The sequence below is a fragment of the Rhinoraja longicauda genome, chromosome 14 (assembly GCF_053455715.1).
Source record: "Rhinoraja longicauda isolate Sanriku21f chromosome 14, sRhiLon1.1, whole genome shotgun sequence".
NCBI lineage: Eukaryota > Metazoa > Chordata > Chondrichthyes > Rajiformes > Arhynchobatidae > Rhinoraja > Rhinoraja longicauda.
In genome coordinates, this window is record NC_135966.1 from 15223561 (window position 1) to 15295649 (window position 72089).

Consider the following 72089-nt stretch of genomic DNA (forward strand, 5'->3'; position numbering starts at 1 on the left):
ATTTTCTCACATCAATCTATTTTTTAAACAGTGAAAAGCTATCAAAGTTTGGTGTTCTGCATGATTGAAAGTTTTGAGGGAGCACTAACATGCAGATACAGCAAGCTATTAGAAAGCTAAATGAAATAGTGACATACCATTTAATTTGTGAATTTCATGTTAACAAGGAATTTCAATGAATCCTTGTGTATATGACCAAACAATAATACAGTGCCCTCCATAACCCATCATTTATTTATTTGCCTCTGTCCCCTTCAGTTTTCTCTTTATGTTGAAAGACTGGAGCGACTAGGCTTGTACAAACTGGAATTTAGAAGGATGAGAGGGGATCAATTCGAAACATATAAGATTATTAAGGGGTTGGACATGTTAGAGGCAGGAAACATGTTCCCAATGTTGGGGGAGTCCAGAACCAGGGGCCACAGTTTAAGAATGGGTAGGCCATTTAGAACGGAGATGAGGAAAAACATTTTCAGTCAGAGAGTTGTAAATCTGTGGAATTCTCTGCCTCAGAAGGCAGTGGAGGCCAATTCTCTGAATGCATTCAAGAGAGCTAGATAGAGCTCTTAAGGATAGCGGAGTCAGGGGGTATGGGGAGAAGGCAGGAATGGGGTACTGATTGAGAATGATCAGCCATGATCACATTGAATGGTGGTGCTGGCTCGAAGGACCGAATGGCCTACACCTATTGTCTTCAGCATATAAAAGGCATGCTCAATTGGGTTCAGCTCGGGTGATTGACTTGGCCACTCAAGAATTGACCATATTTTAGCTTCGAAAAACTCCTTTGTTGCGTTAGCAGTATGTTTGGGATCATTGTCTTGCTGTAGAATGAACTGCTGGCCAATGAGTTTTGAGGCACTTAGAAACAGAAAAATTGTTTGAATTTGAGCAGATAGGATGTGTCTATACATTTTAGAACTTATTCTGCTACCATCAGCAGTTGTATCATCAATGACGATGAGTGAGCCAGTACCTTCAGCAGCCATACATGCCCAGGCCATAACATCCCACCACTGTGTTTCACAGATGAGGTGGTATGCTTTGGATCTTGGGCAGTTTCTTCTCTCCTTCATACATTGCTCTTGCCATCACTGATATGTTAATCTTCTTGGCAAACTGTCACCCAGCCATCCTATTTATGCGGCTAACCCGTGGTTTGCATCTTGCAGTGTAGCCTCTGTATTTCTGTTCATGAAGTCTTCTGCGGAGAATGGTGATTGACAAATCCACACCTGACTCCTGAAGAGTGTTTCTGATCTGTCAAACAGGTGTTTGGGGTATCCTTTATTATAGAGAGAATTCTTGTCATCAGCTGTGGCGGTCTTCCTTGGCCTGCCAGTCCCTTTGTAACTAGGAAGCTCTCTTTCTTCTTAATGATGTTCCAAACAGTTGATGTTAGTAAGTCAAATGTTTGGCTGATGTCCCTAACAGTTTTATTCTTGTTTCTCAGTCTCATAATGGCTGCTTTGACTTTCATTGGAACAACTTTGGTGATCATTTTGATAAACAGCAATAAAAGTTTTCAAAGGTGATGGAAAGACTGGAGGAAAGACTAGGTCCTGAGAGCTCTCTTATACCTGCATTAAGGAGGCAATTAAACACACCTGAGCAATTACAAACACCTGTGAAGCCATGTGTCCCAAACATTATGGTGCCCTGAAATGGGGGAACTATGTATAAACACAGCTGTAATTTCTACATGGTGAAACCAAAATGTATAAAAATGCCCTTCAATAAAATCTGAGAATGTGCACTTTAACCACAGGTGATTTCTTTTAATTACAAATCCCCAATTGTGGAGTACAGAGGCAAATAAATAAATGATGGGTCGTTGTCCCAAACATTATGGAGGGCACTGTATAATCCAATCATTTACAGGAAGGGGGCTGGATTATAAAAATAAGGAAGTCTTGTTGCAAATGTAGGGTGTTGTGTTTGCACGACATCCGTGTGCAGATTTGCTCTTTGCACTCAGGAAAGCCAAAGAGAAAAGGCAACAAAGTTTCAATAGATTGGATTAATATTTTGTTCTGAGAAATGATCAGTATTAAGTTGTACTTTCTGGAGTTCAGAAGAGCAAGTGCTGACCCCACTGAAAATAAAACCAGAGAATGATGGATGATAAATACTGAGAGGCTGTTCTGCAGGCTGGAGAGCAAAGAACCAGGGAGTAATATCTTAGGAGAAAGCACCAGCCATTTTTTGACTTGAGTTGAAGAGGGAGTTCTTCATTCAGAGGTTTGTGAATCTTTAAAATGTTCTACCTGAAGAGTTGATTGATGTAAATAGTTTCTACTTTTGCACCCACTCCTCACACACTAGGGACGATTTACAGAGGCCAATTAACCTACGCACCCACACGTCTTTGGAATGTGGGAGGAAACTGGAGCGCTCAAAGGAAACCCATTCAGTTACAGGGAGAATGTGCAAACTCCACACAGACATTACGCCAGGTCAGGATCCACCCTGGGTTTCTGGCACTGAGGCAGCAGGTCTACGAGCTGCACTACAGTGCCGCTTAGATGAGAACAATTAGACTCACTGATGGTGCCCACTATATTTGAATAGCATTTCAGAAATAATGTTAAAATGTTTCCATGATCATGAGAGCAAGTGGAGAGAAAATGAGTACAGCTGGTGATAGCTGATGTCAGTGATAGTATTGTACTTCGTCAAGGAGTCAACATCCACAGGATGATCAAATGGAAAAAAATAAGAGAAGTTTAGTAATATACCAACCTAAAGACAGCCCAACTATCTTAAGCAGTCCGGTATTATGCCATCAGCCAATAAATCCAGGAGTTATATTGGAATCAGGTTTTTGTGAGGCTTTAATGAAATATTCTGGCTAACTTGCAATCAAAGTTAATCATTCACTGCGAGCAGAGGAAAATAAAAAATCAATCCAACCTAGTTAATAGAGGTGCACTTCTTAGGCCGACAAATGGTAGGCTTGTTGGTGTCCAGAGGCCAATCAGTTCGTCCTTGTGAGAAGGATGCACATTGGTAGAATGTGATAATATGTGAATCCAAGATATCCAACCCATTTTTCATTATTGCACTTCAAAGCACAAGAATGCAAAACAAAAATTTGCTTCGTCCAAACTTTTCAAACTGATGTTTATTCTGACCATGTTGTTCAACAGATTGTTTTCCTTAACCATGTCATGCAGAATGTTCCCAGTAAGTCACATCTTAATCGTTTTCAAAGCTGGAAAGTTGCACATCTCTATGAAATGCATGGCACTGGAAAATTTTGCGCTTTTTAATTTTAGGCAAATAATTTGTATAGCCATTCTACAGTGGAAAGAAATGGGAGTGAATCTGTCCAAGAGTTTAATTCTATGAAGTTACATGATATTCCATTTTCCATGCTATATAAACCCAGCTTGCAAGACCATTTTTAGTTTTCTTTTCCTTTTCAGTTGGAAGATCTTACTTTCTCAGTAGGATCAGTTCTAATTTTTTTCTGTCTTGGAATCCGATTATTCCAACTTGTAGTTTTGCATCCTCAGTTTCTGTGAGGTTTTTTCCCCCCCAATTAAAAGTATTTCACTACATTCTCAGACCAGGCTTCAAATATTGCACATCCTGTTGTGGACTTTTCTGGACACAAGTAGTTTTTTTGCAGGATGCTCCTTAACTCACCAGGAGTCTGTCTTCAGTCCAGACCTAAAATGAAGCAAAAACACTCCAGGTCAGAGAGATTCATCTATCACCAGAAGAAACTAATTGGTTGTACCATCGATTGCTTCAAACCAATGAAATCAGGTTGTAAAATTGTCTCTACGAAGCATCAAAAGTTTCCAAAGACAAATGTCTTTCCACTGAAAATTATGGTATTGCAGTAACCTCGGCAGATGTTGGAGGCAGCCCTGGCACTGCACGATGTTGCAACATCTGCTGTCAAGTCTTCCTTTGTTGTTCCAACCTTGGTCAGGAAGGTGTCATCAAGAGGAACCCCTGACCTTGGACCTATAGATGCCCTGACTAACACTCATGAATCCAGGTCGGTCTTTGATTTAATCACCTCTGGTCAGTCAAAACGCTTGGACAACAAGCAACATTAGAAATTCTCCAAATCCTCTGGAATTCTTTATCTTATTAAGAATAATTTGACTGAAACCGACTTAAAAGCGTTGCGTCATCAATGGCTTTAATCTGGAAGGTTCTTGGATAAATACCACCCTTTGAAATCATCCACTATAAAATGATTTGACTCAATATTGTTATGGAGACTTGTTTTAACCCAAGGACTCCAAGCTTTGACTTCAAACTTTGTTTCAGAAAGGCATCTGGTACCTGCTTAAGATGGTGCCCCATCTCCTTTGTCATGGTTTTTCCTCCTTCAGTCTGATCTTGCCAAATTACTTACATCTCAATATTCTACTTACTTAAAACAACTCTTTGCAATCTATAATTCAGAATGGGGGATCTACTACATTTTGGCAGACATACCTTACAACTCCCAAAGCTGGTCTTGCTTCTTTAGTTTAATGCCTAACCGGCAATGGTTTGGTATCCCTTTTTATTTAGCTCAATAGATAGTCCCGAATCCAATGATGTTATTTATCGTGGGATTTTCTGTATTTGACATCAACAACATGTCTATGACTGACTATTGAACTCTCTTGGAAAGGCCACTAAAGCTGTACTCAGTTAAGATGGATAACATTACAGTTCCAACAAATATCAAGGATGTTATTTCTTTCTTTTGAATTCTTGAAGTAATATAAGTGACTGACCCAAGCCTTTGAAGAATTTCAGTCTAAGAAAAAAAAAACTGCACTGCTGGTGTTCTTCAGGGAAGTGGATGCAGGAATGTTCTTTGCCTTGAATATCCTGTTCAATATATTGAACCAGTTTCATTTTTACAAATTTGTGAGAATATTTGGATAAAACTGCTGGAGTTCCTTTTTGTACATTAAAAAAAATTCTGGAGTAGCTTGAGGTAATGCTTGAATATTTTCAGCAATAAAGAAACAAAGTAGTAATAACATTTAAAGATACCCCCAAAATGGCGCCAACAAACGATCTCCAAAATTGGAAACAATAAACACCGACGTCACAAGAAGCTGGTTCACTTTAGGGTTTTCGATCTAGGCATTTGGAGAGGAATTAAATAAATCTAATCTTTCTGCCTCAGCATTTTGGTATCACTAGGCAGGCTTTCCAAGCACCTACTAAAACCAACAAGAAGAAATCTATTCTAACATAATTAAAATTAAGTGTCATCATGCACAATATTAGAAAGATCATTTCAGCAATCCTTCATTTGAAGCTATAACTGATTTAGAATAATATAGGACATTGGATAAAAATATTAATTGGTCAGAAATTTTAAGTTCAGATATATCTCAAACTGATTAATTCTGCACACCTTACAGCATGTAAAAGAGCAACTTGAAAGCTGATGATGTTAATCACAACTCCAAAAGACCTCGGAATTCATTACTCAATTCTAAATGTAGGATCTGTAAATAAAAATACCGAAGCAATCTAAAGGATCTTGTGCTGAAAAATCAGTACTCTGTGATCATGTTTTAGCCTGCTGTGGTATGTAAATAATAAATCATTTGTTCACAGGATGCAGACATGGACAGAAATGCTAGTATTTATTGCCCATCCCTACTTGCACAGAAAGCGAGGAATTCAATACATCCCATTCAATGCCAAAATTTCATTTAGTTTTTAGTCCTCCTTTTGATTAATCATTGGAAAGCCTGTGTTTGTTGCCTGACCCCAACTGCAATTTAACAATAGGTGAGCCAACTTCTTAACCAATGCAGTCCATTGTACTGAAGCAAAAACCAAACTGCTGGAGGTTGAGCAAAGAGGAGGCAAAGGGATGGTTAGCATTTCAGGTGGAGATTTGGACAAAGACTGTAGGGAGAAGAAAGCCAGTATGAAGAGCCATAAGAGGAACCTGGTGAGTGGAGGATGATGGGCACATAGGAGGGAGATCTTTGAGATAGAGGCTGATTAGTGATGGGTATAGTCAGATAAGGAACAAGAGACAAAGGAAAACATTCAGCAGAGTCCATTTGCTATCAGGAAGGGAAGTCCAGAATTTTTATCCAGTAACAATGAAATTGGAATACATTTCTAAGTCTCGATAATCACGACTTGCAACAGAACAGGAGCAAATGGCATTCCTATGTCCCTGTTGTCCCAAACTTTGTCACTGTAGGTGATGTAATTGATTTAGAAAGTGTTGTTCAACATCTAGGAATAACAAATGCTGACAGTGACTAAGTGTTTGGATTTTTGCTTCTAACTTGGTTTTGCTTCAAGATATTGTTCAAGTAGAGTACGGAATCTCGTTTAACACTTCAGAGGAAATATATGATGGTGTTACCATATGTTTACTACTCTTGAAAATATTCATGGTACTAAATAGCAAAGCATTCTGGTTTTCCTGGACCATTGTTGGAGCTGCACTCATCCGGGCAAGTGGAGTGTATTTTGCGATGTTCCTGGCCTGTGTTTTGTAGATGAAGCAAAGACTTTGGCAGGAGACTTTTGCCAAAGAATGCACAGTCTTGTACATGTTCCTATTGTAACAATACCCGTGTCTAGTTTAACCAGGGTTTTAATCAATGGTAATACCTAGGATGTTGACATTAGAGAATTTGGGCAATTGTTCACTGTACCCCTTTTTTGGTACACGGCAAGTTCTATAGCTGTGCAGGTAGTTCTGCTACAATGCAATAGTTGAGTTCCTATGAAATCTTGTGTTATACCAATGGCGTTGCCTAATTCATCGATCACATTACATCCAATTTGCGTTGTGGAAAAGCACGTTGTAGCAGAACTACCTGTATTGGAATATCATGGCTGGAATATTAAGAGAAAATAATTAGATTATTCCGTGCTCAAAATGGCAACTGCATGGCAGGTGTGGTGTGAATGGTACACATCTGCTCCAAGCCTGAATGTGGTCTTGTCATTCCAGTGGTATATGCGGGTATGGACGTCTGCACATCGAACTGAACGTCAAGCAATCAATAAACATTTGACTTGTTTTTTTAAATGAGTAGGTGCCAAACAAATCTTTGCTGCAGCAGCTGAAGATGGTTGGATAATGAAGACATTGCTGTGAAAGTTCTTCTGTGGTTTCAGTACTGAAATGAAGAAAATAACCTCAATAATCATAACCCTTCTCTATATACAAAGGATTAGTGCCGCTAGAGAGTCGTGTCTGTGATTCCCAATGACTTCAAAAATGGAATATCCCTTTGGCAGTTCTGGTTGCAAATGCTTCAGACTCTTCGGCATCTCCACAACTTACATTACAATATTATTCAATAATTAAGAATCCTTGCCAATTAAAGTTTTTAAAAAAATCTTCTTTTTGACAAATAAGCAAAGCTTTTGTCAAAAATGTCTTAAAATAAAATAATAATTTATTCCATGAAGATAAAGTTATGTTTCAGAAGCCTTTGTTGCAAAGATTTTCAGTTAACAAAAAATAGGAGCGTTGTAAATTTGCATCTCTTCTAACTTAGAGTTTGGCTCATATAAAGTGCGAATTAAATTTCAGAAAATATTTAAATTCGCGTTTAGTTTAGAGATACAGTGCAGCAACAGGAGCCCACACTGACCAGCGATCCTCGCACATTAACACCGTCCTACACACACTAGGGACAATTTTATACCAAGCCAATTAACCTACAAACCTGTACGTCTTTGGAGTGCGGGAGGAAACCGAAGAACTCTGAGAAAACATACGCAGGTCACGGGGAGAACATACAAACTCCGTACAGAAAGCACCCGCAGTCTGGATCGAACCCGGGTCTCCGGTGCTGCAAGGGCTGTAAGGCAGCAACTCTACCGCTGCGCCACCGTGGCCACAGATTATGACTTTTAATAGGTAAAACACTGAGAATCACATCTAATCTCGCCAGCACTTATTCCTATCCCCAATGCTGCAAATAAAATACAAGTAAATTCTCTGCAGCATTGACTAATGTTAAAAATGCATTCTTCCAATATTTCTGCATCCTGGTAATTCTTTGAAAATCTAAGAGTAGCTCTACTGACGTCTTATAATCTAAATTCCTATCCCGATTACAACTATATCTCTGGGGTTCTAGCTCTTCTGCACAAACTGGAACTACAGAAGGGAAACATCAGAACCAGCAGCATTTCAACCTACCAAAAATTGTATTTTGGTGACTTTTAGCTAATTCCATACAGACATCTTCCTCCACTTTATGGCAGTACCCGAATCTCATGGTGCCTTGCATTTAAGCCTCAAGGATGAGGATCGCTAAATCTCATTAACTCTTGTCACTTAGCTGCATGTTGTATAACTAGAAAACATATTTCAAGTACTATGTTTGCCGAATCATTGCACTTTAAGAAGAGTTTCATCCAGGTTGTGTGTTCAAAATATTCTATTAATATTTATGGTATTAAACTGATTAAGGAGCATTTTAGAATGCTATCATAATTAACGTGAAACTATATCAAACATATGTAGAAATGAATCCAGTTTAAATTCTGATACACGATTGCATATAAAATAAGCTACATTTGGGTTTAAGAGGTTGATCAACTATGTCCTTTTTCAGCAGATCAAGTAAAAACAATTGCCTAAAACAGCACTTTTGCTAATCTAACCCAAAACATTTTGACATCAATTTATTATTCAATAGCTCAGATTTATTCAGAATACAAACTGATGTACGTAGATTGGTACAAATTGGTAAAAAGTTGTCTAACCTAGCAATATCCTGTTTTTCAATTTATTTGGCAATCAGAATTATAATTTAAACAGTCGTTTTAACAAACATATAAATCTTGTTGCATCTCGCACCAATGTAGCCAGGCTGCTGCTGATCATGAAACGAGTTGAAAGGTTTTACCCGTCAAATTTTAATGCAATGAAATCATGTTTTTAATCCACAAATGAATGCATGGTCCTTGTGCAATAATGGAATCTGAGATTTTGCTGCATTGAGAGATTTATGCTTGGTTAGGCTATCATAGTTGAGCGAACACTTAATCTTGCCATTAGGTTTTCTAGTGAAAACACTAAAATTGTTTCAGGTGCATCCATGGGAAGTCAACATTCCTCATGGTCGACAGATTAAAATTCACCACAAAGATGCTGTGGAATTTCACTACACAGTATCAACAAATTCACTTAGTAATAACAACTTCTAGATAATGCTGCAGCTGAGCAATGACATCTCACAAGCTAACTGTAGTCGAGGGTAAGGTAAAGGGCCTGTCCCACTTGGGTGATTTTTTAGGCGACTGCCGGTGACATAGTCGTAGTAGGTCGCCGAAAAACCAGTGACTGGACCCCCTTACGACAATATCTACGACAAGCTACAACCTACCACCTGGTCGGTGTCAAGCTACCGACAATCGGCGACCCAATCGTCACGAGTAGGACGTCCACCTACGACAACCTACCACCACACAGGCAACAACCTTCAACAACCTACGTCCACCCGCAACAAGCTACGACCCTGTCGGCGACAAATGAAGACAATTCACATCATTTTGGTCTCCGAGACGCTACGACTCTTTGGAGACTACTCACGACAGCCTAGTCGCCTAAAAAAAAAATCGCCTAAGTGGGACAGGGATTTTAGGCATTAAATGTTCAAGTCACTGACAAGGAAATACTATTTACAGGAAAATGCTAATGAAGGGCTACACTTTCAAATCCAAGCATTGGTATACTTATGGCATTACTGCCCCCTTGCATGTGCTCTTGCTTGACAATAGTTCCTAAACTATGATTATTCAAGTGCCATCAAAACTTAATTCTCAGCCAACATAATATTGCTTCTCTTTGCACATATTTTAAATTGGAGTCCAAGCTTTACTTTTCAAAAATTGTATAATTGCTTGAAAACTAAGCTTTACCTCAAACAATACACCAACAAAATTCTCTTCTTTAGTTTAGAGATATAGTGTGGAAAAGAGATATAGTGTGGAAACAGGCCAGCCCACCAGCGATCCTGATCGTACTTACACTATCCTACACACACTAGGGACAATTTACAATTCTACCAAACCGATTATGGGCGGCACGGTAGCGCAGCGGTAGAGTTGCTGCTTTACAGCGAATGCAGCGCCGGAGACTCAGGTTCGATCCTGACTACGGGTGCTGCACTATAAGGAGTTTGTACGTTCTCCCCGTGACCTGCGTGGGTTTTCTCCGAGATCTTCGGTTTCCTCCCACACTCCAAAGACGTACAGGTATGTAGGTTAATTGGCTGGGTAAATGTAAAAATTGTCCCTAGTGGGTGTAGGATAGTGTTAATGTACGGGGATCGCTGGGCGGCACGGACTTGGTGGGCCGAAAGGGCCTGTTTCCGGCTGTATATATATGATATGATATGATATGATTACACATGTGGGCGATTCTTCATACTACCATGTTGATGACCAACCAATTTATAAAATTCAAGTTCACTCTGCAACCTCAAGCAGTATCACACACAACGAGTCTTCCATCTGCACATTAATAATACAAATTAATATTTCAAATGCATATTCAAAACTATTTTATCAGAAGCTAGAACTGTATATTTGCAAGCAATCTGCACCTTTACTGGGGGAAGATAGCTCTACTCTTAGTCTAGCATGAGAACAAAAATAAATTTTAAAATAACCTGTTGTGTGTACATCCTCCTTCTTTGGGGTCCTTGCACTGAATTATACCCTCTTTCTTCTACGTTTCTACCTTTGATGAAAGGGTTTGACTTTTATTTAGAGCAATTCCTTTACATTAAAGCTAAATTATGATTGTGTGTTGAGTTGAACATCCTGCTGGCAAATGTTGTTGAGGTCACGCATGAGTAAATGGTGTCTTAATGAATTATAGTCATAAAGTCAGACAGCTTGGAAACAGACCTTTTGGCCCAATTTGTCCAATTGTACACACCAAAAAGATTACATGTGGGATAAAGATTCATTGGGTGTTAAATTCTGGTCTTGCCATTCTTAATTGCCCTCGAAGATGTCAATGCTAGTTTTTTCAACTGCCATTGTGATTTCAATAAAGTTCTTTCACATTGCTGTGCGTTGGGAAATTTCACACATTTGAAACTCAGAAGAGTGCTTTTAGAAAGTGATGCACCCAAGTTCTTTCAGTTCTTATCCTAGGTAGTAAAGGTCATTCAGAAAGATACCACGGTAAGTTGCTACAGTATATTTGTAGATAATGTATAATGCTGTCACAGTGCATCGATAATGAACAAAGTTAAAGGAATGCTGATCATTTAGGTTGCTTTGCTCGAGCATAAGACTTCAGTGCTTTTTGAGGTACAAAAATGGATGGCGGAAAAAAATTGTCAATGTGGATGTAAATTATTCGCCCTGTACTTTTAACTGTGATGCTTTTGGCTGGGTCAATGGTATTTCCCAACAGTTGACGATGAAGGGAATAGCAGTAGAATGCGAGATTTAATGGCACAGGTTAACCCGACTCACATGTTAGAGAAGATCATTGCATGTGGCACAAATGCCACTTGCAACATTGCAATTTGCATTGAAATGTTTGAGTTTTGCTACCTGGTTGAATATTTGAGTTGGAATAAAAATCTAAACACTTCTCAATCATCTGCAAAGAGGCTCAATTTTTATTTTACTTTCCCATCCAAATCGCATACTGTCCAAAAATCAACGTCAGCTTTGGATATTTTCAGTGACTGGATGTTCATTGCCATTAGAGAGAAAAATTCTGAAGCTTTACATAGTCAGGGCACGGAAAATGGCCCTCCTGCCCAACTTGTCCCAGGATGACCAAGATGCCCACCAAAGCTAGTCCCATTTGCCATGTTAGTCCCAGATCCCTCTAAATCTTGCCTATCCATGTACCTATTCAAATGTCATTTTAAGGTTGTTATTATACTTGCCTCGACCACTATCAAAAACAATCTCATCTCAGTTCAAAATGGGTAACCCCTATCCTAAGATTTTGCCCTGGTCCCAGATTCTCCAGCCGGAGGAGAAAGACTTTGAGCAGCAACCTGTCAAATTCCCTCAGATTTTTGCACAATCCAATAAAATCACTAAATCTTCCAAAAACCGGTGGCTAATCAATTAATTTTAGCTAGACTCTCCTTGCAGAGCAATGCCCTCATATCAGAAATCATTTTTACTAAATACAGTGCCCTCCATAATGTTTGGGACAAAGACCCATCATTTATTTATTTGCTTCTGTACTCCACAATTTGAGATTTGTAATAGAAAAAAACCACATGTGGTTAAAGTGCACATTGACAGATATTATTAAAGGCCATTTTTATACATTTTGGTTTCACCACGTAGAAATTATAGCTGTGTTTATACATAGTCCCCCCATTTCAGGGCACCACAATGTTTGGGACACATGGCTTCGCAGGTGTTTGTAATTGATCAGGTGTGTTTAATTGCCTCCTTAATGCAGGTATAAGAGAGCTCTCAGCACCTAGTCTTTTCCCCAGTCTTTCCATCACCTTTGGAAACTTTTATTGCTGTTTATCAACATGAGGACCAAAGAAACTCCCACAGATGCACCACAGACTTGCCAATTAAAGTCAAAGAAGCCATTACGAGACTGAGAAACAAGAATAAAACTGTTAGAGATATCAGCCAAATCTTAGGCCGACCAAAAATAACTGTTTGGAACATCATTAAGAAGAAAGAGAGCACTGGTGAGCTTACTAATCCCAAAGGGACTGGCAGGGCAAGGAAGACTTCCACAGCTGATGACAGAAGAATTATCTCTATAATAACGAAAAATCCCCAAACACTTTAACCACATGTGATTTTTTTCTATTACAAATCTCAAATTTTGGATTACAGAGGCAAATAAATAAATGATGGACCTTTATCTCAAACATTATGGAGGGCACTGTAACCTTGAATAAAACTGATCCATCAAAGCGCACAGAGCTCTTTGGTGGTATTGTAAGCACAGAGCTCACGTTGGAATAAACTATATTTAGAAAATGTTATTTCCACAGGAAAAATGTTAGGTTCAAAATGTTATTTTCAACAGGTATTAGTTGTGGACCAACTACATTGAAGCAACAGCCAAGCGGTTCATCGCCTCTACTTCCTCAGGAGACTGAGGAAATTTGGCGTATGTCCAATTAATCGAACAAACTCCCACAGATGCACCATAGAGTTGCATTACAGATTGGTTTGGGAACAGCTCTGCCCAAGAGCACAAGAAATTGCAGAGTTGCAGTTGCAGTCCAGTGTAACTTTGTCGGCGCCCTATATGTGGCGACTCTTTGCATATTTGTGTATGCACAGCAAAAATTCTCACGGTGACATGTTGCATGATTATAAAGTATCATTCAGTCAGTGCAGACTCCCCACCTACAACTCCATCTACATTTCAAGTTGCCTCAGAAAAGCAGTCAACATAATCTAGGGGGGACTGCACTATCCCATTCAGGAAAACTGCATTTAGACAGGCTGTCTTTTCCTTCAGAGCATCACATTATACTTTGGTTCTGTCTTCACTAAGGAAGACATAAACCGTCTGCCGGAAATAGCGGGGGACCGGTGGTCTAATGAGATGGAGGAACTGAGGGAAATCCAGGTTAGTCGGGAAGTGGTGTTAGGTAAATTAAATGGATTAAAGGCAGATAAATCCCCAGGGCCAGATAGGCTGCATCCCAGAGTGCTTAAGGAAGTAGCCTCAGAAATAGTGGATGCATTAGTGATAATTTTTCAAAAGTCTTTAGATTCTGGAGTAGTTCCTGAGGACTGAAGGGTAGCTAATGTAACCCCACTTTTTAAAAAGGGAGGGAGAGAGAAAACGGGGAATTATAGACCAGTTAGCCTAACATCGGTAGTGGGAAAAATGCTAGAGTCAGTTATTAAAGATGTGATAGCATCACATTTGGAAAGTGGTGAAATCATCGGACAAAGTCAGCATGGATTTACCAAAGGCAAATCATGTCTGACGAATCTTATAGAATTTTTCGAGGATGTAACTAGTAGAGTGGATAAGGGAGAACCAGTCGATGTGTTATATCTGGACTTTCAGAAGGCCTTCGACAAGGTCCCACATAGGAGATTGGTGTACAAACTTAAAGCACACGGTATTGAGGGTTCAGTTTTGAGGTGGATAGAAAATTGGTTGGCGGACAGGAAGCAAAGAGTAGGAATAAACGGGTCCTTTTCGGAATGGCAGGCAGTGACTAGTGGGGTACCGCAAGGCTCAGTGCTGGGACCCCAGTTATTTACAGTGTATATTAATGATTTGGACGAGGGAATTGAATGCAACATCTCTAAGTTTGCGGATGACACGAAGCTGGGTGGCAGTGTTAGCTGCGAGGAGGATGCTAGGAGGCTGCAGAGTGACTTGGATAGATTAGGCGAGTGGGCAAATGCATGGCAGATGCAATATAATGTGGATAAATGTGAGGTTATCCACTTTGGCGGCAAGAACAGGAAAGCAGAGTATTACCTGAATGGTGACCGATTGGGAGAAGGGGAGATGCAACGTGACCTGGGTGTCATGGCGCACCAGTCATTGAAAGCAAGCATGCAGGTGCAGCAGGCAGTGAAGAAAGCGAATGGTATGTTGGCATTCATAGCAAGAGGATTTGAGTTTAGAAGCAGGGAGGTTCTGCTGCAGTTGTACAGGGCCTTGGTGAGACCGCACCTGGAGTATTGTGTGCAGTTTTGGTCTCCTAACCTGAGGAAAGACGTTCTTGCCTTAAAGGGAGTACAGAGAAGGTTCACCAGATTAATCCCTGGGATGGCGGGACTTGCATATGAGGAAAGACTGGATAGACTGGGCTTGTACTCGCTGGAATTTAGAAGACTGAGGGGGGATCTTATAGAAACATATAAAATTCTTAAGGGGTTGGAGAGGCTAGATGCGGGAAGATTGTTCCCGATGTTGGGGGAGTCCAGAACCAGGGGTCACAGCTTAAGGATAAGGGGGAAGTCTTTTAGGACCGAGATGAGAAAACATTTCTTCACAGAGAGTGGTGAGTCTGTGGAATTCTCTGCCACAGAAGGTAGTTGAGGCCAGTTCATTGGTTATATTTAAGAGGGAGTTAGATGTGGCCCTTTTTGCTAAAGGGATCAGGGGGTATGGAGAGAAGGCAGGTACAGGCTACTGAGCTGGATGATCAGCCATGATCATATTGAATGGCTGAATGGCAGGCTCGAAGGGCCGAATGGCCTACTCCTGCACCTATTCTCTATGTTTCGATCAATGGAATTCAGTACCACAATCAGTTAGAGATTCCCCATCATATTATTCATTTAAGTGTAATATCAAGAAATGGCTTAGAGAACCAACAATGTCAACACTGATGCTAGTTTTATCTAACTTGAACGTGACTTTTAAAACTTAAACTTAAAAAATGTAAACTTTAAATTAGACTGTACTCACACTGTATTTTACATCTACTATTTGGGTTTTGTCTGCTTATTTTAATTAACTATATTGCTTTGTATGATAATGTACTATGTTTTTAACTATTGTACATATTGTATTGTATTTCTTTTCTAGGATGCCTAACAACATCAGGCTAAGGGACTGTCGATGAAAACTAGCTTCTCGGCTAACTCGAGTACATTTACATTTGTTTGAATGTCAATTAATGTACATTTTCCCTTTTACAAATTAATTATTATTAAATAAAATAAATAATCAAAAACTTATTAGAAATTAAAAATTTAGGTGGGCACTTGAATCACAAAGACAGAGTTATAAGCCATGTGCTAGTAAATGGGATTAGTTTCATGAGTCAGGACTCTTTGTCACATGTCGCGACAGTGGAACAAAGAAATTCTTACTTGCTGCAGCATTGCAGGCCTGTAAACACAATACTCGTAACAAACTAAAATTCAATCAATTAATCACAATATTCGTGCAAAAAAGCCCAAAGGAAGCAGAGCCTATCTTTTTGATCAAGATTCAGTCATCTGAACTAATTTCTAAACTAAACTGTACAAATCTATACTGTACAGTTTAATGTTTTGTGGTGTTCAAGAGCCTTTTCCATTTAATAGAGTAGGATGCATGCATTTCTCATATAACCAGTTGGGAAAGCCTGATCAGCTATCGTCACATACAAGTCATGCTCGTCTTCTTATCATGTTCCCATGCAGTTAAATTGAGATCCTGGTTTGGATTTCCATATAACTATTTACAAAAAAGGATTTCAAATGCTCCCATTCTTTCAACCATCACCATCTTCCTTCTTCCACAGGGCAAAAGTAACTTAAACAGACATTTATTTAGCTGTTGTGAGACTTTGCCGTGCATAAAAGGTTACCATTTTGCCCGCATAAGAGAAACACACTTTATAAGTAGATCACTGAGTGCCACTTCCCTAATATGTGGGAGACATGAAACAGCATTAAATGAACACTTTTTCTCCCACATAATGCAGGCTTTACTCAAGCACAAAATAATTAAAAACAATTAAGAAAATGGTAATACATCGAGAATGTGACTGGATATCATATTAATATTTTTCCTTCAGTTGATTAACATTCCAATAAGTAATTATTAACCAATGGATTTCAAAATATAATGTAGCACTTTTAGTTTAATCAAATATTACAATTACGATTAATAATCTACTTTATTACAAGACTAATACAGGATCGATAATGCAAAAGCTCAATGTAAAGAAGGGCCCAGACTAAAACTATTGTCATATTCTCCGCAGATGTTGTCTGACCTGCTGAAATCCTCCAGCACTTTGTTTTTGAAAAGTTAAAGCACTGTCCTCTCCTCTCCGGAACATATTTTTTGAAGACAGCTCAAAATTAATCGCTTTCAAATAATGCAGAACATGCCGGAAATACTTGGGTTTAGCAGCATCCATAGAGCAATTAAAACAAGCTTTTAAGCAATTAAATTCAAGTGCTGCAAGATCATCTGAGTATTTCCTGCATTTTCTACTTTTATTTCAAATTTTCCATTGTGCAGGGTTTTTTGTTTGCTTTTTGATGAGCAGTTTTGCACTTTGGTTCTGCATACCAGCCATTTGTCTACAATCCTCAGTCTCCAATAAGCGAGTTTGGTATCTCGACCGAGTATGCGCCAGTCAGAGGTCGCGGGTGCTGAGCTTTTTTCCCCCCAGTTGATCGGCTGCTTGTAAACAAACCTTCGTTTCAACGTTTTTTCCATTTTTTCTTCCCAGAGGTAAGAAAATAATGTTTACAAAACTGTTAATTTGGTGTATATATGGTTAATTAGTAAAAACTACAATGATTTTGTAGGGTTTTTTGCTTTATGCAGTGTGTTCCCCTCAACTCTCCCCGACTCTTTAACTTGTCCTGGAGCCGTGGAACCACAGCTGCAGAGGCGGCGACTGGAGGCAGAAGATGCCGGCGAAGGATCACCAGAGAGCGGATCGCCACCGACCCAGAGGCAGACCAAGGTGAGAGATCGCAGCGCCCCCTCGCAAACAACAGTTTTGAATACATTATTTTCTGACCACTGCAAACAAAATGGAAAAAACGATGAAACAAAGGTTTGTTTACAAGCAGCCGATCAGCTGGAAAAAAGCTCAGCACGCGCGACCTCTGAGATACTGCATACTCAGTCGAGATACCGAACTTGCTTATTCAAAACTGGACAATAACAATCTCACTCAATATTGAGGCAATCACAATGTTGAAAAGTTATTAGTGATCATGTAATGTTTTCAGGTTTCATAATGGAAGCATTACTCTGCAAGTGTCCTGTGTTGTTCCCAAGTACAGGATTCCTGATGCTTTCAAAAGTTGAACTATTTCATATTTTTGTACGTCTGGTGGCCATTTTTAATGAGGCAGTATACAGCTAGCAAGCTGCATAAAATTGTCAGGATTCCAATGCAAGTATCAGTGTATGGAATAGAAGCAAAATAGAACATATCGGTACTTACAATCCAATATCACCCAATTTTCATTTTGCAAATATAATTCCCAATCTACACAGAATAAAAAAACAATAAAGTCATCCTTGATCATTTCACACAGGAGAAATGATGTTAAATATTTTGAGATTATCTATGGACATTACGTTTGGATAGCAAGGTAACGAATGTCAAAATGATTTAGTTGCAAATACTTCATAAAGATGCAATAAAATAAAAAAGAACTAAAACTACAAAATAAAACAAATCAGTTGAGTAGAATATGGAATTCCCAATTTTGATACAACTACCACAAACAATGTGACTGGTTGAAGATTATCGCAAGAGGGATTAAATCAAGTTCAAATTTAAAAAAAGAATAAGTGCACAAGCTCTCTGTGGATGCAAACAAACTGCAGGTTATTTAATACAAGTCACCACACAAGTCAGTGAAAATCTCAATTGCATGTTAATGACTTAATTCAGTAAATATGAACTCTAATCAATGACTATATTGTTAACTTAAGTTTCTGCGGCTCACCTGCAGTCCGTCTGTCTTTTGTGTTTTTTGTCTTGATTGTAGTGTTTAGATGTGATGTAGTTTTTTGTGGTTGTGTACTATGTTGGGGGGGGGGGGGGGGGAACTGTAAAATTGTCTCTTCCGAATGGAGACGCAACCTTTTTTCTGGGTCGTGTCTCTGTTCCCGCTGCGGCCTACCATTAGCCAAACACCTGGAGCTTGCGGCCTCCACCTGGGACCACCTGGGCTCTGGTTCGCAGAGCCCTCGGACCGGACTGTACTTACCATCTGCGGAGCTGGCTGCCTTCGGAGGCTATGGGGGCACTGTGGGAGCGGCTGCGACTCGCCTTCGGAGGCTCCGGACGCGTGGATGTCGGATGCTCGCAGGCCCCTGGGTGGGGGAACGAGATCGGGAGCTCTGGCAGCGGCAGTGTCTTCGCCCGCCCCGAATCGCGGGGCTTGGGACGGCCCGCCGCGGACCTTTCGCCGTCCGGTGCGGCAGAAATAGGCTGCGGGATTTTTCTCTGCCCGGCGGGGGCTTCAATGTCGGTTTCACCCGCCCCGGATCGCGGGGCTTCGGTCGGCCCGTTGCGGACCTTTCACCGTCCGGCGTGGCCTGGAACGCGGCAACTTCAACAGCCTGACCGCGGGAGAAGACGGCAGGGGAAGAGAAGAGACATTCTGGCCTTCCATCACAGTGATGAGGTGACTGGAGGAGACTCACTGTGATGGATGTTTCTTTTTTTTGTTTTGTGTTGGTTGTGATTGTGTGTGAAATTGTTTATTTTTTATTGCTCTATTGCTGGACTGTGGGTGACCCTTCATTTCACTGTACATCTTGTATGTGTATGTGACAAATAAACTTGACTTGATCTTTATCTACATTATGAAAGCTAGTACAGCCACTCCCTAACAGTACCAGAGAGCCAAGTTCACTCCTGACCTCACGTGCTGTTCATCTTGCAAATTTTTCGTGTAATCCTACGAGTTTCCTCTGGGTGCTCCAGTTCCTCACACAACCCCAAAATGTGCAGATTGGTCCATTAATTGCCCACTATAAACTGCCCACTAAACGAGTGATAAAATCTGGGGAGAGTTGATGAGAGGAGGGTAGTGGGGAAGAAACAATAACATGGGATTGATCTAGGATTAGTGTGAATGGGTGCTTTCTGTTCAGTGTCGACTTGGTGAACCTGTTTCTGTGCCGTATCTATGATTCTGTAATCCAGTTGGGAGAAACAAGGTACTTCTTGGAGAAAAAATGCTGTAAATTCCAAAGCTAAGAATGAATACCAGTGGAAAAACCTGGAAATACTGACAGCATCATGAACATGTAAAAATCTGACAGGAAAATACAGGCAAAAATGAATCAAACAAAAGGAAATAGAATATGCAATTTTTAAATAAAGCAAATATATTAAAACATCCACCAAACATAGCTTTTCCTCCCAAATGCGAGTCCACACAATAGCATACCACTATACCGATTATATTGGCCACATTGAGACGACAGTATTTCTTCATTATCTTGGGAGGTTGGGGAAAAGCAGTTGAGACAGTCAAAAATCATCTATCGCAGTTGGAAAACTGTATGTAGTGCAGAGAAGTAAAATGTATTCTTTGATAAACAAACATATTTACCCTGCAATAATGCAGTACACATTACAGGAAAAGTGAAATAAAACTACATTCATAGTATAGCTTAATCTGCAACACTTATTTGCAGAGATAAATCTTGTTTTGTACCATTTAGACTCGCCTCTCTCTTTCGAAGACATTGGGTTATTCAATCTACAGAAATGCACATCAGGTTCACACCCACTTTGCTATTGAAGCAGACAGAAGCATTTTTGCATCATTATGGGAGTAAACAAATGTGATTACTCTGCTGCAATCAATATAATACCACTTGCCAATGCTAGGTTCACAATGCACAATGTCTAAAATGTCCAATTTAAGCTGGGCAAGTAAGTGAAACAGTAGAACATTAATGTTATAAGATTATAAACAGAAAAAACCCATTTTGATGTCCAAATTTGAGGTTTTCAATTGCAGATCGAGTCTCATGAGAGTATGAAACCGGTTTCTTATGATGTATGCTTAAATCTCAAATTTATTAAAATAATATTGTCCCACTTAAATAAGTAGCTGTATTAGGAGGTTAATGCCCTCAAGATTTGATTGATTGAAAGATACAGCATGGAAATATGCCCTTTGGTCCACGCCGACCATTCACACTAGTTCAATGTCATCCCACTATTGTATCCACTCCTGACACATTAAGGAAAGTCACAGAGGCCAATTAACCTACAAACCCACACGTATTTGGGATGTGGGAGGAAACACCTGTGCATCTGGAGGAAACCCTTGCAGTCACAGGGAGAACATGCAAACTTCACACAGCCAGCAGCAATGTCAGGGTCAAACCCAGGTATCTGGCACTGTTAGGCAACAGCCCTACCAGCTGCAACATTGAGGATTGAAAATAACTAGCTTTCAGAAAATATCGCATTTGTTGTCATCAGATCACAACTGCTGCTGTATCAATGGTATCACATTTTGTATTTTTGAATCTTTTAGATGCAATACAAGGATCCTCATATTTAGATACAAACGTATGCTATTCTAGTAACCAAACTCTCAAGCAGTCACAAGGGGCAATGCAAAAATTAGGTTTTAAAGGTCTCAAAACTCAGTTAAAATATTGTCAAAATGTAGACTAAATGTAGGCTTCAATTTATTTCGGCTTAAAGTAAATTGCAAGATTTTGTGGGGTGCTAAGAATTTTTTTTAATGACCTCTCGTATTTGAGTGAGACAATATGGAATGTATGGCATGTTTCTGTTTGAATTGATATTTTTATCAGCTATACTTCAAATCTTACATTTTCCTAAACTCCCATAAGTCATAAATTCATATTAATCTTCCCAGTTCACAAATAATACTCCAGTGTATGGTATATCATGGCATGTGTTTGCATCTTCAAATGGAAACAAATAATTTGATGTCCGAACTATACGTCAAATACTTAATTATTTGATCTATTGCCTTTTAGGCAGGATTTGTCATTTTTATGAAACACAATATCATTGATGATACTCAAACAAATCTTTAAATGTTGATAAATGAGGAAATTAAAATATATGAATGACATGGAAAATGGTCACATAATTTGTATAAATGAGGCATGACATCTGTAAGAAGGGGTGAGTTATCAGATAGATTAAATTAATAATTATTTTCCATGTAAACTGATGTTTAAAGACAAATGCTGTTCTACACGGGGCTTTTACACCACTTCTATCAAACAAAGAAGTGCTGTTGCACTTCTTCAGAATCAGTCATTAATACTTCATAAATTATAAAGAGGGCAACAATAATTTTAAAATAAAAGCTACAAGTTCTATTCAAAGAAATTCTTATAAAATATTAACCCAAGAATATTGTCAATGCTACTTTATAAAAAGACTCCCAGGAAAGCCATTATGCAATGGTAAGCTTATACGTTTGCAAGGTCAGCAAATGTCAATGTTGTTGTAACCCTGCATTACATTTAGGCAAATAGTCACCTGCAATCCATTTCAATAGTATATTCCAACAAAAAAGTCTTCCACCAGAGATTCTCAAAAGGAATTTATTAGGATTGTGAAAATACAACAAAAAAATTCTAAAACTTCTAAAATTAACTTCATTTCTGACAATTAAAAATTAAATCAGCACCATGCTTAATTGATATTAAATGGCAGTAAATCAGTCAAATATTTTAGGTAAAACTTTGAAACAGACCGGAAAGGTAATGGTATCACATTTTGACATTTAGCATGTTTTACAAACTGAGACTTGAAACTTAAGCAACGAAACTTACTACAAACTATTTTTGGTTTTCTTTTAATTGGCTCCTACTCAAATAATGTAAAGCAGAAAATCAATTCCAAATTTGATTGCTTGCCAAAAATGCATTTTGTTTACGCACAAGCATTTTTCTTGAATAATAAGTGCTTTTCTTCAAAAAAGTTGCTAAAGTTGGGAATTCTGTTCAAACTTTAGAATTTTAACGAATGTACATCAATAGGACTTGCAAAGGAAAATGGGTGAAAGAAAATGTACAAAATTAATATTTAAGAATCTCAGTTATTGCACATCACTCATCTACTGAATTTGCATCACGACACCTTTTGAATCTGTGGCATCTTGCAAAATGACAGCTATTAATGCAGCAGGATTTACTCAACTTTTATGTACAATTGAGGCCAACTCTAGCGGCTTGGCTGCAAGTCAAATGCACTGCAAAATATAAGGTTGTTTTCAAACAGATGGTCCTATTCCGAAAGTCTTTTCAGACTTAATTATGGGAAAAGCCATTTTGTGGAACATTTTGGAACCATATTGGTTATCCCTGCTTATATGAAAATAGACATATTTGATGTTTATTGCCACTAAGAATATAGTGGTGTTCAAACAAGGCAGAGTGGCTGTCAGCAAATACTATTCAAGTTAGTATCAACCATTTTGGCCTGATTAAAGCCAATGTGTCTTTGAACTGCTGCACTGCAAAGCTGCTGGCACTTGAAGCAAACTGGCAAGCCCACAAATTCAAAATCACAAACAATATGAATGGAGGTGGGGCAGGTTTCAGCTCACAACTTAAAACAAGGGCTGCCATAATAGTTATTACGTAGTTTGTAAATTACTGTTAAAAAGGGCTTAAGCTATTTAGAATTGGATTTGGATGAGTTTATACTACTAGTTATGAACCTCCTTCATAATCTTGGTTTAATTTCATGAATGTTGATTGCATTTACTGATCTTGTCTGCTGCAATTCTGTTTCCAAATTAAGGCTCCATCTGTATGAAATCTATTTGTCTGGACTGGATTACTTTGCCTCGTTTGGCAGCAGGAATGGATAAATCAGATTCTGAATGACTAGTTTGCAATTGACCTAGGAATGGAGTGATGGGGATGGAAACCCATTAATGAAATTGGATGCCTCATCAACACGTGTTCAAGCAATTATGCATTTATATCTCGAGGCAATATAAATAAATTTTAAAAAACCTATGCAAATATCTGACATTTAATTTTGATATTTGTATAACTACTGAACAGATAGGGTTAGTGATGTTTATTGCCCAATTTCATACTAGTTACAAAAGCGCTGCTGTAATGTTGTGCTACATGAATGAATATAACACATCTCAAATTACAGTAGCACCTAATTGTTTTTGCAAGTAGTAAAAGGCAACCGGCTGGGCAAGTACTTGCAATGTCTGTTAAATTCAGTATTATAAAAAAATACAAAAATGATGCATCAAATGTTACAATAAAAATTACTTGATGATACATTGCCATGTGGTGAATCTCAGAACCATTGAATGGTAGATGAGAACTATCTAGGTTCACAACTATCAAGAAATATCTACAATAAATGGTTAAACCAGTTAAACAATGAAATTTGAATGTGCGTAATGGCAATATTTAATACCCTATGTATATATTTTACTGTACAAATATTCAGGAAGGTTTTAAACCTTTATGCAAGGTGTGGCTCAGATTTAAATGACTTGAGCCAGGAATTATTGATTACACGTTTAGAACAAAGCAGCCCTTGCTTTACTCACAACAGAAAAGCAGAGTCCTAAAAACTTTTACCACAATGGTTGGAGAAGTCTAGAAACAAACCACACAAAAGCCAAAAGGTCTAAACTATATAACTAAGAATTTTATCTCCACATAATCCCAAATGACAAGGTCACAACTGACTGAAGAACTACAGAAACAAAATAGCTGGGGAAAACCCAGAAAGAATGAAACATGACCGTTACAGTGATTAATGATTCAGAATGTATGTAATACTTTCAAACTTGCCAGCAACAGATAATTCACATGAATGCAACAGTCACTAGCAATCAGTAAGACATGTAAAACATTTTGATAGGTTGTACTGCAAAAAGAAAACAAACCAAATTATATATATATTTATATTTATATATGTTAATACTGTGATGCTATAAAGTGCAGAATAATCTGTGCCTTTAGAATGTTCTAAAATACAACATTAACCAAACAGGAAATGTAATCTGGAAGAGTTGGCCCCCATAAATTGACATGTCACTCACTCAGATTTCCACTTAACGTTAAGTTGACCCCTTCCCCCTACAAAGCAAATAAATGCAATTTCCTCTCTTTACAGGCAACAGTAATTTAGGCAATAGCTTGCTACATGAATGCACTCACATTAAAAGTTCCCTATCAATTGTTAATTATGTACCATCCGATAGAATGCATATAATTTGACAACTAATCTAAATACATTAAATACCAGAAACTCACATTCACAGTTAAGAGCAAAATCATCATAACCTAACTTAAAATGTGCTGTTTGCTTTGTTAATCATAGGTTAACATTTGTCTGTAAAAATCAAACAACTTTGCAGTTTTCATTTAAATGCCTTTTTTAATAATTTGCTTCATGTTCACAGAAGTTCCACTGACCAGTTTTATGTTTAAGGTCCAGATGCAATGCATATTGTATAAAAGAGAGCACTTCTTAATAGTTTTACCTTGCATGAATAAACCCATGTACCTTTTTAACTCTACAGACTTCTGCATTACATTTAACAAAGCTCAGACACACAGCATGCCTAGCCCTCATATATACACATCTCTAATCACAGGTATATAGGGTGTCAAATATACTATAACCTCCGTATAATGTTTGAAATTTGGTAACAAAATGAGAAAACTAAAAATATTATTTACGTGTTCTTCTAAAATATCTCCCATTTTGTGCTAAGTCAAATGTTAGCTCACATGAAAAGGACTTATTTCATTATAATTCAGCATATTATCTGACGATTGCAAACACTTTTAATAGCTTGAACGTGTACAAAAGTCTTGGTTAATCAGGGAAATAAACACTCAGTTTTTTTTTATCAAGTAGGAAACACAGTTCATAATGTTATTACTTAGCAGCTGCTTACGGTTTACACGGTTGATAAGTGGACGAACATCCAGCGATGGGTGACAAGTCGAACTGTCAGTTGTGGAGGTTTGGTGGGTGGTGCTCCCTCGGAGTTAAACAGTTACAGTTTTACAGGAAGAGTTTTTAATTACAGTTATATCAGTCTTCCTCCACATCATCTCCGGGAGCTTCCTCTTGCTGTTCAGACCTTTTCTCCCGCTGTTTCTCCTGTATTTTCTTCATTTCCTCTGCGTATTTACTGAAAGTATTTCCAAACTTGGCCCACACTTTATAGGGTATCGTGATAGAATTGCGGTATGATGGTTTCACCTCACTTACTCTCATAAAAACGCCATACTTGTTTGACCCAACGTCAAAGAAAAAGCGCTTGTTGTCCACGGTGAGCGATGTCCCTTCGGGCAGCTCAGTGGGTTCCTCTTCGATGCCATAATCGTCGATTAGTTTAGCGAGTGCATCGCGGAATTCAATCAGCCCCTGAGCGGGGAGGGCGATAGTTTGACCCTGCGAGCCAAGGCCATGTCCCCGGTTCACGGTCTGGCGAATCCGTAGGAACCGGCCCCGTTGGTTCTCTTTTAAATCCATGTAATATTTGCGGTTTTCCCGCACCAAGAATTCACTTTTCAGAGCTCGCCTGGGCTCGTCCGTCTGCATGTCCGGGTTGCTTGGGCCGAGCTGTGCGTAATGTTCGATGAAATCGCCCAGGTAGTCGCGGAACTCCACAGCAACAGACATGGAGAGAGTTAGACGACTTTTATTGCCGCCCGCTCCCACCTCCGCTATCTTCAGGAAACGGCCTTTCACATTCTGTTTCACGTCTAGGTAGAAGCGCTTATTCTGAATGTCCACCCTCTTGGAAGCCAGTTCCTGCGTCTCCTGCTGCAGCTGTTGCAAGCTAGAGCTGGCCGCCCCTTGCTCGCTTCCACTGTCTCTGTCCGCCATGATGGTAGCCTTCTTCCAAACTCCCAGCAGCCGGCGATCTCGCGAGACTGCAGCAAAGCAAGAGACATTCCGTTAGAGGCTCTCTCATTGGGCCGGGCTCCCGGAGCGGCGCGCCGTCCGCCAATCGCCAGCCGCTTTACAAGCGGCCGACCTCGCGGTCTGTCTCCAACTGCTCAAGTATCGCAGAAAGCAGCTGATGTCTCCCCTCGACCAAGTGAGACGTCGAGCGCCAACAATATGGGCAAAGTGGTGCCAACCGCTCTCCTCCCCGTCTCATTACCACCGGGATTTATACTCAGCAGATTTCACCATCATAGGTACTGGTTCAGTGATATAAAAAGCCTCCCTCAACCATTTCATGAGATGCTAATTTTGTAACAGGTATTCATCACCTGATAATTAAGTCGTTTTTTTTTTGCCGAGTGACATTTTTAAACTCGGCAAATGTCGAAACGCAAAAAGAATGCCAAGCGCAATGTAACTCCGTTATCGTGATACGGATAAATAACAGTAGTTGATAACCAAAATGGCTGCATTCCCCAATGAATCTGTAAACCTATTGCATACATATAATAATAAAATAAAGGGAATTTAGGTCGTGGAACTCGTTCCGATTCAGTTACTCTTTTAATCGTATGGCATTTTGTTTATGAAATACGATGGATTATCTCAAATCAAACAATGGTATATATCATAACCTGGAAAACAACCAAAAAAGGTCGGAACTGGAATAATTTATACCCGCTTTTTATGTTTTCTAACTATTAATTTGATTGTTTGAATGGGCAATATGGATAGACCGCCAAATTACAATGTTACTTAAACACTGCATTTAAAATATTTCTAATCTGTGTTCAAAAAGGTAGTTTACGCTTTTTAAAAAAAACGTGAAATCACGTTACAGTCAACGAAAGACTACACCTGTCATTAGTTTTTCTCCAAACCGAGGGTTGAAAATAATTAAAATTAACACAGAAAATGTAGGGGATTAATACGTCTGGCCGGATCTGTGCAGAGTTAACATTTCAGGTCAGAATGTTAGTTTTCATGGATATTGACAAACATATATTCAGAGCAGCTTGCGCATTTGCTTTTTTTCTATCGAAGACAGACACATAAAGCTGGAGTAACTCAGCGGGACAGGCAGCATCTCTGGAGAGAAGGAATGGGTGACGTTTCGGGACGAGACCCTTCTTCCGATCTAAGGTAGGTCTACTTGAAGAAGTTCTCCTCCTCTCTCCGACGACCTTCTCTCCAGAGATGCTGCCTGTCCCGCTGAGTTACTCCGGCTTTTTGTGTTTATCTTCGGTTTAAGCCCGCATCTGCAGTTCCTTCTTACACATTTCATCTGCTTTTTTCTATCATCAGTTTTTACTGAAAATTATCATCAAGACTAAATCCAAATGAAAGCGATCGACGTGTTACCAAAATTATTACAAAAATTTACATTCTGTCTTTATTTCGTTTAGTAATGTTTGCGTCCTATTCGTTAAAATTAAATGTAACGATAGAATATGGCGATTATAATATACTTTAATTTATTTTTTTAATTTAGTATGGATATATTCCTCAATCAAAACTGATCAATTTTAAACGTGACTGATCAATAACAAGTCTAACATTCACCGTAAACCTTCAAACACGCCCGACGAAATCGAAGCAACTCCTGATGTGCGTGTGATTAAATATCGTATGTCATTTGCGTTTTATCAAATGCTCGCACAACGGAACCTTAAAGTTTAAAACGCAAATAAAATTCGATGCATTATAAAATTTCACGCAAGAAGGTCAATAAATAAGATTATCATTATTTGTAAAGTGATTCGGCCGTAAAGAAATTAAAACCTGTGTGAATGTCATCACAAATTCAACAAAAGACTCAAATTCTAACAACATTAAGCAATGAGTTCTGTTTTCGAGGATGAAAGTGAAATTATACATATCTCTTTTGAAAAGAATACTAAAGAACATTGATTATATTGTCATTACATTCATAATCTGTTCCCTTTCTGGAGTTAAGTTTCGAGCAGGCTTGATGCGATAGAACGATCTTGTTCATCTCTTTTTAGATTGTAAAACTCGAGTTAGAATTGTTATATTTGTGTTGGTCGAAAATTGGTTAGATGAAAAATATGCCGTGTTGCGAAATACATGGATCCCTGTTTTTTTTTTGGGGGGGGGGGGGGGGGGAGAAAAGAGCTTCTAAAGATCCAAACATTACCGATTTATAAGAAACAAACGGTATTTAGGCTTTGCCAGAAAGTTCGGTATCTACACTATAGATTACGTTTTCATTTTCCCCCACAAAATTCACATCGTGTGAAATTGAAAAAAAAATAAAAATACTCGTGTTGAACTTTGTTGCTCATTTTTGAAATTGGAAACAGTTTAAAATACTCGCGTTGAACTCCATTGGTCATTTAAAATTATTTAAACAAATGAATTTAAATTCACAGGAAATGAAATTATTCAAATTTAGATGTAATTGCAATGCAAGAGTTTCAACTAAACTTTTTATAACAAATTTATTTCACTTTATATATTATTTGTAGTTAAGTAACTTAAGTCGTCACGATTGATCCCATCTCCATTTATTTTTTCATTTGACTGCTAATTTTTATTTCGAATGATAACATGTCATCCTCTAAAATGATTTCATACATATAAAAACGATTTAATTTGCTACTTTTAATCTGAAATTATCAGTTAATAGACAGATGTCAAATGATTGCAATAAGCAGCGCATTATCAGAATTCCAGAGTCTTTGGCATTGATCATAATTTCTGTAAGTGGAGATTTATGTAACATGTAAAAGATGCATTAAATAACATATCCTACCAAAAAGATTCCAAATGAAACATGCTTTAATTGTGCCAGTAATATATAATGTTTAAAATGCTGGACTAACGTTGACTTGAAATTAGGGATAAGCACTTGAAAAATGTTACTCTCCACAGTAGAAACAAGGAACTGCAGATGTTGGTTTACAAAGAAAGACAAAGTCTAAAGAGGAATCCAGACCGAAACGTCTCCTATCCATGTAGAAATAAAGAATTGCAGAAAAGGATGAAAAGTGCTGGGATAACTCAGCAGGTCAAGCAGCATCCCTGGAGATCACGGATAGGTGAAGTTTCGAGTCGAGACCCTTCTGCAGATAGATGAGACCCATTGAGTTACTCCAGCTATCCATGTTCTCTAGGGATGCTGGCGGACCCGCTTGAGTTACTCTGGCACTGTGTCTTTTTGTGGTCCCCATAGCAGTGCTTCCAAAGCAAAATCGCCAAGTTGCTTTATTCTATAAATTTGACCATGTCAAGACATGTAGGTTTCAGCAAAGAGTGAACCTTTAGTTCAGTTTTTTAAACCATTAATTAAGCTAAGAGAAAGTCGTCATTTGTGGAAATGTAAGTTTTTTTTTGCAAAGTAGCTGGATATGAGGGCTGAAAAGATTAAGAATAAAACGCTTTCCCACTGGTTTAAGATAATTTGTCCCTCTTTTTATCTGGGGGTTTATCTTATGGTGAGTCCGACATTAATTACATGTGCAAAGATATTGACTTTCCAATTTGACTATCCAACATTGTAAAATGATGACAGACACAAAAAGCTGGAGTAACTCAGCGGGTCATCTCTGGAGAAAGGTAATAGGCGATGTTTCAGATCGAGACCCTTCTTCAGACCTTCAGAATCTTCAGAATGATGCTTGCATTATTTATTACATTGTGCCGTCTGACTTTGTGAGACATTGGTACTCTGTTGGTCCAGCAACCAAATACAAAATTCCACAAACGCACAATTTAATGAATCAAAATAAACACCAAATGCTGGAGTAACTTAGCTGGTCTTCTGAGTCTGAATAAGGGTCTCGACCCAAAGTGTCACATATCCATGTTCTCTAGGAATACTGCCTTACCATCTGTGTCACTCCAGCACTTTGTATCTTTTTTTTGTAAGCCAGCACACAAATTTCTTTGTTGACGGTGGATATGCAATGGAAGGCATTTAAAGACCGCATGGATGAACTACAACAATTGTTCATCCCAGTTTGGCAAATGAATAAATCAGGGAAGGTAGTGCATCCGTGGCTAACAAGGGAGATTAGGGATAGTATCAAAACAAAAGATGAAGCGTACAAATTAGCAAGGAAAATCAGCCTACCAGATGACTGGGAGAAATTCAGAGTCCAGCAGAGGAGGACAAAGGGCTTAATTAGGAAAGGGAAAATAGATTATGAAAGAAAACTGGCAGGGAACATAAAAACTGACTGCAAAAGCTTTTATAGATATGTGAAGAGAAAAAGATTAGTTAAAACAAATGTAGGTCCCTTGCAGTCAGAAACAGGTGAATTGATCATGGGGAACAAGGACATGGCAGACCAATTGAATAACTACTTTGGTTCTGTCTTCACTAAGGAAGACATAAATAATCTGCCGGAAATAGCAGGGGACCGGGGGTCAAATGAGATGGAGGAACCGAGTGAAATCCAGGTTAGTCGGGAAGTGGTGTTAGGTAAATTGAATGGATTAAAGGCCGATAAATCCCCAGGGCCAGATAGGCTGCATCCCAGAGTGCTTAAGGAGGTAGCCCCAGAAATAGTGGATGCATTAGTGATAATTTTTCAAAACTCTTTGGATTCTGGAGTAGTTCCTGAGGATTGGAGGGTAGCTAATGTAACCCCACTTTTCAAAAAGGGAGGGAGAGAGAAAACGGGGAATTACAGACCAGTTAGTCTAACATCGGTAGTGGGGAAAATGCTAGAGTCAGTTATTAAAGATGGGATAGCAGCACATTTGGAAAGTGGTGAAATCATTGGACAAAGTCAGCATGGATTTATGAAAGGTAAATCATGTCTGACGAATCTTATAGAATTTTTCGAGGATGTAACTAGTAGAGTGGATAAGGGAGAACCAGTGGATGTATTATATTTGGACTTCCAGAAGGCTTTCGACAAGGTCCCACCTAAGAGATTAGTATGCAAACTTAAAGCACACGGTATTGTGGGTTCAGTATTGATGTGGATAGAGAACTGGCTGGCAGACAGGAAGCAAAGAGTAGGAATAAACGGGGCCTTTTCAGAATGGCAGGCAGTGACTAGTGGGGTACCGCAAGGCTCAGTGCTGGGACCCCAGCTATTTACAATATATATTAATGATTTGGACGAGGGAATTGAATGCAACATCTCCAAGTTTGCGAATGACACGAAGCTGGGGGGCAGTGTTAGCTGTGAGGAGGATACTAGGAGGCTGCAACGTGACTTGGATAGATTAGGTGAGTGGGCAAAGGCATGGCAGATGCAGTACATTGTGGATAAATATGAGGTTATCCACTTTGGTGGCAAGAACAGGAAAGCAGACTATTACCTGAATGGTGGCCGATTAGGAGAAGGGGAGATGCAACGAGACCTGGGTGTCGTGGTACACCAGTCATTGAAAGTAGGCATGCAGGTGCAGCAGGCAGTGAAGAAAGCGAATGGTATGTTGGCATTCATAGCGAGGGGATTTGAGTATAGGAGCAGGGAGGTTCTGCTGCAGTTGTACAGGGCATTGGTGAGACCACACCTGGAGTATTGCGTACAGTTTTGGTCTCCTAATCTGAGGAAAAACATTCTTGCCATAGAGGGAGTACAGAGAAGGTTCACCAGATTGATTCCTGGGATGGCAGGACTTTCATATGAAGAAAGACTGGATAGACTCGGCTTGTACTCGCTGGAATTTAGAAGATTGAGGGGGGATCTTATAGAAACTTACAAAATTCTTAAGGGGTTGGACAGGCTAGATGCAGGAAGATTGTTCCCGATGTTGGGGAAGTCCAGAACAAGGGGTCACAGTTTATGGATAAGGGGGAAGTCTTTTAGGACCGAGATGAGAACGTTTTTTTTCACACAGAGAGTGGTGAATCTGTGGAATTCTCTGCCACAGAAGGTAGTTGAGGCCAGTTCATTGGCGATATTTAAGAGGGAGTTAGATGTGGCCCTTGTGGCTAAAGGGATCAGGGGGTATGGAGAGAAGGCAGGTACGGGATACTGAGTTGGATGATCAGCCATGATCATATTGAATGGCGGTGCAGGCTCGAAGGGCCGAATGGCCTACTCCTGCACCTATTTTCTATGTTTCTATGTTTCCACATAATCTAATCAATGCTCAATTTAAAGGTTATGATATTTTTCACTGCCGATCATTTGCAGACGATTGTTAAGAATAAATGTTCTTTATTGCTTGACCATATTGAAGATAATTGAAGGAAAACAATTTGCCTTCCTTTCAGCCTCTAGATTATTCTTCATCTTCTTGATGTAATATTTCTATATTGAACGTTTTATATGCAGTTGCTCTTAACCGATCTGTATATCAAGACTACCACTCACTGCCCCATCCTCAGATAGCATGTATTAGAATCCTTTTAAGTATTTTATTCAGCCTTGATATCCTAAGACCCATTAAACACATTCTTCACCCTGGGAATCTGTTTTTAGTTGGTACTTAAGATTGATATCTTAATGTCGCATGAGAAATGTGCATACAGATCGATTGTGGACCCTTGCAACAACGTACAGAAGAATTAGACAACATTATATATTGTAGATTAAACGTACAAAGTAGTGCCTGGAATTGTGACTTATACCAGTCGCAAACAGGGAGCGTCAACGAAAAGAATTTTGTAGGCCTCACCATTTTATATTTGTTCACAAGAAATACCATTCAAACTGATTTTATGGGACATCATGATGTGTTGTCATCTATCTTCTTAATCTTAAAGCAACGCGAGTAGTGTGGTTAGTGTGCTTTTGTATTCCAAATGTATCCCAATATTTCACTTCATTTTTCTCAGACTGCTTCCAACCAATACTAATAAATCAGTGTTAATAAATTATAAGTATTTCTGAAGATTTTTGTAAATTGTTAGGTATCAACTTCAGGTGTAAAAACGATTAATTATTGTCTCTGCAGGGCTCTTAATACAAACATTGAATTAATATGGAATGTAATATAGGTTATTCATAATGTACATTATTAACAAAGTAGGGCATTTTTATAGATACCAGTCCTCTCCTGTACTCCCTGTTCACGCACGACTGTACTGCTAAGCACAGCTCAAACAGCATCCTAAAGTTTGCTGACGACACGACCATCTTGGGCCTCATTACAGACAACAATGAGACGGCCTACAGAGAGGTAAAGGCACTAAACAGCTGGTGCCAGGAAAATAACCTCGCCCTCAATGTCAGCAAAACTAAAGAGATGATCGTGGACTACAGGAGACAGCGGGGGAGTGGACACCTCCCCATCCACATCGGTGATGCTGAGGTTGAAAGGGTCAGCAGCTTTAAGTTCCTCGGTGTGCACATCACTGAGGACCTTTCCTGGACACTGCACACGGACACAATAACAAAGAATGCCCACCAGCGGCTATTTTTCCTGAGAAGACTGAGGAAGTTTGGCATGAACGCCAGCAGCCTCACAAACTTCTACAGATGCACCATCGAGAGCCTGCTGACGGGCTGCATTACAGTCTGGTACAGGAACTGTTCCGCCCACAGCCACAAATTACAACAGAAAGTGGTGAAAACGGCACAGCACATCACTGACAACTGTCTCCCGGCCATCAGGACATTTTCTACCGACGGTGCCTGCGGAAGGCACGCAGCATCATCAAGGACCACAGCCACCCGACACGCAGGCTGTTCTCCTTGTTACCGTCAGGCAGACGATACAAGAGTATGACTGAGTATATCACCAGACTTAAGAACAGTTTCTACCATCAGGCCATCAGGCTTCTGAACTCATAAACACATTACAAATCATGTATGTTGATTATTTTTTAATATTGTCTTTTTAACTTTTTAATATTGTCTTTTTACCGTACTAATGTCATTTTTAAAATCTTATTTATCCATGGAATATTACTGCTGAGGTGACCCGTTGTCTTGTCAAATTCATTTCATTGTACCGTTGACCCTGTGCCAACCTACATATGACAAATAAAATTTATTATAATATATTATATTATATATATTATAAATTGCAGTTGAATTCTTGGAGGCAAGAAGGCAAGCGATTTTGCAACTAAAGGGCAGAATTGATAACATAAGAGAAACACGACCAAGGCTTAAAATATAAATAGCTAACCTTTCTGCAATATGCTATCTGGATATTTTATAAAACATACTTTAGCAAAATCTGCAATTAAATTGTTGAAGGAATTTGCTTTTAAGTTGAACCAATTCCTTTCAAGTAGATGAAAATCATATCTTCTAATTTCAGTGTGATATTTGTTTATAAAGTGTTGGTCTGCTCATCTGAGCACAATCTATTAACACCAAAACATTTGCAGGCGTTTTTATTAAAGCAAAGCTCCTTCCACCAATAGGATGGGACTTTCGCAACCCAAAACTGAGCTAGCAATATTATTGACAACACCGAGGGCTTTAAAAATGAAGAAAATGTGCAGTGCTCGCTTGACATGGCAAAACAAATCAGGGAAATAATAAACAGGAGGGCTGCGACCTTACCTCGAAGCTTTTCACTCGCAGACTTTGCAAATATAGGTGTGATTACCTGCCAAAATTGAGATGGCCGAACAGTGAAGTGCAGTTTTATTCGGAAGGCCTGATCAGAGTGGCACAATCGATGGTGAGGGAAAGAGAAAGCGACTCGTCTCACGATATCACGTTCTCCTGCGTCCACCAGGATCTCCAGTACGTCAGGGCAACGTACTTGTATGCCGCCGGAACTTCCAGCAGCAAGCGGGGAGAGAGTGGATAATAGTTGGAAACGGCTACAGTGTTTCTTCTCGCAGAAATCTCGACAACGCCAACGTACACGGAGAGGGGTGTTGTTAAACACCCAGTTCAGCGTTTTTCATCCTACACTGTTTTTGAGAGATTGGGTGATGTTTCTGCTGGTTTTGGGGTCCGAAGTGTGAAAAGGCTCAAGGATATTGTGTAGGCCGATATTAAAATCTGCGAATATGCCGTTGTCAAAATGAAATGGTTAAAATCGGAATTGTCACAAGATGCTTTGCAGTTAGTTGTAGTATAGTAGGTCGTGGTAGAAAAGCAGTTGACATCTGATGTTAACGCATTCATAGTTTTTGCAGATAATTTATCCCTTTTCACATACGCATTCCACTGCTACATTGTGCAAAATTACTCCCCCGCCATTTCATGAAGTTTCACAAGCAACATTTTAATGATGTGTTCTAGTGCCAGCACTTAAAAATGCAGTTGCATCCAACGATATGGATCATTTGGGAGAGAGCGGATACGAAATCGGAAGATTTCAAATGTTAACTTTTAATCACAAGGAAACCAAAAGCGTCACACAGAATGGAAACAGGCCATTCGGCCCAATTTTCCCCTGCCGACCAACATGTCCATCTATACTAGTCCCACCTGCCTGCGTTTGCCCCATATCCCTTCAAACCTATCCTATCCACGTTCCTGTCTAAATGTTTCTAACGTTGCAATAGTACCTGCCACAATTGGCAGCTCATTCCATGCGTGTTCTAAGTGGATCCTTAATTGACTTGGTAGGTGTTTTTATGTAGAGTAGTTCCTGCTGGACCTGAAAGGTGGAGGGAACAGGAAAAAGGATAAGGATAAATGGAGTTAGTAAATTTATATTGGTAGACTGGTAAATTGCACAAAACATTTGAATAAATAATTGCATCATAGAGATGGAATAATAATGGTTTGTGAAGAATAGGCAAGCTAGACTTCAATCAGTTGGAGAGAAATACAAGATGTAGCTTCCACATAAAGATGAGCATAAGAATCATCATTTTTACCTCTGGTGGTTGTATGGTAATTATAATAAGAAGCCTGAAAGAGACATTGTCCACAAATGAAACTACAAAGTGATTGGTGAAGATGGAGACATAAGGGACTGCAGATGCCGGAGTCTGGAGTGATGCAGCGTCTCAACATTCCTCTCTCCCCACACATATGACTTGATCCATAGTTTCTCCAGCAGTTTGTTTTTTGCAAGTGATCAGTGAAAGCTGCTAAATTCCAGTAAATTGAAATGTATATAGCTTATTAGGCTTCAGAATATTCATGAAGTACAGAACACTTGCAGGGTAAAGCATACAGAACATGTGGGAAGTGAATCACCAGGAGATGTAAAATGGTGGAGATTTAAGGACGTGTAGCAATAAATAGGAAACTAAGGAGCGACATAACGCTAGCTGAAGTTTTACTCCCATTGATGGGTTAAAGGGAGAGGATGTAAGAGAGGACCAACTCATTGTAATGCAGTGCTTTCATTAATGAACACGGAATTGTACTGATCAAGGAGGCAGAAGTAGGAGCACACCAACTAGCAAGTATAGCAATGAGAACTTCAGGTTTAAGTTACGGGTATCCTTAAAGATCTATTGATATGCAAGAATCAAGTTGATGGGTGGATCTGACTTCCACTTTGGTTTGTTGGATGAATTTAAGTTTATTAACGGGAGGTATTGTGTCCAAGTAAGAGAAAATAGACAGTCAAATTTGGAATCAAATAGACAGTCAAGATTAGAGGGGATAAAGTCATAGATATGTTTGATATATATTTACCATCACTGCAGGATACTATCGTCCTTGAATTAACAAAATAACTCTCCACATTGGATTAAAAACTTCATCATCATGCCTGCTTAGGAAGCTTTAGGTTGTTAAGCATGAATACAAAATAAGATAGTCTTTGGTAAAACTCTTGCCTGTGAGTAAGAAGTTTGTGATGTACAGTGCCCTCCGTAATCTTTGGGACAAAGACCCATCATTTATTTATTTGCCTCTATACTTCACAATTTGAGATTTATAATAGAGAAAAAAAAAATCATGTGGTTAAAGTGCACATTGTCAGATTTTATTAAAGGCCATTTTTATACATTTTGGTTTCACCGTGTAGAAATTACAGCAATGTTTATATGGTCTCCCCATTTCAGGGCACCATAATGTTTGGGACACATGGCTTCACAGGTCTTTGTAATTGCTCAGGTGTGTTTAATTGCCTCCTTAATGCAGGTATAAGAGAGCTCTCTGCACCTAGTCTTTCCTCCAGTCTTTCCATCACCTTTGAAAACTTTTATTGCTGTTTATCAATATGGGGACCAAAGTTGTGCCAACGAAAGTCAAAGAAGCCATTATGAGACTGAGAAACAACAATAAAACTGTTAGGGATATCAGCCAAACATTAGGCTTACCAAAATCAACTGTTTGGAACACCATTAAGGAGAGAGCACTGGTGAGCTTACTAATCGCAAAGGGATTGGCAGGCCAAGGAAAACCTCCACGTCTGATGACAGAACAATTCTCTCTATAATAAAGAAGAATCCCCAAACACCTGTCTGACAGATCAGAAACACACTTCAGGAGTCAGGTGTGGATTTGTCAATGACAACTGTCCGCAGAAGATTTCATGAACAGAAATACAGAGGCTACACTGCAAGATGCAAACCACTGGTTAACCGCAAAAATAGGATGGCCAGATTACAGTTTGCCAAGAAGTACTTAAAAGTGGAACCACAGTTCTGGAAAAAAGTTTTGTGAACCGATGAGACAAAGATTAACCTATATCAGAGTGATGGCAAGAGCAAAGAATCGAGGAGAGAAGGAACTGCCCAAGATCCAAAGCATACCACCTCATCTGTGAAACACGGTGGTGGGGGTGTTATGGCCTGGGCATGTATGGCTGCTGAAGGTACTGGCTCACTTCATTAATGATACAACTGCTGATGGTAGTAGCATAATGAATTCTGAAGTTTATAGACACATCCTATCTGTTCAAGTTCAAACAAATGCCTCAAAACTCATTGGCCGGCAGTTCATTCTACAGCAAGACAATGATCCCAAACATACTAAAGCAGCAAAGGAGTTTTTCAAAGCTAAAAAATGGTAAATTCTTGAGTGGCCAAGTCAAATCACTCAATCTGAACCCAATTGAGCATGCCTTTTATATGCTGAAGAGAAAACTGAAGGGGACTAGCCCCCCTCGAAGGGCCGAATGGCCTACTCCTGCACCTATTTTCTATGTTTTCTAAAACAAGCATAAGTTAAAGATGGCTGCAATACCAGCCTGCCAGAGCATCACCAGAGAAGGCACCCAGCAAATGGTGATGTCAATGAATTGCAGACTTCAAGCAGTCATTGCATGCAAAGGATGTGCAACAAAACATTAAACATGACTACTTTCATTTACATGACATTGCTGTGTCCCAAACATTATGGTGCACTGAAATGGGGGGACTACGTATAAACACTGCTGTAATTTCTACACAGGACCGGATTAAGCAAGTGTGGGACCTGTAGCAAGGGTTGCCAACTTCCTCACTCCCAAATACAGGACAAGATGACGTCACCGCCCCGCGTCCCACATGACCTCACCCAGCCAGCGGCCACATGACCCACCTCATCTCACCCGGCAACCCGACGACAGACCCTCACCCCCGGCAACACTAACCCCCACCCCCCCCCCGCAACCCCCTCACACCCGGCAACACTGACCCTCACCCCCCAACACACACCCGACAACACTGACCCTCACCCCCTCACACACCCGGCAACACTGACCCTCACCCCCTCACACACCTGGCAACACTGACCCTCACCCCCTCACACACCCGGCAACACTGACCCTCACCCCCTCACACACCCGGCAACACTGACCCTCACCCCCTACACACACCCGGCAACACTGACCCTCACCCCCTCACACACCCGGCAACACTGACCCTACCCCCCACACACACACCTGGCAACACTGACCCTCACACCCAGTGACACTGATCCTCATACCAGTTTCTGCCCCAAACCAGCCCCAACCCACACCTTGTCAAAGCGCCAATTAACAGTGCTCCACCACCCCACAGTCTACCCCCGGTCTCTCACCTCTGTGCCGCTGCCCGTCTCTGCCTGTCTCAGTGCTGGGGCCTCTGTGCCTCTGTGTCTGGGGGTTGGTGGTTGGGCGTCGACACGTCGGCTGCCCACTGACAATGTGCACTTTAACCCCATGTGATTTTTTCTATTACAAATCTCGAATTGTGGTGCACAGAGGCAAACAAATAAATGATGGGTCTTTGTCCCAAACATTATGGAGGGCGCTGTATAAATCCTTAGTGAAGAAATCTAAGTGCAAAGTGTAGGCTGACATATACGAACAGCAGGAAAGGAACATCGTGTTTCAGATGAGATATTGAAAAATAAACTGTACTCTCAGATGGACATACAGTTCTGTCTGCAGATATTGCTCCTTCAATCAACATCTGTCATATAAGTCATTAATCCTATTATCTGGAACTTGCTTGTTGCAACTTGATTGCTACTCTGTCTATTTTCTAACACTTATCTTCAAGTAAAAGCTTCATTAGTTAATTAATTGGGATGTTTTGAGATTGTGAAACTAAATTTCACCGTTTTTAAGTAGGACCTACAGCAACTTTCAGTATTTGATCAAACTGGTGGCATTGCACATTGTTCAAATTTAAGCATTTTTTACTTTCTACCTCCATTCATCTATTAAAACATTATTTCTCTCTTTATTTCTCTTTCTGTACCTAATTTAACACCAAATTCACCCATTCTAATTTGCACATTTCTGTTTATGTCTATAAATAAGACTGATGCCTATATATTGCAACTTCTCAGCCTGTTTACTCAGAACCCAGATACTTTTCTCCTTCACTGCGGAGTTATCAGCTCGCATTTGCAGCAAGTTGCAGTGCAAATAAGGCAAAAATGTAAACATTTTAAAACAAGCATTCCTGTCAGAGATACCAGTAGATCATTTGCCACATCAAATTATGAGCCAGAAAAATCACAATAATTAATTGGAAATTGAGATGAAAAGAACATATTTAAGGCTCCTTTAAGAGTCATGGATTTGTACCGTTTATAGGCACTAACAGACTCTAAAAACTGGACAGCTAGTAAAGCTGGCATACATCATGATGGCAGCAAAATAATAGGACAAAAGGGATCAATTATCGAAGAGACTACAAAAGCAACCTTGAGATTAGAAAGAGACCGACAAAACAAAGTAACAAGTCAAAAAATTGGACTGGGCTGAGATATCCTGACCAAAAAATAGATATTCTGAACCCAGGGCGAGTGAAGAATACTCGGTGTCAAGGGCATCACTTCGACAATGAATTCAAAGTGTTGGACAATGGGATTATTCACAGACATGCTGAGAACTGTAATTTCCACTTTGCATCTTTCTCTTCGTTCATGTCAAGTACTTGACTTTGGCTTGATTGTATTTATGTGTAGTATTATCTGATTTGATTGGATAGTAAGCAAATCAAAGCTTTTCACTGCACCTCGGTCTACACGACAATAATAATCCTAAATCTAAACCATAGTGCAGCACCTCACACTTGTAAGTGTTAAATTCCATTTGCCATTCCCTGGCCTACCTCCCCAACTGCTCTAAATTCAGTTGTAAATTTAGATATCCTTCTACATCATTATGTGCAACTTCTTTATGATCTGTTGTGGATGAACTAATTATCTTGTCTTGGGTTATGATGGTTTACTTTCTACAATGTCCTGAATTTGCTGCTGCTAGCTTAATTCATCTCCCACTGGTGGCTGCATTTGGACTAATTGGGTCTTATCTCTTTTGAACTTTCATAAAGTGAATGTATCAACCTGGATGCTCTAGGACAATTTTAACTCCTGTGTCTTTTTTCTTTTTATTGACTTATTTGTAGTCGAATTTTGCAAATATACATTCTTATAAATAAAGACACTCAATTTACTTGCCACTGTATAACTTCAGAAACCTTCACAGGAGGGAGAAGTAAAGATCCAAGAATAAAATAAAATCTTTCAGAGATTCTGCACCTAAACATTTTAAATTATAAATTCTGCAGAACCAATGTGGATGACAGCAGAACAACTGAGCCCCTCTGAGGTTAACTATCTTAGCTGTCTCCGTTTGTGCCTCAGATAACTTACAAATTAATGAAGCATTGGCGGCAGCAAAACATACAAACTAATTTGTTTACTCCCTAGCTCTTCAGTTCTTTGGTGCAATGAGGTTGCGCACCAGGAAATAAAAGAAACTGCAAGCCTTTGACCTTGATGACTTGTCTGCTGTTCATTCAGTTTCATTTTAATTAGCTTTCATGATAAATCTTTACTTTTTTCAGCACATCTACCTACTCGGTCAATCCAAAAAGACAGGGAGTCAATTCTTTGGATATTTCATATTCATTATAAATCTATAAAGGAATACGATGGAGACAGCGGTTAATTGTGTCATATTTTAAGGAGAATTTGTGACTGGGATTATGCAGGCATAGGTAATTCTCCGGACAATGGTTAGGTTAGTAGGCATAAGAATCGGTGAAGTGAAAATGCTGATTTGGAAAGAGGAAATTTGGCATTTGGTGACAGGCAGAGAGGAAAAAAGGAAATAAAAGCTTGTTGGTATTGGAAAGAAGGGGCTTAGATTTTATTAAATTGATGTCAACTATTGTGAACATCAATTGCAATTTGATTAAATTGCAATATTTTTGAAAATAGCACAACTGATAAATTCTTCTTTTTGAAAGGCAAATTACTTAGCAAAGCTGATGCAATCAAAATTTAAATTTGCATTATTCTTGTTCTTATGAATATATACTTTCACTATTTTGCTGCTATTCTCTAGCTTTAAAAATGAGCACATTATAGTTAATAAGAGAAACAATTTTTAATTCTATGATTTATTCATTTGTCGAGGAGCACGCATCACTTTAGGCTATTTCTATTTCCAGATCAGCTGCAGACATGAAATATGACATCCAATGGTTTCACAGTTCTGCTTAAATAGAGTATAAAATGGTGTAGCGTGTCTTTCTTCGAATAATTTAGAATTGATAGGAGTCCTATTGAGAAATCATTTCTGGCCTCCTTAATAGGTTGCTAAACCACATTAATTCTTCTCATAGACAGGGTGACTTTCTAAGAAAGATGATCATACTGAGGAGATTTATCCTTACTCATAATGCACTTCACTGAAAAGTAGTTGAGCATTCTTAGAAATCCATGGACCCCCTGGCTGCCATTAGAAATGCAAAACAACAACAGATGGTGTACCAACATCAATGTTGACCCAGTATCCCTCATGTATTGCTGCCGTCAAATTTATGCCAGGTGTGTGGAGTTTAATAATTTACTATTGGGTATCCTTATCATCTTCATGCTTTATCTTTGTTAGCTCCTTCATTACTGCCATAGTTGGCATATCTACTGATTTTCTTGTTTCAACATTCACCAGTTGCTGCTCTCCGCTACGTTTCAGCCATCTACCGAGGAAACTACCTCAGTTCCTCATGGAACACATCTCAAACTCCATACTTCCTGATCCCCATGTCATGCAATATGTATGATAGCTTTGAGCAATTTGTTGAATAGTTTTCTTGCCTCTGCTTTGTACATAAGCCATGTCTAGTCTTGGAATTAGAATGGAAGCACTTGCATGCCATTCAGCACCTTATGTCTGCTTCACCATTGAATATGATAATCGCTGACTTTTTCCCTCAGTACTATTCCTGCACTAACCCTGTATTCCTTCATAGCTAAAAATCTGTTGAAATTGGTCTTGAATCCACTCAGTGATTGAATCTACAAGTCTGTTGAGCAACTGAAAAGGTTTCCTTCTCCTTTTCTGTCCTGCATGGACAACCCATTATTTTGAGTGTCACTTCCCAATTCTTATCCCCTGAACCATAGGAAGTATCACCCGTAGTCATGAATTAGCAGATGTGGATAGTCTATTTTAAGGAGTTGATAGAGAAGGGATGTAGGTTCGGCAGCTTTTGGTGTAAAGTGAATGTTAGCAAAAGAGTGGTTGGCATTATGAAAGATCATGAGATTCCAGGATGAAGAGCAGTCACCTGTACTGCTGCTCTGACTTTGTAAACCTCATTCGAGTTTGTACCCAAGTCCTGAGGGTAATGCTGTTGACACTAATCTTCTAATAAAATTTTTTTTTAAATTTTTTTTAATTTTTTTGATTTAAAATGGCTTGGGGGCTCTTTTGATTTCCCCCCTGGCACTCACCTTTACCATCAAAAGCTCTTAGGATACATCATGCAATTTCATTTCTATGGCAAGCATATTTTACAGACTTATTTATTTTATTTTATTTTTTATTTTTTTTATATTTTATTTTTGAAAAGCATATGTACAGATAGAAATAAAAGACAAATTTGTTACAAAGTTCTTACATAGCTTCAATTTTAAAAATTTTAAAGAGAGAAAATAAAAAATAAAGAAGAAAGAAAAAAAAACTATAAACTATTGGGAAGAGAGAATCAAAAAAAAAAAAAAGTATAACTATAAAAATTAAAGGGGGTAGATCCGGGAGACAATAACCACAGTTGTACATCCAACCCTAAACTCAAGTTTCAACTTTTAATTTAAAATTTTTATTTTAGTCCTGTGTCAAACCCATTTACTTTTCTAAAAATTCAATAAATGGAGACCATATTTTAAAAAATAAATCAGGTTTGTCAATTAAGGCAAATCTTATTTTTTCCAAATGCAGGGTCTCTGTCATTTCCGTAGTCCACATTTTAATTGTGGGGGTTATTGGTTTTTTCCAAAATTTAAGTATTAATTTTTCGCAGTTATTAAACTGTAATCAAGAAAATGTACCTGACTTGTTGTAAAGTTTGTAGTATGTTCTGATAATCCTAATATAATTAATTTTGGATCCATATCCAATTGCTTGTTGATAACTTTAGAAACTATTTAAAAAATATCCAACCAGAAATTTTGCATTTTTATGCAAGTTACGAAAATATGAGTTAAATTAGTTTCTTGAAATTGACATTTATCACAAATAGGAGAGATACTAGGAAAAATCCTATTTAATTTTGTCTTCGAATAATGTAATCTATGTATTATTTTAAATTGTATTAAGGAATGTCTAGTATTTAATGAACATTGGTGTATATGTTGTAAACTTTCATCCCATATATCTTGCATTATGGGTTGGTTCAATTCGTCCTCCCATGCTCGTCTATATGATTCTGATGACGGAATGTCAGTATCTAGGAGAGTATTATAAATAACGGATATTAATTTATTTGAGTTATAATGTCGATTCAGGCATACATCAAGAGTTTCTGGACCTCTAAATTTATATTCTTGCATGTGTAATTTTACATAATCTCTAAGTTGTAAATATCTAAAATAATTATTCTCATGTAATCCGTACTTCTGCTGTAAATCCTGAAAAGAAAGAAACGTTCCCTTATGATAAAGATCTCCCACCCTTTTAATTCCATAACTTTTCCATTGCGCAAATCCTCTATCTAAGACAGACGGTTTAAAAGAAGGGTTATTCGCAATAGGGAGGAAAGCAGATAATTTACTCAGTTTTAAAGTAAGATTTAATTGTTTCCAGGTACAGATAACACTGTGTATAATCGGATTACCTCCATATGTTTTTTTATTTAAATTTATTGGAGCTAAGTGGATCGCACCAATATCAAATGGTAAACAATCCTCTTTCTCCATCTTTAACCAATCCGGTTGTTGATCAGTGTCATCCAACCAGCAGTTTATATTTTTAATATTAACCGCCCTATAATAAAATAAGAAGTTAGGTAAGGCAATTCCTCCATTAGTTTTAGACTTACATAGATGTCTTTTATTTATTCTATGAGTCTTGTAGTCCCAAATAAAATTAATAATAATTGAATCGATTTTAAAAAAAAACTTTTTTGGAAGATAGATCGGAATTGCTTGAAATAAGTATAGTAGCTGTGGAAGAAAGATCATCTTTATAGCATTACTACGACCAACTAATGATATCATATCATATCATATCATATATATACAGCCGGAAACAGGCCTTTTCGGCCCACCAAGTCCGTGCCGCCCAGCGATCCCCGATAGGAAGTGTTTTCCAAAATTGGATATTTCTGTGTAATTTAGTAAGTAAAGGAGGAAATTTTAATTTAAATAAAGAAGTATATTTCCTAGTCACGTAAATTCCAAGATATTTAAACTTTTCATAGGCAATTTTAAAAGGAAATTGTTGAAGTATGGCCGGATTTTGCTCCATTATTGGCATAATTTCACTTTTGTGCCAGTTAATTCTATAACCTGAAAATGAACCAAATTGAGTTATGAGATTTAATAAATTTGGAATGCTAATTTCTGGATTTGTAATGTATATTAATACATCATCCGCATATAAATAAATTTTATTGGTTGTATGTTTAGTGTTATAACCGTGAATATCTGAATTTGATCTAATACTCTCAGCAAGTGGTTCTATAACGAGGGCAAATAGAAGTGGAGATAGTGGGCTTGGGGGCTCTTTTGATTTCCTCCCTGGCACTCACCTTTACCATTAAAAGCTCTTAGGATACATCATGCAATTTCATTTCTATGGCAAGCATATTTTACAGACTTATTTAAGAGAAGGAAAATTAGCAAGACATTCAATTATGTTTTGGATAACCTATTAATTGGAAACCAACATTTCCTGGTTTTAAGTAAAGCCAACAGAAGCTGCAGAAATTGCATTGGCTTCATGGATTTACTGCCCAATTCACCAAGTGAACAGAACAGCTGCCGTTCAAATATTGAAGAGGCCCATGAATTATATTTGTTTTGCCCTCTCTCAAATGTTTGATATTTCTTCACAGCGTGGATGGAGGCTACCAGGCCCATCCAGGTTTGCTGGTTCTCTTAGGAACCCCAACAATTGTATGATCCTACCTGGAAGTTGCTGAAACTGCGAGTCAGAAGCGCTATGTGCTGTGCCACCATGTTGCTCTTGTCCGAAATAAGTTCTGATCAGATGCTTCACACATTACAACCCCTCTCCCCACAATGTACTAAATACACAGCCAGAAAGTTAAAATTGGGGCCTATATTTCAATGCACAATTTTTACCCAGCATGATTATATTTTACATTCATCCATTTTCCCCATTTTTGAAAACTTCCCATTGCTTCACCACTCTCCTCTTTAATACAATTTTTGTGGAAATAACTTGGCTAGCACCCCTCTTATCTCACGTACGTCTGGATTTATCAAGCCCCCAAAAAGAATGTAATCAATCCAGTTGTTTATCCATTTACATGCAAGTTTTAAGGCCCCAAATGTAAACAGAAAATACTAGAATTACTTAGCCGGTCAAGTATTATTTTAGATCAGGGTGGGGTGAGGGGTTAGAGGGAGAGTTAATATTTTATGAATGTTTCGTTGAACTCTCATCCAAATATGGCATCATGCAGAACCTTATCAACCTGAAACATTAATTTTGCCCTTCTCCAAATATCCTGCTTGTCTTACTGAGTATTTCCAGTGTTTTTATGCCTTCTTTCAGATTCAGTTTCAACAGTAATTTGCTTTGGTATTAGCTGTCTGTTCTATTTTCCAAGATGCAACTCAGTGTTCATGGATTAGATACACGCCGATCATGGGATCGGTTTTGAAAGCATTTTTAAATGTTCCAAATTTAACCATTAATATGATCTTTGTCTTAGACTGTCAAAACTACTCAAGCCACACAATATTATTCCTTTGTAGCCTTCTGAACATTTCACAAATTTTGGCATCTTTTACTCAGCACTTTGTGGTTCACACTGAAAATTATATCTTCCCATTTTTATAGGAAATACAGTACACATTATTAATTAAATAATCTGGAATGAAAAGTTAGCATCAGTAAGGGTGCCCAGGTAACTATTGGATTGGTGTTAAAATCCCATTTGCATTCACCATAAGGTCCTTTATGGACCAAAGTCAGTTGTTTTTAAACAATCTGGCCTGTGACTCCACTGCCATAGCAATGTTGTTCACTATTTATTGCTCTCTGATATAGCCGATCAAGCCACTGAGTTCAAGGACAATTGGGGATCAGCAGCAAATGTCAACATTGTCAGTGGAGCTGACAGACTCCAGCAGACAATGATTAAATAAAGTAATGTATCTTGAAAGGCCCCATCTTAAATCGGTCTCCCCCCAAAAATCCCTGATTCTTATGCTAAATACACAATGTATGAATATTGTATGTGCATTGAACTCCTTTCTGAAATTAGGTTCCACTTACAAGTCAATTACACAAAATTTCAGAAGCAGAATTTGAATTGCACATATTATATCTTTCATTGATGCACATAAATTTCTACCTCAACCTGTTTTTGAGTTACAGATAGATGGGCAAATACTGATGAGGAAAAATAAATCATGCGAAAATGTTTGGGATTTACCATTTACATCTAACAAGATATGTCATGGTTTAACAATGCACGTGACTTGCAGCCCCCAAAAGCAAAGAAATATCCTCTTTTAGGTGCTCTTGTTTTTTAAAAGTAGGCTTGAACTTGTGACCACCTGACTCCAGAGATGAGAGATTGCTACTATTGAGCCCAGGGTGAAACTTGAAAAGAAAACCTTTAATGCATGAAGTAATGAACAGAAAAACAAAAATTGTATTCTCTGCATATTTGAACGATTTGAAGACAGCATCAATACTTGGAAGATTATTTCAGTAACTTATGGGAATGCTGGCCAAATCAAATGACCTTGTATGTGAATTAGCTGCTGATGTCGTTTCAGAAAAACAGAAATCATTGGTATATCATGAATTGGCACCAATGTGGTGATGTGTTCCATTGCATTCATTTTACTGGAGTTATGGCCAGTTGTTGTTTGTCAGAGGAAAATACCATTGATATCTGTGGCTCGAACTGAAAATTATAATACAAATGTACAATACAAAAACAGACTATTTGGCCCAACTAATACTCAAACCTATTCTATTCTACCATCCCTTCAATTGTTCTCTATCATGTTTCATAATTTCATGGTGCAATTTTTCCTAGTAATTTTTATTGAAGTTGTATGTGTAACACATTATGTTAATGGAGCCTCCATAACCAGAAAAAACCTGAGCAAAAAGTAATTTAATAAATCAGGCATTTGTCTATACCACTCACCAGAGTGAAGTTCTAATTTCTCTAATCTTGGTCGAGACCTTCATAATGATATTGGACAGGTCATGGTTCTTCATTATGCATTGACATTGTCAAATTCTATTATTCTGAAATCCTTTGCAATAACAGGACTTTTATAACTGCACTTGTAACTGTAATGGCTGGGTAAAACATTATTTTTTGGTAAGCAAAATGTTTGCATAGTTACCATATGAAACTGGACAGGAAACTGTACAAAGCAAAATGCCAGTTCTTCGTTGTCAGAAAGTGTCAGATGGGATAACACATTGTGCAGCTCTAGTAAACAATTTGCATACTTCATGGCCTAAAAATTCAATTGGCACGTACAATTTTATGTACTATGTAATTGAAATGTTAAATCAGTCACTAAGCACAATCATCCCTTCTAGTACACGTGAATGTGATTTGATTGGTATGCTTCTGTTCATTGCGTGCGATTGCCCTCGAGGCTCTTGGGCACCAGCACTTGTATTAGTCACAGTACAGTCACCCAGAGAGCTGTGAATCTGTGGAATTCTCTGCCACAGAAGGCAGTGGAGGCCAATTCACTGGATGTTTTCAAGAGAGAATTAGATTTAGCTCTTAGGGGTAAGGGAATCAAGAGATATGGGGAAAAAGCCAGAACGGGGGACTGATTTTGGTTGATCAGCCATGATCATATTGAATGGTGGTGCTGGCTTGAAGGGCCAAATGGCCTACTCCTGCACTTATTTTCTATGTTTCTATGTAATACATTTGTATTTATCTTCATTGTTGTGAGCTTAGAATGTGAATATGCAAGAAAGACACGATCAGGAAAGATGGCCCTAATATGTAGGGAGGAACTGCAGATACTGGTTTAAACCGAAGATAGACACAAAAAGCTGGAGTAACTCAGCAGGTCAGACAGCGTCTCTGGAGAAAAGGAATAGGTGACATCCAGGTCAAGACCCTTCTTCAGACCTAATGTTTCTTTGAGAGCACTCGAGTGCTCTTTAAAGTGACAAACCCTACCTAACTATGACACAGCGTTGATCGAACAATGTACTTTCAGATTGTTAAATCAAGATCCCGCAGATCTCTCTGAAGGTGCAAAAGCTCCTATAAGCACTGCTCAAATAATGGAGTTCCTTGTGCCTTGACTAATATTTATCCATTAGCCACAAGAAGAAACAGATTATTTGGTCATTATCATTTATTTCAGGAGCTTGTGAAAGGTGAATTGGTTGGCATTTCCCTATATTACAATATGATTAGACCTCATAGTAAATTGCCTTTTATATCACTTTGGGATGTTCAAGGTTATAACAGCTGCTAGATAAAGACAATTTAATTTTTCCCTTTACATATGGCACTTGCACACCATCTCTCATTCCAGCACTATAACTTCACCACACTGCATTAGAATGGGAAGGTTCCTCATTACCTGCCTATGTTGCAACTTCAGACCAACCATCACGACACAGGAAGATATTTCCATTTTCTCACAGAAAAGTTGACTTCTCTTCAAAATTTATACATGCCTTTTAATTCACCAATGCTTCAAACTCAGATATACGTTTCCATGTAAAATGTGAGATTTTATAATTTTGTATTTCAGCATTTCTTTATTCCCACCCTTCTTGTCTTTCACATCTAATTCTCCTAATATCTCATTCCAATTCCCTTTCCTAGTGCACTCTGCAACCATGAATGTTCCATTTTCTCTCTACTTATTTTATTACTGCTCATTTGTATTCAAAATGCACTTTGCCATCCTCTCACCGTAGGCTTTGATAGGCTATGGTCACTAACAATCTTACTGCACTTGCAAAATTTCTTACCTGTTCTCCCCTAAACTTTTAGAAGAGTACATTTCATATTTAAGCAATACAGATAGATCTTACAAAATACTTCTGGTCCTAGATTTCAAGTGACAGGATGGTAATCAGAATTTAGGTAATGAAGAGTGGCATCACTCATTGACCGTTTGTTGTTTTTGCTTGTGGAAAATTCAGCGATCCCTGAAGCAAATTCTTTGATCTTTTCCTGATGTTCTAGGTTGAGATAAAGACTGTGGAGAGAAAGCCAATATTTAGCAAAAAAAAAATTTGTGGAGGAACTTGAGCAAAGTATGAAGTGCTGGAGGAACTCCACTTGTAAGGTAACATCTGGCAAGGGAATGAACAGACTAACTGTGTGAAGAAGAGTCCCAATCTAAACCATCGGCTATCCATTCCCTGCAAAGATGTTGCCTGACATGCTACCTTCCTCCAGCACTTTGTGTTTTGCTCAAAATTCTAGCATCTGCAGTTTTGAGTGTCATCTATCCTGATGCAAGGTCTCAACCGGTAACATTGATTATCCCCTTTGCCTTCACAGATGCTGTCTGACTTACTGAGTTTCTCCAGCAACTTGTTTTATGCTTCAGATTCCAGCATCTATCAACTCTTGTGCGAGCCCAATAAATGTCCTGGTAAGTCTGCAATATGTGAACTGGTTACTATTACAGTCTTCACATGGACATTAGTGGTACAGAACTTTAACAGTACTTGGACATGATCAGTGGATGATGCTGGTTCCATAAAGCTATAATAATGGATTAGGAATGCCAAAGGATGTGGGAAGTACTGAAATTCAGTTAATTTGAGGAATCTAAAATGTGAGCTGTTAGATTTTTCCAGACTTTTATAGACAATAGACAATAGAATAGACAATAGAAAATAGGTGCAGGAGAAGGCCATTCGGCCCTTCGAGCCAGCACCGCCATTCAATGTGATCATGGCTGATCATTCTCAATCAGTACCTCATTCCTGCCTTCTCCCCATACCCCCTGACTCCGCTATCCTTAAGAGCTCTATCTAGCTCTCTCTTGAATGTATTCAGAGAATTGGCCTCCATTGCCCTCTGAGGCAGAGAATTCCACAGATTCACAACTCTCTGACTAAAAAAGTTTTTCCTCATCTCTGTTCTAAATGGCCTACCCCTTATTCTTAAACTGTGGCCCCTGGTTCTGGACTCCCCCAACATTGGGAACATGTTTCCTGCCTCTAATGTGTCCAACCCCTTAATAATTTTATACGTTTCGATAAGATCCCCTCTCATCCTTCTAAATTCCAGTGTATACAAACCTAGTCGCTCCAGTCTTTCAACATATGACAGTCCCGCCATTCCGGGAATTAACCTAGTAAACCTACGCTGCACGCCCTCAATAGCAAGAATATCCTTCCTCAAATTTGGAGACCAAAACTGCACACAGTACTCCAGGTGCGGTCTCACTAGGGCCCTGTACAACTGCAGAAGGACCTCTTTGCTCCTATACTCAACTCCTCTTGTTATGAAGGCCAACATTCCATTGGCTTTCTTCACTGCCTGCTGTACCTGCATGCTTCCTTTCAGTGACTGATGCACTAAAACACCCAGATCACGTTGTACGTCCCCTTTTCCTAACTTGACACCATTCAGATAATAATCTACCTTCCTATTCTTACCACCAAAGTGGATAACCTCACACTTATCTACATTAAACTGCATCTGCCATGCATCCGCCCACTCACACAACCTGTCCAAGTCACCCTGCAACCTCATAGCATCTTCCTCACAGTTCACACTGCCACCTAGCTTTGTATCATCGGCAAATTTGCTAATGGTACTTTTAATCCCTTCATCCAAGTCATTGATGTATATTGTAAATAGCTGCGGTCCCAACACCGAGCCTTGCGGTACCCCACTAGTCACTGCCTGCCATTCTGAAAGGGACCCATTTATCCCCACTCTTTGCTTTCTGTCTGTCAACCAACTTTCTATCCATGTCAGTACCATGTCCAATACCATGTGCTCTAATTTTGCCCACCAATCTCCTATGTGGGACCTTGTCGAAGGCTTTCTGAAAGTCGAGGTACACCACATCCACCGGCTCTCCCCTGTCAATTTTCCTAGTTACATCCTCAAAAAATTCCAGTAGATTAGTCAAGCACGATTTCCCCTTCGTAAATCCATGCTGACTCGGAACGATCCTGTTACTGCGATCCAAATGCTCCGCAATTTCGTCTTTTATAATTGACTCCAGCATCTTCCCCACCACTGATCAGCATCTTCCCCACCTATAATCCTTCTCTGCTTTTTGGCCTGGGTATCTTGCACATATCCTCATTTTTAAATAGTTGCATTCGATCTAATCCTTATGCATTATAAATATTTAAGTACGTCATACTTTAATAACCATTTAATTATTAATCTATAGGTAGGAAAATAACTGCAGATGCTGGTTTAAATCGAAGGTAGACACAAAATGCTGGAGTAACTCAACGGGCCAGGCAGCATCTCAAGAGAGAAGGAATGGGTGATGTTTCGGGTCGAGACCTTTCTTCAGACTGATGTCAGGGGAGGGGGCGGGACAAAGAAAGGATGTAGTCGGAGACAGGAAGACTAGTAGGAGAACTGGGAAGGGGATAGAGAGGGGAAGCAGGGACTGCCTGAAGTGGGAGAAGTCAAATGTTCAAACCGCTGGCGTGTAAACTGCCCAAGCGAAATACGAGGTGCTGTTCCTCTAATTTGCGCTGGGCCTCACTCTGACAATGGAGGAGGCCCAGGACAGAAAGATCAGATTGGGAATGGGAGGGGGAGTTGAAGTGCTGAGCCACCGGGAGAGCAGGTTGGTTGAGACGAACTGAGCGGAGGTGTTCAGAAAAAGAACAGTAACACCAGTTCTATTTTGCACCACTCTCTTGATCCTTCCACTCCCAAAATTCTCACATCACTTGATTGACAAACAGTAATTGAATTACAACAATTTTGAGGCAAGAATTCCTCAATCTAAAGATGAACAGCAAACCAATTTTCTTTGGTTCCTCATCACAAATTACTATCCCAAATTTATTCCTCTCTTTGGCATATGTCTGAGGCAGAATCAGACCCTTTCCCATGTGTTCTTCAAAATGACCTATCTGCTTCTTCACTCAGATCACCTAGAGTGTTAGAGTGACACTACATGGAAACAGGCTCTTCGTTCCAGCTTGTCCATGCAGACCAAGGTGCCCCATCTACACTATCCCCACCTGCTTGTGTTTGGCCCGTAGCCCTCTAAACCTTTCCAATCCATGTACCTGTCCAAATGTCTTTTAAATGTTGCTATAGATTCTGCTTCAACTACCACCTCTAGCAGCTCATTCCATATACCCATCGTGTGAGCATGTTTGTCGTTTTGTTTGATAGCATACATATAATGCATTTTGAGGCTTCTAACTAACCTTAAAAGATGGTATATTAATATTAGCTTTTATTATTTAATAAAGCACATTTTATTATGATCTTTTTTTTTCAATCCTTTTATTACAATGTGAAATTGACAAAAGTTATTAACTTTTCTGCTTTGGAAAATGGTAATTAAAAAATTAAAACTTTAAGAAAAAGCATTTGTGTGTTAAATATGAAATGCCTTGCCAAATGATGCAAGAATGTACAAGATTCCAATATCAAAAGTGCAAAACGATTCATAGAATTTACATTTGATAATTTAAGAATCTGATGCACTTCCCAAATGTTATTGATTATTAAAGTATTGAAGTGAAATGCAGAAATTGATTATATACATTGGGTACAAGAGAAAGCTGTAAAAGAAGAAAAATAGCTTCAGTGCATAAATTAATTCTGATGTTTATGTATAATAAATTTCTTCTATGTGATACAGGGCAATAGAAGTTTGCAGTCTAAACTGATTTTCCTTTTGAAAATAGGTGGATTTCAAAGTATCTCAACATATTTTTGAAATGAAAGGCTGAGTTTTAACTCCCAAAAGAGGGTTTTGGTTTGTGGCAGTGTCAAAATACAGAAAAATGGAAGCATAGAAAATAGGTGCAGGACTAGGCTATTCGTCCCTTTGAGCCAGCACCCCCATTCGATATGATCATCTTAAATCAGTACCCAGTTCCTGCTTTCTCCCCATATCCCATGATTCTGTTAGCCCCAAGAGCTATATCTAACTTTCGCTTGAAAACATCCACTGAATTGGCCTCCACTGCCTTCCGTGGCAGAGAATTCCACAGATTCACAACTCTCTGGGCGAAAAATGTTTCTTCTCATCTCAGTCCTAACCCCTTATTTTCAAACTGTGACCCTTGGTACTGGACTCCCCCAACATCGGGAACATTTTTCCTGCATCTAGCCTGTCCAATCCCTTAAGAATTTTATATGTTTCAAGAAGGTCCCCTCTCACCCTTCTAAATTCCAGTGAATACAAGTCCAGTCGATCCATTCTTTCATCATATGTCAGTCCCGCCATCCCGGGAATTCAAATTTAAATAAAATGGAACAGGAACAAATTTAACCTATTTGGAGTTTAATGAACACTTGTCAATAGCCTGATTACCAAACCATTCTTGGAAAGCAGGAAGGCTATTTAAGTATTATAATGCCCCCATTCTATGTGCCTTCATTTTAACAATCATCCTGTTTATAACCAGAGGGGGCTGCCATGAATGCTCCAAATGAGCACCAATAGAGCTGCTACCAAGCAAAGAGGACTACTTACAGCCTACCTTACATCTCTTTTCCACAGTTAAATTCTGCATGAGCTTTGGGAAGCTCCATGTTCTCTATTTTCCAATGTCATTAAAAGTTCTACACTCCACACAGTTTGCTCCAGGCTAAAACCCTGGCTGGCTTGGGTAACTAATGAGGATGAAAGTGTGAATGCATACATATGTTTACATACATATAATTTAACTTTAGTCAATTGCAGTACTCTTACTTCCTCTCAACTCTTTAGTTTATGTTTTGATGAAGTCCAGAATCAAGTGATCTCAGTAAATCCCAAAACAAGTATTGATAAGCAGATGCAAGTTGATACCATTATCAATGGCAGCTTCCATCATTTTATTGATGATTGAGGGTAAACATGGTAATTAGCTGGATTGGATGATAATGAGCTGAATTGGATTTGACCGGCTTTTGGAAATATTTCACATGATCCAATAGATGCCAGTGGTGTAACAGACTTATCTGGAGGTGTGGCATGATATCAATACTCCAGCCTGAATATTGTCGGATCCCATAGTTTTTGTTGTAATCAATGCTGTCAGACAGTTTTCCACATCACACAGTGTGAATTGGATTGGCTCAAGACTTGATAGTGAGTATTTCAAGAGGAAGCCCAGATGACTCTTCCATTGTGTAGTTGTGGCTGAAAGTGGATACCAATGCTTTATGCTTCATGTTTCTCTTTTTCACGCACGCACACACGCACACACACAGCTTTGCCATCATTGAGGGAAAAGTCATATACTTAGAGCCTTCTCCTCCAATTAGCTATTTAACTGTCCACCACACTTCATGATTAGAATTTTAGAGCTTGTGATTAGATTGGTTGTAAGCTTGCATAGCTGTATATTACATGCTTTTTTTGTTTAGCATTTGGTCTTATGTCACAGCCTCAACAGCTTAACAACTCATTTCTATATATACCTGTTGCTATTCCCAATGCACGTTTTTGCACTGTCAGGGTTGATCTACTGGCTTGAAGGTGCTAGTAGAATATGTCGGGCTATAGATTACAGATTGTGGTGGTACAGTACGGAGGTTATGGCTGATAACAGAATTATAATGATGATTTAAGGAGAGGGAAGTTTAGTACACCTGTGGAAATTCTGTTGTTGGTCATTTCATGCTGGATTAATTTTTATTTTGTTGGATCATACCAACCGGTGAGTCACATCACAAGAAGAGTATGGAAAAGATGTCAACTAAATGAAAACACTAATATTTCCTGATAAACTTTCATTCAGGTGTACGTTTTCAAGTGAAATTTGTATTAAAAATGTGAATGCTTGTGGTCAACAGAACAATTTCTATGGTGATATTTTGTAGGCTGTAACTTTTCTTTTGTGACTCTGTGTGAGATTGACACTGACTGTGAAGAAACAACATGATAAGTCAGCTTGAAACCAAGTGAAATTCATTTGTTGTCTCATTAGTTTGTAATAATTAGACAAATGAATATTTCAATGAATATGATCTCAAGCAGCTTTGCACCCAGATAACCTGTTTATTATTAATACAAGAAATGGCAGATGTTGGGATCGTGAGCAAAACACAAAGTGCTGGTGGAACTCAGCAGTTAGGCATCATCTGTGGAGGGAATGGACAAATGAGGTTTCAGGTCGGGTCCCTTCTTCAGACCTGTTCATTGGTACTCAGTTTGATCTCTCCTCACATAGCATATCAAGGAAAAGGCACCAGTACAAGGAAGAATCCAACTGTATTTCTTCTCATTTCTCTTGAGAGATCATTGAGTCCCCAATTGTCATTATCTTGAGGTAACTCTCAACAAGAAAATTAATTGCATCAACTACATAAATGCTGTGGCTATAAAAGCAGTGCTGGGGGGAATTTTGCATTAAAAAAATTCTGGGATTTGTGGTGAGAAACATTGAGAGAAAACAGTGTTTCAAACGTTCACAGCACCCACAGCATTTTAATATTCTCATGACACAATGGTTACAGGCAGATTTAACATTTTTGAAATAATTCATCATTGATCAATGTCTCTGTAGCTTTTCGTCCTTGTTTTTTAAAAATCAATTTCCTGCCACCTAGAAAATCATTCTCCCATTGTTCTAACAAATGGGTGCAAGAAAAGACACCTATATCCTAATTAATCTTCAATGCTAATGTTTACTTCAGCAGGCTATGCCTTGTAATCTAAAGACTTTCTAAATATATTAATTACCTCTCCTAACATGATCCTAAGGTTTTCTTAACTATGTTGGTCTCTTTGCACATCATGCTTTCCCTGTATGTTGGCTCTTGAGTTAAACGTATTACAAACTGCTCATCTTTCTTAAAATTTCTAGAATTTCCTACATCAAACTGGTCAGAGGGTGAGCATCCGCAGCCAAAGATTCAACGCCTCACTATCCCAGCGAACTAAAGAGTTTTAACCGAAGAAAGACATGAAAAGCTGGAGTAACTCAGTGGGACAGGCAGCATCAGGAGACAAGGAATAGGTGACGTTTCAGGTTGAGATCCTTCCTCAGACTGAAAGTCATGGGAAAGGGAAACTAGAAATATAGACAATAATGTTGAGAACAATGAATAAAAGATATGCAAATAATTAACGGATAAAAGAAACAGGCCATAATCTCACAGACCATTTCTGATTTTATCACTTCTGGCTGTCTGCCTCCCACAGCCTCCAACCTTATCCTTTCCCAGCCCCGCACAGGCCGGTTTTATCTTCTCCCCAACTGCTCTGCAGACCCATTGTTTCTGCCTGCTCCTGTCCCACTGAAATGAGTTCCACGTACCTCGACTCCATCCTATCCCCCCATGTCTAATCTCTCCCGACCTAGGTCCAAGATACCTCGCATGCCCTTCGTCTCTTTAACGACTTCCACTTTCCGAGCCCTCACTCCCACATCTTTACTATGGACGTTCAGTCACTCAACACCTCTGTCCCCCACCAGGAAGGCCTTAATACCCTTCATTTCTTCCTCGACCGCAGAACCATCCAATTTCCCTCTACTAACAGTCTACTCCGCTTAGCGTAGCTGGTCCTCACCATTAACAACTTCTCCTTCAACTCCTCCCACTTCCTCCAAGTCCAAGGCTTAGCTATGGGCACCCGCATGGGCCCCAGATATGCCTCCCTTTTTGTAGGGTACGTTGAACAATCCCTGTTCCAGGCGTACACTGGCCCTATCTCCGAACTCTATCTCCGTTACATTGACGACTGCATCGGTGCTATCCCTTGATCCAGGAACTCATGGACTTCATCAACGTCACCATCAATATCCAACCTGCACTCAAATTTATTTGGACCATCACCGACACCTCCCTCCCCTTTCTTGATCTCACAGTCTCCATCACAGGAAATAGATTATCTCGACTACACTTCTTCCCACCCTGCTGCATGCAAAGACTCTATCCCCTACTCCCAATTCCTCTGTCTACGCCACATCTGCTCCCAAGATGAGGTGTTCCATACTAGGACATCTGAGATGTCCTCATTCTTTAGGGAATGGGGGTTCTCACCTCCCATTATAGATGAGGCCCTCACTCGTGTCTCCTCAATGCTCTGCCCTTGCTCCCCTTCTCCTGAGTTGCAACAGAAACAGAGTCCCCCTAGTCCTTATCTTTCATCCCATCAGCCATCGCATACAACACATAATCCTCCAAAATTCTTGCCACCTCCGGCGGGATCCTAATACGAGTCACATCTGCCCATCTCCACCCCTTTCCGCCTTCCGCAGAGACCGTTCCCTCCGCAACTCCCTGGTTAATTTATCTCTTCCCACCTAAACCACCCCCTCCCCAGTACCTTTCCCTACAACCGCAGAAGATGCAGCACCTGTCCCTGTACCTCCTCCCTCAACTCTGTCCAGGGAGCCCGACAGTCCTTTCAGGTAGGCAGAGGTTCACTTGGATCTCCTCCAACCTCATCTACTGTATCTGTTATTCAAGATGTGGACTCTTATATATCGGCGAGACCAAACATAGACTGGGCGATCGTTTTGCTGAACACTTTTGCTCAGTCCACCTGAACCTACCTGATCTCCCGGTTGCTGAACACTTTAATTCTCCTTCCCATTCCCACACAGACCTTTCTGTCCTAGGTCTCCTCCATTGTCAAAGTGAGGCTAAATGCAAATTGAAGGAACAGCATCTCATATTTCGCTTGGGCAGCTTACAGCCCAGTCGTATGAATATTGATTTCTCAAACTTCAAGTAACCCCGGCATTCCCTCTCTCTCTATCCCTCCCCCTCCAAAGTCGCACCAGTTTCTTGTTTTCACCCAACAAACAGCTAACAATGGCCTGTTTCAACAAACAGCTAACAATGGCCAGTTTCTTTTAGACATCGTTACTTTTTGCATATGTTTCATTCATTATTCTTTATCTCTCTAAAATCATTGTCTATATCTCTCATTTCCCTTATGCCTAACTGGTCTGAAGAAGGGTCTCGACCAAACACGTCACCCATTCCTTCTTTCCAGAGATGCTGCCTGTCCCACTGTTACTCCAGCTTTTTGTGTCTATCATTGTTAGCTGTTTGTTGGGTGAAAATGAGAAGCCAGTGACTTGGATGAAGGAGGGATAGAGAGTGAGGGAATGCAGAGGTTGAAGTTAGAGAAATCAATATTCGTACCACTGGGCTGTAAACTGCCCAAGCAAACTATGAGATGCTGTTCCTCCAAAGAGTTTCAACCATCTATTATGCATGGGTCAGAAGTTCGATTGGAAATTCTCTACTTGCCTGGCCGACTTCAAGCCAAAAATGTGCACAAAACTCAATGCTGTGGGACTAAGCATCCATTTGAATGATATGTGATTCATCAGGTTGATCATTCCTTCATTCCATTGCTAGCCCACCATAGCTTAATTGTGTGGAATTTACTAGAGGCACTATGGCAACATACCAAATTCCTTTAATCCCATCTCCCAAACCAACATAGCAAACGGGGTGGCACGGTGGCGCAACGTTAGAATTGCTGCCTTACAGCTCTTGCAGCGCTGGAGACCCGGGTTCGATCCCGACTTCGGGTGCTTTCTGTATAGAGATTGTCCGTTCTCCCTGTGAACATATAGGTTTTCTCAGAGATCTTCAGTTTCCTCCCACGCTCCAAAGACGTACAGGTTTGTAGGTTAATTGGCTGCTATAAGTGTGTAAATTGTCCCTAGTGTGTGTAGGATAATGTTAATATGTGGTATCGTTGGTTGGTGCAGACCCACTGCCTTCTGTGGCAGAGAAGTCTACAAATTCACAACTCTCTGGGTGAAAAAGTTTCTTCTCACCTCAGTTTAAAATGGCCTCCCCTTTGTTCTTAGACTATGGCCCCTAGTTCTGGACTCCCCCAACATTGGGAACATTTTTCCTGCATCCAGCTTGTCCAGTCCTTTTATAATTTTATATGTCTCTATAAGATCCCCTCTCATCCTTCTAAACTCCAGTGAATACAAGCCCAGTCTTTCCAATCTTTCCTCAGTCCCAGGGATTAAGCTCGTGAACCTACGCTACACTGCCTCAATAGCAAGGACGGCCTTCCTCAAATTAGGAGACCAAAACTGCACACATTACTCCAGATATGGTCTCACCAGGGCACTACACAACTGCAGAAGGACCTCTTTGCTCCTCTCCTCAAATCCTCTCATTATGAAGTAGCTTTCTTCACTGCCTGCTGTACCTGCACGCTTACTTTCAGTGACTGTTGTAGAAGGACACCCAGGTCTCGTTGCACTTCCCCTTTACCTAATCTGACACCATTGAGATAATAATCTGCCTCTTTGGTTTTGCCGCCAAAGTGAATAACCTCACATTTATCCATATTATATACTGCATCTGCCATGCATTTGCCCACTCACTCAACCTGTCCAAGTCACCCTGCAACCTCCTAACATCCTCTTCGCAGTTCACACTGCCACCCAGCATTGTGTCATCTACAAACCTGCTAATGTTACTTCTAATTCCATCATCCAAATCATTAATTTCATTATATACATCCAAATCATTAATATATATTGTAAATAGTTGTGGCCCCAGCACCGAGCCTAGCGACACTCCACTCGCCACTGCCTGCCATTCTGAAAAGGACCCGTTTATTCCTACTCTTTGCTTCCTGTATGCCTACCAATTCTCTATCCATGTCAATACCCTACCCCCCAATACTATGTGCTCTAATTTTGCTCCCATGTGGGACCTTATCAAAGGCTTTCTGAAAGTCTAGATACACTACATCCACTGGCTCTCCTTCATCCATTTTACTTGTCACATCCAGAAGATTAGTCAAGCAGGATTTCCCCTTCATAAATCCATGCTGACTTGGACCAATCCTTTTACCGCTATCCAAATGCTCCGTTATTACCTCTTTAATAATTGACTCCAGCATCTTCCCCACCACCGATGTCAGGCTAACTGATCTATAATTTCCCATTTTCTCTCTCGCTCCTTTCTTGAAAAGAGGGATAACATTAGCTACCCTTCAATCCACAAGACCTGATCCTGAATCAATTAAACATTGGAAAATGATCACCAATGCGTCCACGATTTCTAGAGTCACCTCCTTGAGTACCATGAGATGCAGACCGTCAGACCCTGGGGATTTATCAGTCCCATCAGTCCACCCAACACTATTTCTAGTCTAATTTCAGTTCCTCTGTCTCCCTAGATCCCACGTCCTCTAGTACTTCTGGGAGATTGTTTGTATCTTCCTTAGTGAAGACAGATCCGAAGTACCTGTTCAACTCTTCTGCCATTTCCTTGTTACCCATAATAATTTCACCCGTTTCTGCCTTCAAGGAACCCACATTTGTCTTTACTAATCTTTTTCTCTTAACATACCTAAAGAAGCTTTTACTGTCCTTCTTTATATTCTTGGCCAGCTTCCCCTCGTACTTCATATTTTCAGCCCGTTTTACCCGTATTACCCAATCCTCTGGCTTCCCGCTACACTTTGCTATGTTATACATCTTTTCTTTTAGTTTTATTCCATCCCTAAGTTCCCTTGTCAGCCACGGTTGCCTCTTGCTCCCCTTAGAATTTTCTTCCTCTTTGGAATGAAATGATCCTGTATCTTCTGGATTATGTTCAGAAATTCCTGCCATTGCTGCTCCACCATCATTCCTGCTAGGATCCTTTTCCAGTCGACCTTGGCCAGCTCCTTTCTCATGCCTTCATAGTCCCCTTTGTTCAACTGCAACATTGACACTTCTGATTTAACCTTCTCCCACAAATTGCAGATTAAAACTGATCATATTATGGTCACTACCACCAAGTGGTTCCTTTACCTTGAGTTCCCTTATAAAATCTGGTTCATTGGACAACACTAAATCCAGAATTGCCTTGTCTCTGGTAGGCTCCAGTACAAGCTGCTCTAAGAATCCATCTCGGAGGCACTCTACAAACTCCCTGTCTTGGGGTCCAGAACCAACCCAGTCTACCTGCATATTGAAATCCCCGATAACCACAGTGGCATTACCTTTGTTATATGCCCATTTTAACTCCTGCTGTAACTTACACCCTATATCCAGGCTACTGTTTGGGGGCTTGTAGATAACTCCCATTAGTGTCTTCTTACCTTTACAATTCCTCAACTCTATCCACAGTGACTCTACATCATCAGCCCCTATGTCACCCCTGGCAAGGGACTGAATTTCATCCCTCACCAACAGAGCTACCCCACCTCCTCTGCCCATCTGTCTGTCCTTTCTATAGGACGAATAACCCTGAATATTCAGATCCCAGTCCTGATCCTCCTGCAGCCACGTCTCTGTAATCCCCACAATGTCATAACTATCAATCTCTAACTGAGCCTCAAGCTCATCCACTTTACTTATGCTTTGCGCATTCATATATAATACTTTTAATACATTGCTCATCTCACCTTTCACATCGATTCCTATTATACTTGGGCATTCTCTCCTGTCCCTTCATGAGCTTTCTGTCCAGTTAATTATGGGGTCTTTCTTAACTTTTCCTACACTCTCTTTCCATTTAACTTCATCCTTGTCTCTCCCATTTGACACCCCCTCCCCCCCACCACTATTTAGTTTAAAACCACCCGTGTAGCAATGGCAAACTTTAAAGGAGAAAAGTTCTTAAATGTTCAAGGGCAGAAAGGTGGAGTATATGCACATACAAATTATGAGCAGGAAGATATTTCTTAACCCCTTGAGCTTGCTCCACCATTCAATACAATCATGGTTGATCTGAGTGCAAGTTTGACTTTTCACTCACAATGAATGATAACCCTTATGCCTTGCTTATCAAGTATCTCTATCTCTGTCTTGATAATATTCAGAGATTTTGCTTCCAAAACCCCTTGGAAAAAGCTGCAAAATGCATGACTTATTGAGAGAAAAAAAAATCATCACATCTTTGCCTTAAAAGGCTGACCCTTTCAATTAAATAGTTTGAAATAAAAAGCAGAAAATGCAAGAAATGCTCGACAGGTCAGACAGCATCTTTGGAAAGAGAAATAGTTAAATATTTCAGATCTGGAACCTTTCATCACAATTGGGTAAGGGAGAAAACTCAGTTTTCACAAGATGGGGAGGAATGGTTAGAATAAAAAGGAAAAATCTCTGGAAGATGAGTCCAAATGGGCTAATGTGTTGGTTAACAGCACCTCATACTCTTTAAGTGTGTGTTGTAAATGTGTTGGGACATGCCCAATAGCCTAGACTGTACACACAGAATAAGAAAAATGATGCCAGAATGATAACATTTACATTGAAAATATCATGAATTTAGTTGAAAAGATGTTCATGGAGTGAAAGGCTTGCTGTTCAAGGTGATGTTATACCTTTTTGCCTGAAAATTGAATCCATTTATACCGTTTGTTGTGCATAGCAGGAGTTTTGGTGACTATTTGTATCTGGTTCCAGTTAAAGTCCCACCAAATAAGAAATTGTAATCGACATTTCCTAATTGTACATAAAAACACATAAAGTTCATTTTCTAGACATTTGTTTTACTAAAAGTGGTCAATTTACCCATTTTACCCACCTATTCTAAACAATACAATACAATAATGTAAGCAATTCATTTTCTGTGGATGTATTTTCTCTTTGCTTTGGTTACTGAGAGAAAACACCCAAAATGACCTGCAGCCAGTTTACATAGAATGATGCACCACAGAAATGGGCCTATTAACCCTATCTAATCGATGTTAATTGGGATGACCATCTAAATCCCATTTCTCTGAATTAGGCTCGTGTTCCTCTAACTCCTTCCTATTTAAGTAGCTGTCCAAATGCCTTTTAAATGCTATATTTGTATCTGCTTTGCCATCCAACTTGTACTCAATGCCTTGGCCTATGAAGGCACGCATACCAAATGATATTTGCACCACACTGTCGCGTACCACCACAAGCTATGGATATGCACCACAAAGTCCCTATGCACATCAATGCATGGTTTTTGTGCAGGAGAGATCATGTCTCACAAATCTGTTTTGAGCTTTTTTGAAGAAACACCAAATAAAAACGATGAAGGCAGATGTGTTGAATATGGACGTATGGGATTAAACAAGGTCCTGCATGATTGTCTGTTCCAGAAGTCAATGCACAAGGTATCCAAAGCATATTGGTAAACTGGATCCAGAAATGGCTTGGTGCTAGGAGGTGGAAGGTCAATGAATACATTTTGGACTGGGAATTTGTAACAAGTGGTGTAACTCGGGGATCACCTTTCTACTATTTCTCAAAAATGTAGATACGGAAATAAGTTTATCTTGCTTTGTGAATGCTTGTTGCGTGTCAGAACTTTGGATGATTTCAGGCTTTGCTTAGCTTGTGCGAACGCATTCCGCTGAGCTGGTCCCCAGTGCCATCGAACCGTTTTGCGCAGCAGTTGATGAAGCGGTTCGAGCATAGTTGAGAGATTAGGCAGAAATTTGCCGTAATAGTTCAGCATTCTGTTCTCCGACGTTCTTCGGTTCAGCCAGCTCATCGTTGGCTTTGACTCGTTCATCCGCTGGCTGCAGCCCTTCAGCGCTCACCTTATGGCCCAGGTATTGCACTTCATGGACGAGAAAGGCACATTTTTCCCATTTCAGTCATAGGCCTGCATCTTGGAGCCTGCGGAGGACTTGTTCGAGGTTGTCGAGGTGTTCTTCTTCAGAACTACCTGTGACGAGCAGATCGTCCAGATACACAGCAACTCCAGAAATCCCCGCCAGAAGATTGTCCATCGTACGCTGAAATACAGCTGGTGCTGTTGAAATGCCAAACGGCATTCTGGTGTATTGGAGCAAACCGCGATGGGTATTTATCGTCACCAGTTCACGGGATCTGGACGACAAAACCAACTGCTGGTAAGCGTGCGACCGGTCAAGTTTGGTGAACTGCTTCCCCTTCACCAGCTTCATAAACAACTCATCAATCCGAGGTATCGGATACGTATCAGATCGAGCTGCTGTATTCGCCGTTAACCTGTAGTCTCCACAGATTCTCACGCTACCGTCTGCCTTGTCAATGGAGACAATCGGTGCCGCCCATTTAAAATGTTGAACGGGTTCTATGATTTTCTCTTCCTGTAGGTGATCTAATTCGCGATCAACGTGATTGCGACGGGCCAGCGGCACTGGTCGAGCCTTCATGAATTTCGGTGGTACGGCCGGGTCGATGTCGATGTCGACTTCGACGCCCTTGAGCGTTCTGAGTTCCGCTTTGGAGAGGTCACCGTATTTGGAGAGGAGGCTCTGCAGGCGGTCGTTCACGTTGACCTGGTTCACCTCCTGCCAGTTGAGTCGCAGAACTTTCAACCACTCACGGCCAAGTAGGCTTGCCCCCGCCCCCTTCGCTACCAGCAACTTGAGTGTCGATGTTTGCTGGTTGTGAGAGACGGGCACCGAACATTCTCCCAACAATTCCACTTTCTCTCCAATGTAAGTATGGAAAACCGCAGTGCTATCACGAAGGCGTAACCTTTCAGCTTTTCCCCACTGGTCCTTCCACGTCTCTTCACTGATAAGTGTAACTCCAGCTCCGATGCCGATTTGCATAGGGATAGTCTTTCCCCCCACACACATGTCCACAGTGAAAGGAGTAACTTTCTTCTTCTCACTTTTAGTATGATAAAGACAATACACATCTCCTTCCTCAGTCAGTTGGTGGTATTTTTCCGTTTTTCCAGCTGACTGCTTTTTCTGCTGCTTTTTCCTTCCACTCTGAGCATTTTTTCCACTCGACTTGCACACCCGTGAGAAATGCCCTTTTTTCCCCGCAGTTAAAACAATCTACCTGTTTCGCTGGACAGTCATTTGGGTCAGCTTGGGGAGAGCCACCACAGCGATAACATGAAGATCCTCTTACGGTTCCCCGTTTGGGCTGACCACTGTGAGGCCCCCTTGATTTTGCGATTTTGTGTATCGCTTCGCTTGGCTTTTGTTTCCCACCACGGAGATCAGCCGTGTTGCGGTCTGCCGTCTCCATAGCGGTGGCGATACCAAGTACCTTGTCGAAATCCAGCGTGGCTTCCGACAATAATCGATGCTGAATGCGGTCATCATCAATCCCACACACCAAACGATCACGTAACATTTCATTGAGATTCGAACCATAAGTACAATGTTCAGCGAGGTGACGTAACTCGGCCACATAATCAGTGACTGACTCTCCCGGTTGACGATGACGAGAGTTGAATTTGTAATGCTGGACGATGTCCGACGTTTTCGGGACCTTGTGATACGTGACTGTTGACACAATCTCAGAATATTCGACTTGCCCAGGTTTCTGTGGAGCAAGTAAACTCGAGATGAGTCTGTACGTTGGTCCTCCACACACGGAAAGCAAGATGGCCCTCTTCTTTCCCGCATCTGTAATGTCGTTGGCTAGGAAGTAATTTCAATGCGCTCGACGTACTGCACCCAGTCGCCCTGTGCAATATCAAATTCCCCTATTGAGCCAAAAATAGCCATGGTAGCCACAACAGCAAGTCACCAGGCGAAACTTCAAAACAAGTTTATCCGCCTCGCCAATTAATGATACATTCTTCTCAGTATCATTCTCAAAAGCACGCATTGAGTGGGAGACCAAAACAGGACACGTCTGGACACAAGATCGCTATTTTAACTCTCTGTGTATTTTTGCAATGCACAGGCGCAGCATTACCATATTGTTGCATGTATACATCACAAAGGGTAAAACTATTTCTGTTACAAAATGAATCATACTGCAGCAATATTACTTTCTATTTATTTTTTGGGGGTCTGGACAATGTTAGTTAGCAAGGTTATCCTTTCTCTCCCATCCAAATTGCTCGGGAGAAGATGGCGCTGAGTTGTTTTCTTGAACTGCTACAGTCCTTCTGTTGATGGCGCTCAGACAGAAGGACTGCAGCAGAAAGTCTGTCGAGGAGAAAGTAGCATCGAGACACAGGTCAATGAAGGATCAGTACTACATTTCCAAGTCAGAAATGGTGTGGGACTGAAAGGGAACCTGCTGAACTGTGTTCCCATGTGCTTGCTACCCTTCACTTTTGTAGGAGAGGTCACTGATCTGGGAGATGTTGCCAAAGAAGCCTCGATGCATCTTGTTGATTTCAGAGGAATTGTGTTTTGCACGATTCAATTGCAGTTGAAGCTGACTTCTTTCAAAACATTTGCAATGGAAATATTTTGCCAGCAGAGGGCGACTTGATTACATGTTCCTTTTTCTAATATTTTGGCTGCAGTTGAAGCATGCGTACAGTAGGAGGAGCTCCAGCACATGGTCTCATTCAAAGAATGTCCTGTTATATTTAATCAATTGTGAAATTAATTCAACAGGACTGTATTACTTTATGGAAATTTCATCATCAGTTTTTTTTTAACCTGAGATGTTTTAAATATTTATAATATTTAGTATTAATCACATTCTTACAATATTATTTATATGATATTAATTCCTTCTATCCAGAGATGCTGCTGAGTTACTCCAGCATTTTGTGTCTATTATTTATATGATTGTGGGCAAACTGATATTAGATGTTTATTGATACATATTAGATAACATTTTCATTAAATTAGCAATTAGATATTACAGGCAGAGGAGAAAAATCTTCTTAGTTCTGACTCCATATTCTGACTGATACATTGGAAAAGGGTAAATATTTTAGGCACTTCAGGCATTCATCCATGATGCCATTCCATTACAAATACCACTCAAAAAAGCTCATTGCTAAATTGCATCATTCAAGGTTTAGTTGAAGCTTTGTTGATTTATCATCTGGAACCAACAAAATAGATTGAGTATATTTTAATGCATTAGATTCTTTGACATTTTCCCTATGTTTTGGAGAATAAATATCATGATTTAGGCATACATCAGGGAAAGGGACTGGCTTAGCTTTATGCAACGCAACTAAAATTCTTCCTCTGTTTCATAGATGCTATCTGGCCAATATTTTCTTTTATTACTTCAGACTTCCACTATACCTAGGAATTTACTTCTGTCTCAAAATCTCCTTCAAAGTTGACAATATTGGAGCATGAAATCTCAGGACATTTTCTTTTCTCTAATTTATAACACATATAATAACAACTACAGCATGGAAACAGGCCTGTCCGGCCCTACCAGTCCACGCCGACCATTCTCCCTGACCTAGTCTCATCTACCTGCACTCAGACCATAACCCTCTAATCCCCTCTTATCCATATACCTATCCAATTTACTCTTAAATAATAAAATCGAGCCAGCCTCCACCACTTCCACCGGAAGCCCATTCCATACAGCCACAACCCTCTGAGTAAAGAAGTTCCCCCTCATGTTACCCCTAAACCTTTGTCCCTCAATTCTGAAGCTATGTCCCCTTGTTGGAATCTTCCCCACTCTCAAAGGGAAAAGCCTACCCACGTCAACTCTGTCCGTCCCTCTCAAAAATTTTAAAACCTCTATCAAGTCCCCCCTCAACCTTCTACGCTCCAAAGAATAAAGACCCAACCTGTTCAACCTCTCTCTGTAGCCTAAGTGCTGAAACCCAGGCAACATTCTAGTAAATCTCCTCTGTACCCTCTCCATTTTGTCGACATCCTTCCTATAATTTGGCGACCAGAACTGCACACCATACTCCAGATTCGGCCTCACCAATGCCCTGTACAATTTCAACATTACATCCCAACTTCTATACTCGATGCTCTGATTTATAAAGGCAAGCATACCAAACGCCTTCTTCACCACCCTATCCACATGAGATTCCACCTTCAGGGAACAATGCACAGTTATTCCCAGATCCCTCTGTTCCACTGCATTCCTCAATTCCCTACCATTTACCCTGTACGTCCTATTTTGATTTGTCCTACCAAAATGCAGCACCTCACACTTATCAGCATTAAACTCCATCTGCCATCTTTCAGCCCACCCTTCCAAAAGGCCCAAGTCTCTCTGTAGACTTTGAAAATCTACCTCACTATCAACTACTCCACCTATCTTAGTATCATCTGCATATTTACTAATCCAATTTGCCACACCATCATCCAGATCATTAATGTAAATGACAAACAACAGTGGACCCAACACAGATCCTTGGGGCACTCCACTAGACACTGGCCTCCAACCTGACATACAATTGTCAACCGTTACCCTCTGGTATCTCCCATTCAGCCATTGTTGAATCCATCTTGCAACCTCACTATTAATACCCAACGATTTAACCTTCTTAATCAACCTTCCATGTGGAACCTTGTCAAATGCCTTACTGAAGTCCATATAGACAACATCCACAGCCTTGCCCTTATCAATTTCCCTGGTAACCTCTTCAAAAAATTCAAGAAGATTAGTCAAACATGACCTTCCAGGCACAAATCCATGTTGACTGTTTCTAATCAGGCCTTGATTATCCAAATAATTATATATATTGTCCCTAAGTATCTTTTCCATTAATTTTCCCACCACAGACGTCAAACTAATAGGTCTATAATTGCTAGGTTTACTTTCTGCAATTAATTGTATTATCAATTAATCTCCACAGAATTACTCTTGTTAAGTCAAATGATACGTCACATTTTAACGGTAGAAATGTTGTTTTGTACGCTGAAGAATGCCCAATTTTGAACCGAAAGTAGAAATCATGATGTTAATGTAAGTAATCGAAGATTAGAAGATTCTTCCTTCTTAGCAGCAAATTGTTAAATCTGAGCTATAAACCAGGTAAATTGAATTGATGTATGGTAATTTGAATTGTACTGTACCTTAATTGGTACATGTGACAATAAACTGACCTTGAAACCTTGACCTTCTTTCGTATGTCAACTACAACAATCAAAAGTAGCAATTGGTGCTTCAGAGTACCGTAATTGACGCTTTGCTGCAAATTTTGCCAGTTCACCTAATGTGACAGAATGTTAAGAATGTTAATCAGAAAATAGTGGTCAATTTTTGAACACATTTTCTTTGCGTTGTCAGTTTAATTATGTCTTGTTTCAATAAAGTGAGCTGTCAGTTTGATCAAATGTGAAAAATTATTCCTAGTTCTTGTGCAAAGCAATTGTTGTGTGTTGTTGTTATTTGTTACATTAATAGGAGGGAATAATATTGTTGAAAGCACTTTATTAGGAGTAAATTGCTCTAGAGTTGTTTTTCAATTGGCCTGAAAGTTCAATAGATAAATGCACCACCTGATGTAATGTTGACTTATTCTAACCCAGAGGATATTAGATTCAGGAAAGTCCTTGCATTTATACTTTTTTATAACCTCAGACGGTGTCCCAATGGACTTTGTGGTCATGGGAGTATTTAATTGTGGTTATTGTTATAAGGCAGCAGACATTCTCTACATAACAAATCACCAGAAATATTAGTGGGACAATTGACTGCTTAATCTGCGCTTGTAAAGGAGAAATAAAGGCCCAGCTGCTAATTGATCCTGTCGCTTAGTTTAAGTTGTGGTATTAATAGTTTTTAGCGACTTTCCATTATCTGAACCTCCAATAAAGTATCATATTGTCAATACAGCTTTACGAGTGTCACGCTGGATTATGTAACAACATCAAATAACCGCCTGTCTTGGATGCAATCCAGAAAGAAAATATCAACTTATTTCTTCATTCTTAGGATTTACATATTTCTGGTTAAAAACAGCATTTATTTTTGTACAAAGCGCTGGAGCAACTCAGTGGGTCAGGAAGCATCTCTGGAGAACATGGATAGGTGATGCTTTGGGTTGGGATCCTCCTTCAGATAAGGGTGCCAATCCGAGACATTGTCACTGATGGAGGGACTATCATATGGGGAAGAAGAAGAATATCGTCTGAAGAAGGGTCTCGACCCGAAACGTCGCCCATTCCTTCTCTCCCGAGATGCTGCCTGACCTGCTGAGTTACTCCAGCATTTTGTGAATAAATACCTTCGATTTGTACCAGCATCTGCAGTTATTTTCTTATACTATCATATGGGGAAAGATTGGAAAGACTGGACTTGTATGCACTGGAGTTTAGAAGGATGAGAGGGGATCTTATAGAGACGTATAAAATTATAAAAAGACTAGACAAGCTAGACGCAGGAAAAATGTTCTCAATGTTGGGGAGTCCAGAACCAGGGGACACAGTCTAAGAATAAAAGGGAGGCCATTTAAAACTGAGATGAGAAGAATTTTTTTCACCCAGAGAGTTGTGAATTTGTAGAATTCTCTGCCACAGAAGGCAGTGGAGGCCAATTCACTGGATGAATTTAAAAGAGAGTTAGAGCTCTATGGGCTAGTGGAATCAAGGGATATGGGGAGAAGGCAGGCACGGGTTACTGATTGTAGATGATCAGCCATGATCACAGTGAATAGCGGTGCTGGCTCGAAGGGCCAAATGGCCTCCTCCTGCACCTATTTTCTATGTTTCTATCCATGTTCTCCAGAGATGGTGCCTGATCCACTGAGATACTCCTGCGCTCTGTCTTTTTTTGTAAACCAGCATCTGCAGTTCCTTGTGTCTACACATATTTTTGCACCATAGTTATTCAGAGAGCTGATCATAGCTGATCTGCTTGAATCGATACAATTCATCTGAATGACTTGGTTGGTCAATTAAGAGGACAAATAAAGAGTAAACCATTGTAACTGGGAATGGTTATGTATAGGTCAAATCAAGTATCCTCTCAATGTTCAATCCTCTCAATCCTCTAATTGAGTTTTTACATCCCAATGACCTACTGGCCGATTTTATTACATGTAAAACTGAGTTTAACCACGTGTAAAACGTTATTTAAATCCTGATGCTGAGGTTTAACTGGTATCCTTTGGACAATAGTCCAGGTTTCTGAACACCCCATGGCATTGCAATACCATTTGTCCACACTTGGTGGAGCTATGCTGCCTCCTCACACGCCAAGACAATTTAACAAACAGTAGCAGGATGCGGAATTTAAGATAATGAAACATCATTAAATGGGATGAGCTCATGCAAAATGACATGCCTGGCGAACACAATCAGCAAG

General features: G+C 39.7%; 1 protein-coding gene across 2 annotated transcripts; it reads right to left on the reverse strand.

Moving 5' to 3' along the window:
• Nucleotides 1–22023: 22023 nt before the first annotated feature.
• On the reverse strand, nt 22024–34964 carry puraa (purine-rich element binding protein Aa). Of its 2 annotated transcripts, none has more exons than XM_078411497.1 (2): nt 34839–34964; nt 22024–26329 (listed from the first exon to the last, which is right to left on the reverse strand). In XM_078411497.1, exon 2 carries the CDS (start codon nt 26280–26282, stop codon nt 25482–25484), a length of 801 nt encoding a protein of 266 aa, XP_078267623.1. In that variant the 5' UTR covers nt 26283–26329; nt 34839–34964; the 3' UTR covers nt 22024–25481. The 2 variants fall into 2 exon arrangements, with proteins under 2 accessions (XP_078267623.1, XP_078267622.1); XM_078411496.1 differs by having other exon boundaries at nt 34793–34946.
• Nucleotides 34965–72089: the final 37125 nt, after the last annotated feature.

Excerpts from the sequence above, each read along its gene's own strand:
- puraa (XM_078411497.1), bottom strand. The coding sequence starts at position 26,282 with ATGGCGGACAGAGACAGTGGAAGCGAGCAAGGGGCGGCCAGCTCTAGC.